The sequence below is a fragment of the Abrus precatorius genome, unplaced genomic scaffold, assembly GCF_003935025.1.
Source record: "Abrus precatorius isolate BTA unplaced genomic scaffold, Abrus_2018 Scaffold9, whole genome shotgun sequence".
NCBI classification, from domain to species: Eukaryota; Viridiplantae; Streptophyta; class Magnoliopsida; order Fabales; family Fabaceae; genus Abrus; species Abrus precatorius.
In genome coordinates this window covers 3518912-3591000 of record NW_020874439.1, presented here as the reverse complement: position 1 = coordinate 3591000, position 72089 = coordinate 3518912, and the positions used below count along the sequence as shown (strand labels likewise).

At 27.4% G+C, this 72089-nt stretch overlaps 8 protein-coding genes and 1 pseudogene across 8 annotated transcripts; 7 read left to right on the top strand and 2 right to left on the bottom strand.

Moving 5' to 3' along the window:
- The first annotated feature begins 14894 nt into the window (after positions 1-14894).
- LOC113850609 (putative B3 domain-containing protein At1g78640) lies at positions 14895-15497 on the top strand. Its single transcript, XM_027481188.1, has one exon. It carries the CDS (start codon positions 14895-14897, stop codon positions 15495-15497), a length of 603 nt encoding a protein of 200 aa, XP_027336989.1.
- Positions 15498-17049: 1552 nt separating this feature from the next.
- On the bottom strand, positions 17050-19689 carry LOC113850607 (annotated as a pseudogene).
- Positions 19690-24261: 4572 nt separating this feature from the next.
- LOC113850605 (putative B3 domain-containing protein At1g78640) lies at positions 24262-24943 on the top strand. The gene is made up of 3 exons (XM_027481186.1): positions 24262-24380; positions 24470-24537; positions 24600-24943. Exons 1-3 carry the CDS (start codon positions 24262-24264, stop codon positions 24941-24943), a joined length of 531 nt encoding a protein of 176 aa, XP_027336987.1.
- Positions 24944-42233: 17290 nt separating this feature from the next.
- LOC113849976 (1-aminocyclopropane-1-carboxylate oxidase homolog 1-like) lies at positions 42234-44821 on the top strand. Its single transcript, XM_027480261.1, has 3 exons — positions 42234-42813; positions 43415-43736; positions 44374-44821. Exons 1-3 carry the CDS (start codon positions 42269-42271, stop codon positions 44623-44625), a joined length of 1119 nt encoding a protein of 372 aa, XP_027336062.1. The 5' UTR covers positions 42234-42268; the 3' UTR covers positions 44626-44821.
- A 3782-nt stretch (positions 44822-48603) lies between these two features.
- On the bottom strand, positions 48604-50784 carry LOC113851492 (B3 domain-containing protein At2g33720-like). The gene has a single exon (XM_027481989.1). The coding sequence runs from the start codon at positions 50714-50716 to the stop codon at positions 50114-50116; it is 603 nt and encodes a 200-aa protein (XP_027337790.1). The 5' UTR covers positions 50717-50784; the 3' UTR covers positions 48604-50113.
- A 3544-nt stretch (positions 50785-54328) lies between these two features.
- Positions 54329-54931, top strand: LOC113850604 (putative B3 domain-containing protein At1g78640). Its single transcript, XM_027481185.1, has one exon. The coding sequence runs from the start codon at positions 54329-54331 to the stop codon at positions 54929-54931; it is 603 nt and encodes a 200-aa protein (XP_027336986.1).
- Positions 54932-56457: 1526 nt separating this feature from the next.
- On the top strand, positions 56458-62243 carry LOC113849418 (pre-mRNA-splicing factor SLU7-A). The gene is made up of 9 exons (XM_027479320.1): positions 56458-56661; positions 57125-57288; positions 57402-57514; positions 58278-58685; positions 58804-58939; positions 59046-59345; positions 59556-59772; positions 59921-60024; positions 60304-62243. Exons 1-9 carry the CDS (start codon positions 56646-56648, stop codon positions 60448-60450), a joined length of 1605 nt encoding a protein of 534 aa, XP_027335121.1. The 5' UTR covers positions 56458-56645; the 3' UTR covers positions 60451-62243.
- Positions 62244-63331: 1088 nt separating this feature from the next.
- Positions 63332-63913, top strand: LOC113850603 (B3 domain-containing protein At2g33720-like). Its single transcript, XM_027481184.1, has one exon. It carries the CDS (start codon positions 63332-63334, stop codon positions 63911-63913), a length of 582 nt encoding a protein of 193 aa, XP_027336985.1.
- A 5307-nt stretch (positions 63914-69220) lies between these two features.
- LOC113850602 lies at positions 69221-70030 on the top strand. The gene is made up of 2 exons (XM_027481183.1): positions 69221-69260; positions 69357-70030. The coding sequence occupies exons 1-2, from the start codon at positions 69221-69223 to the stop codon at positions 70028-70030; spliced, it is 714 nt and encodes a 237-aa protein (XP_027336984.1).
- The last annotated feature ends 2059 nt before the right edge of the window (positions 70031-72089 follow it).

Sequence of the window (72089 nt, the reverse complement as noted above, 5' to 3'; positions counted from 1 at the left end):
AATATAAATAGATTGAAAATAAGATGAATAAATTTTCATATATGCAAATATTTATATACTTTATATATTTTAAAATTTTAACTAAGATTTAAATAGAAATTAAAAAAGAAGAATAATTTTATTGAAAACAAAAATAATCCTTATATCAATTAAAATTACACATGTGGATATAATATAAAATTTATGAGTCATATATAAAATATAGGTAAATATTATGATAAGATCAGTTTTATAAAATTTTTATAATAATATTTAAACTATTTGAAAGTTTAAAATTAATTAGTATATGTTAATATTATTATGAATAAAAATATTAGTTATTTGAAAGAAAGAAATATAATATATAACTTTATAAATATTTTTCTTTCATATTCACATTAATTAAAAAAGAAAATTATAATTTTTATAGTAAATCTAATTTAAATTTTGAAAGATTTTCTTGTAAACCACATTTGTAACAGTTTTTATACTTTTTTCGTCACAATCTTGTATAAGGATCTTTAATCCCTTTCGATTGGTATCCTTAGTGACGGCTACATATAACTGACCATGAGGAAAAAAGTAGTTTTGGAAGGAAAATCTCAACATGCTTAAGAGATTAACCTTGACTTTTGTTGATTGTTATTACAAAAGAAAGAGCAATTTGGAATTGTCTTCTTTGAAACTTAAAAGGTATCCTAGTATATGAAGGAGTCAAAGATAATCTTGGTATGAATACCTTTTGACCAGCATTATTTCCAGAAATAACCTTAGCTTCAAGAGTATAAGTTCCCATCAAAGTAATCACTAATCAAGTTCCATTGTACATGCCAAAAGATTAATCTATGTTTCTTAATAGCATAATAGGAACACTAATCTTCAGCTTCAACTCTTACATGTGAAATTCAAATTGAGATATGTTTTTTGTTCTGATGGCATTAAGTCCAACATGTAATAATTTATCATGTCAACAATCTCATTAGTTGGTGCTAGTATAGCATGATTCTAAAAAAACAAAGGATGCATCATGTTGTCAAAAAAAAAAAATGGATATGTTGACTACACAATAGAAGCAACTGAATCACCAGTTTCCTTTATAAGTAGATCATCTAGTATTTGAACTATAATTTTCTCATTGTTATGAATTATTATATGAGTGAATGTCCATATTCATAACTCTTCCTTATTCTCTGTAACTTACGATTTTATAACTGTTTTGTTTAATTCTCATTTAAAGAGATACGATTCTTCAGTTATAGATTTAGGCCTATAAATAGGTGTCTTATTTATATTGAGGAAATGTGAAATGAAATTGAGATTCTCTCTTCCTCTCTATATTCTTCTCTCTATTCTTCCTTGTAATTTTACGTTCATTTTATAACACGTTATCAGCACGAGACTCTAGTACACACTTTTCAAGAAAGGAACATTGTTGAATAAAGGTACGATATTATTTCATTTTTATTTTTCTTATAGAAATATATCATTATTTATTTATTGTAATCTCAATTAAAATTGCGTGGAGAAAAGATTTTTGATCAGTATATGTTAGAAGAAAAAATATTCTTAACTTTTCACGCACGTGCTCCTGCAGCAGCAATATCGTGAAAAATGATTCAAAAATATTCTAAATTTATTCTTGTTTCCTTGTGGCTGAATAAAAAGGTTTTGATAAAAATCATAAATCTCGTCTAATTGGCATTGTTCCATTCCCAGAAGTGAATGTAACAACTTGTGACTATTGTAACTATGCACAAACTTACTATCGTAACAATGGTTATAGACATAGTTATTGCGATAATCAGAAATATACATTTTTCACACCAAAAGTGAAAAAAATAGTGAGAAAATTGAAAAGGATAAAGGTATGCAAAGTGGTGAAAATATGAAAAACATACGCGTTGTGGAAGCAAAGGTCACTGATCATGTATTTGTCGTACATCAAAGCATTTTATTGATTTTTGTCAAGAATCATTTAAAAATAAGGGAAAAAGATAGAGATAAATTTTATTTGTAAAAATGATAATAATTTTATGATCATATGGACGTTACTCACTTAGACGTTGCTAATTATTTTGCTGATCAAGATAAAAAAAAAATGACTATATCATTAGTGATCTATTATTATTTTTGTTAATGATTTTATTTATAATCATATGATAGTGTTTAAAATATGTTTATTATTATTGAGTTATTATGTTTTTTTTTCTATATGCTAATTTATGTTTAATGTATTCTCTTCCTCTAAAAAAAAAATAGTAATGATTAAATAAATTGTCATATATTATAGTTGTTTTTTTTTCTATTGATATAGTTGTTATTTAAATTAAATTTTAATATAGTCATTGTAAATAAATAATAATAAAATAATAAATTTTCACCATTTATTTTAGTATCGAATTTATTTTTTTATTATTTATTTTTGCAATGAAGAATGAATGTCAATATGGACAACACCAACAATGAAGACATATGTCTTGTTGATAGTGCAACAACTCACAATTTTCAAAAATAAAAAATATTTTTCTCATTTAGTGATGCAATAAACTAATGTGAGTACTATATCTGGTAGTACAAAAATTATTGAGGGCTCCAATAGAGCTAATATATTATTGTTTTGCAGAACAAAATTACACATTGTTAGTTCATTATACTCTACTAAGTCTCATAAAAACTTATTAAGTTTCAAAGATATCCATAAAAATGGATACCGTGTTGAAACAAACAACAAATGAAGGAAGAGAAGCATACATGTATATCACAAAAATTATCTCAAATAAAAAACGTGTTAGAAAAATTACCTTATTTTTCTTCTGGCTTATATTACATACATATAAATATAATTGAAACACACATTATTGTAAACCAGAAATTTACAAATCATGATAATTTTTTTATTTGTCATGAACGATTAGGCCATCCTGGATCAATCATGATGCGAAAAATAATTGAAAATTCATGTGAACATTCATTGAAGAGCCAGCAGATTCTTCAATCAAATAATTTCTCATGTGTTATTTGTTCTAAGGGAAAACTAATTAGTCGACCATCACTAGCTAAGATTTGAAATGAATCTATCATATTTTTAGAACGTATACAAGGTGATATTTGTGGACCAATACACCCATCATGTGGACCATTTAGGTATTTCATGGTTTTGATTGATGCATCAACGAGATGGTCACATGTTTATTTGTTGTCAACTCGCAATCAGGCGTTTGCGAGATTATTTGCACAAATAATTCGTTTAAGAGCTCATTTTCCTGATTATCTAATTAAGAAAATACGCCTTGACAATGCTGGTGAATTTACATCTCAAGCTTTTAATGATTATTATATGTCTATTGGGATTGATATTGAACATCCTGTAGCACACGTACATACTCAAAATGGACTTGCTGAATCATTGATCAAGCGTCTAAAATTAATTGCAAGACCATTACTAATGAGATCAAAACTTCCAATTTCTACTTGGGGACATGCAATCTTGCATGCTGCAACACTTATTCGCATCAGACCAACAAGCTATCATATGTTATCCCCTTTGCAATTAGTTTCTGGTCAACAACCAAATATTTCTCATCTTAGAATTTATGGATGTGCAATTTATGTTCCTATTGCTCCACCACAACGCACTAAGATGGGTCCTCAAAGAAGGTTAGGAATATATGTTGGCTATGAATCTTTATCTATAATAAAGTATCTTGAGCCAATGACAGGAGATTTATTCACTACTCGATTTGCTGATTGTCATTTTGATGAATCATTTTTTCCTACTTTAAGAAGAGAAAATAAACATTTGAAAAAAGAGATAAGTTGGAATGAATTATCTTTATCTCATCTTGATCCTTGAACAAAACAGTATGAACTGGAAGTTCAAAAAATAATTCATTTGCAAGGTTTAGCTAATCAACTACCAAATGTGTTTACGAATCCAAAAACAATAACTAAATCATATGTCTTGGCTGTTAATGCTCCAATCAAAATCAATGTTCTGATTGGAAAGTCTAATGTTGCAAATCAATCTGAATCACATATGAAGTGTGGTAGACCTTTTGGTTCCAAAGATAAAAATCCTCAAAAAAGAAAAGGAACTAAGAATAAATGAGGATGTAAAAACTCCAGAAGAGTCATCAGACATAATTAATATTTTAGTTCCAGAAGAAACATAGGTACCTGAAAATGATGAAAATAAAAAGATCTCAATAAATTATGTCATGAATAGAATACAATGGAACCGAAATGAAGTCAATATTGATGATATTTTTTCATTTAATGTAGCATTGGATCTGATAACTGATATAGAGGATTATGAACCAAAATCAGTCAACTGAGTGTAGACAAAGAAGTGATTGGGAAAAATGAAAAGTTGCAATTGAGGAAGAATTAAAGTCGCTTACAAAGCGTCAAGTTTTTGGACCTATAGTTCGTACACCTGAAGATGTAAAGCCAGTCGGATATAAATGAGTTTATGTGCAAAAATGAAATGAAAAGAGTGAAATTGTGAGATGTAAAGCACGACTTGTTGCCCAAGGTTTTTCCGCAAAGACTTGGTGTAACATACTCGTTTTTCCTAAACAGTTAATTTGTTAATATAGTTATAATTTAGATTATAATTCTTTAATTTTTGGAAAAAAAATGCTTGTTTATACCGGTTAAAATTGCTCTATAAGGATAAAAATAGCATTTTTAATCTAGAAGAATTATTTTAAATAATAAAAATTTATATTTTAATTAGAAATAATATTTGGAGTGTAAAAATAATTATTTTCGTAATTATTGCTTGTTTTTGAATTTTTGGTTGATACTGTTTTATGTGTTCACAGGAACTGTATGATTAGTTTTTTTTTTCTTTTTATGTGATAACCAAGGAGATATTGATGTCAAAAATTATGTTATAATTATTTTAATTGTTTGGCATTAATTATTTTTATTTTTGAGTTTTATTCATGATTATTTTATTTAATTACATTAAAATAGCAAAATAATTGATTATTATATTATTATTTCTTTAACTATTTGACTAAATTGACCACTTTCTTACGTGAACCTTCTTCTTCTCCAAGTCCATAACCCCTTCTTCTCCCTTTCACCATTTTCATTTTCTTCCACTCATTTAAGCTTATTTTAAGGTATGTTTTTAATATATATCCTTAATTAAGCTTAATTAGTTGTTAATTATCATTTCATCCGATTAAAATTTTAATTTTTCCCTGTTTTTGGCTGTCATGAACAGTAAAAATGGGTCTTACTTTGCTTCAAAATTATTGGTTTTTAAACTTGCTTTCTTTTGTACTATATGTAGACTATGCATGGCTTATATTGTTTACATAATTAGTTTTTCAAAAATGTGATTAAAAAGCACTAAACCCTCACAAGGGTTGGCTGCCATGTGGTTTTAGAGAAGGTGAAGTGAGTGTTTTTCAATTCCATTTTATTCCTTTTATATTAGTTAGATCATAGAAACTAATTTTGTGTTAATCGGACTTTTATAGCAAAAGTTAGAAAATTTCAATTTTTACATATACATATAAGAGTATAAAATTAGCATCTCCTTAGTATTAATTATGTTTAGGCATGATTAATTGATTGGGTTGATCGTTTTGAAGATTGGATTGTTCAAGTTTTTCTAAAGAATCAGAAAAAAATTCATCCATCCTTCATCAAAGAACATCCGTAAGGTAAGGGGAGGGATGATTTTATTTCAATAGGTGGCATTAAGAACCATAAGGGAATGATTCTCTATTGTTCTAATCAAATAAAATGAATTTGGGTTGTTTTAGAGCTATCCCATAATTTTTAGAAGATTTTGTTATAGTACTTGACATGTGTGAAAGGTTGCCTTAGACTAGGAAATTGATTGAACAAGGACTCTACCTTGTATGAAAGGTCTTTTGTGTATTTAAATTAATGTATTGGAATGATTTATGGTTGCAGTGCTGTATTGAATTATTTCTTTATAATTGGTTGAATTCTCATTATGTGCTTGTGTAGATATTCTTGTTGGTATGAATGCCATATAATGGTAAAGATTGGAAGTAATTTAGTTTCATGTGGTGTGAGCATATAGATTGATATAATCTAAATGTCCATTCATACTTGTTGGAAAGAAGAAAATATGTTTTTAAGGTATATATATAATTTATCAGATGCATACAATTCAAATTCTAGAGAAGGTTATTCAATTAAGTTGAATAAATCACTTTATGGATTGAAACAATCTGGATGCATGTGTTATAATCGCCTTAGCGAATATTTGTTGAAGTAAGGATATAAAAATGACCCTATTTGTCCATGCATTTTTATAAAAAGATCTTATAATGAATTTGTAATAATTGTTGTTTATGTTGACGATTTCAATATCATTGGAACTCCTGAATAGATTTCAAAAACAGTAAATTACTTAAAGAATGGATCTTGGAAGGACAAAGTTTTGTCTTGGATTACAACTTGAATATGTAAAGAATGAAATTTTTATGCATCAAGAAACTTATACTTCAAAAGTGTTAAAACGATTTTATATGGATAAATCACATCCCTTGTGTACTCCAATGGTTGTAAGGTCACTAGATGTAAACAAAGATCCTTTCAAACCTTGGGAGCAGAATGAAGAACTACTAGGTCTTGAAGTACCTTATCTTAGTGCAATTGGAGCATTGATATATCTTGCTTGTCATACACGACCTGATATATCATTTGCTGTTAACTTATTAGCAAGGTATAGTTCTTCACCTACAAGGAGACATTGGAATGGAGTTAAACATATATTTCGTTACCTTAAAGGTACAATGGATATGAGTTTATTTTACCAAAACAAATCTAAATCTGAGTTGATTGGTTATGTAGACGCAGGTTTTTTGTTTGACCCACATAATGGTAGATCACAAACAGGTTATTTGTTTGCATATGGTGATACAGCCATTTCATGGCGATCTATAAAACAAACCATAACGGCTACGTCATCCAATCATACAGAAATTTTAGTATTACATGAAGCAAGTCGATAATGTGTCTAGTTAAGATCTATGATTCAACATGTGCAAGAAACTTGTGGTTTATCTTTAGGAAAAATGACCCCAAACAATTATATGCGAAGATAATGCTGCATGTATTACTCTATTGAAAGAAGGGTACATTAAAGGAGATAGAACAAAGCATATTTCTCTAAAATTCATTTTTACCCATGATTAAGGATGGAAACATGCCAGACCGCTTAACAGGGGCCTGTGGCCTTACCTTTTTAATAAACAAACCAGGCTCAGGCCTTTTTTAAGGTCTGTTTAAGTAAACAAGTCAGGCCTGAGCTGTTTATAAAGCCTGACAGACCAGCCTGTATAAATATATATATATATATATTATAATTTAAAAATATAGCTATCAAAATATATTTAAATAATAAATTTATTTAATAATATATTTTTATATTCTTAATTCTGTTATTATTAAATTAATATATTATGTTATAATTTTATTTATTTATAATTATAATAAACAGAAATTATATTATATTAAAAATTAAAAATATTTATACATGATTACAATTTTTAAATAATAAATTATTATATTTAAACAATTTAAAAAATAGTAAAATCTTTGAACAAGAATAAGACGTAATCAAAACTAAACGAAATAAAATTTAAAAATAAAATAATAAAATTATATTAACATATTTTTTATACTCTTAATTTTATTATTATTAATTTAATTATTTAATTATTATATTAATATATTATGTTATAATTTTTTTTATTTATAATAAATAGAGATTGCTTAAATCTGAATTATATTTTATTTGAAAGTAAAAATTTATAAAAAAAAATGATAACAAAATAAAAGAAAAAACTTATTATAATATATATATAATCAGACCATGTAACAAATAATATAAATAATATAATTATAAATAAATTATATAATAATATATATTTTTATAACTTGCACATATTTTAATTAAATTATTAGTCAATTTATCAATTTATATGTAATTTATAAGTATGTGTTTTAATTTATTGTATCAGTAATATTTTCTATATTACATTAATATTATAGTGTAGTTAATTTTACATTTATTTGTTAATTTAAAATAACAAATTAATGAGATAAATAAAATTAAATATTTTGTAATTATTTTTTAATTTAATATTTATTTTTGTTTTCATTTTATATATATATAGTAATTAAGTTTAAATTTTTATATTAAGTTTTATCACATATTTTTTAATTAAGATAAAAATTTAGAAATATAAGTTATTTTAATTTAAATATAAATTTTAATAATTCTTCCTATACTCATATGTTATTTTTCTGCATCTATAAATTTTATAATATAAGTATTTATCATCTACAATTTTTATAATGACGATATTTATTTACTTTTTAAAATATAATAATTTTTTTAGCTGATTCAATAAATTTTATAAGTGTTATTTTTTGTAATTATTTTTTAATTTAATAGTTATTATTATTGTCATTATATATATATATATATATATATATATATTATATTGCCGTAAGTTTAAATTTATTTTTTTAAAACATATAATTTTCTTTTAATTGATTCAACAAACTGTGTGAATGTTATTTTTTTTTATCAATTTTATGTATTTACTATAACTTTATTTGTTGAATATAAGATGTCTTTAAATAAACAAAATATGTTTCTAAAATAAAACTAAAATATTTACTATTTATATAATTTTAAAAAAAAATAAAAAAGTATGAATATAAATTTTATTAATATAAAATATTTATAATTAATACTTAAATAATATTTTAAAAATTATTTATAAAATTATATAAATATTATTATAATTATTTAATAATTATTAAGAACATAGATAGAAATTAGAAAAATGTATAAACTAATTTAATAATAAAATATTTATATTTTTATTAATATTAATTTTTTTTAACAGGCTTTGTTAACAGGCTTCAGGCCAGGCCAGGCCACTTAAACAGGTTAGGTCAGGCCTAAAATAAATCCTTTAACAGGTAACAGGCTAGGCTCAGGCCTAATAATTATGTTACAGGCCAAGCTTTTTTAGAGTAAAGCCTGGCCTGACCTGGCCTGTTTCCATCCCTACCCATGATCTTCAAAAGAATGGTGATATAAATATTCAACAAGTTCGTTCATGCGAGAATCTAGCAGATATTTTCACAAAGTCATTTCCAAGTAAAACTTTTGACAACTAGTTCACAAGATTGGACTTCGTCGTCTTGGAAATGATTGTGCACATGAGGAGGAGAATTAATACGCTCTGCACTCTTTTTTCCTTAGCTATGGTTTTTGCCCATTGGGTTTTCCTAGCAAGGTTTTTAATGAGGTAACATGTAATAGCGTAAATAATAATGTATTTTTCTTAGGCTTTTATCCCATTGAATTTTTCCTAGTTAGATGTTATGAAACATATTCTCAAATAATGGACATTTAAGGGGGAGTGTTATGAATTATTATATGAGTGAATGTCCATATTCATAATTCCTCCTTATTCTTTGTAACTTACGATTTTGTAACTGTTTTGTTTAATTTTCATTCAAAGAGATATGATTCTTCAGTTATAGTTTTAGGCCTATAAATAGGTGTCTCATTTGTATTGAGGAGATGTAAAATAAAATTGAGATTCTCTCTTCCTCTCTATATTCTTCTCTCTATTCTTCCTTGTAATTTTACGTTCATTTTATAACACTCATTTAATTGTTCCATTACCTATACCTAGAATCCAATTTGAAATATTTTTAAATCATCAACCTCTGAATTATAACTTTTAGTTTGAAGTCTCATATTTTTTGTGAGTTCCAACACTTGACATTGCTCCCACAAATAAGAACTAATAGAAGCATAAATGATGTTTTGTCGCCTTCCTTTTGGAACTACTGGTAAAATTTGTCTAAAATCTCCACTAAGAACTATTACTTTCCCCCCAAATGGTTTAGGCTGTCATAATTATAAAATCTTAAAATATCTCTAAATGTTCTATCTACAGCCTCAAAATAATTTTTATGACACATTGGAGCTTCATACCATATTATCAATTTTGATCTAATAATTAACTCAGCCAAGTGACTTCCGGATTTGATGTTGCAAGTGGAGTCCTCATTCACATTGATGGGAATGGCAAATATCGAATGAGCAGTTCTGCCTCGAAGTATTAATAAAGCAACAATTCCACTGGATGCAATAGTTAGAACAATTTCTCCTTTAGATTGAATAGTTGCAGATATGGTCTTCCAAATGAAAATTTTGCCAGTACTACCATAACCATAAAGGAAAAAAAAATCATCTCGCATTTTCAGAAACAGCTAACATAATTTTGTCATAAATACTTCTTTGTTCAGATGTAAATTTAGACAATAAATAAATGTGTTCAGTAGCTAATACTTCTGTATCATAATTTATCTTATAAAAAATAAGCAAGCCTATTTTGTGTTTCTGAAGCGAATGCTTTTCTTTCCATTTTTTTCTATTTCTTTGAGATTATCTTTCTCAATCACATGACCAATGACATCTAATTGAACATGTGTCAAACATTATTTTAAAATAATAAAGTAGCATACACAGATAAATATGAAAGCAATTAAAATTAGAAAAAACAAAACTCACCAATTAGATATAATTCATCTAGCCCACTTAAATTTTTTGAGAATGGAACAAAATCAAAATAGTTAAAAGAAATGTTGTCACATTTGACTTCTGAAACTCTGATGGTTGCCATCAAATTTAATTTCCATTTGTGTTTAGTTGTTCGCATCTTCTTTTTAGGAGTAATTACCATAAAATTTTCTATGATATACACATTGCTTTCAAATAGTTTTTCATAACGTGATATAATATCTTTCATAATAGTATAATGAATCCTTGAATTCTGAAATAATGAAAGAACATGAAAGAATTAAATAAATTAAATAAGAAGGAAATTTTATGTACTTTGACTAAAGAAATTTAAAAGCTTCCCCTTTTCATTGACTAAAATCATGTCCACGCTATTTACTTGAGTTTTATTTTAAAACTCATGAGAAAACCACAATGAATGATCCGAACTATTATCTTCCAATCCACCTTTCCATGTCGTACTTTAGAAGGCACTGAAATAGTAGGCGCTATTTTGGAATAATTTTAGTTCAAAATTTTATTTCGAACAAACAACCTGTACTTTCCCTTATATATATACCAAATAAAATACAATTTCTTTCTCACTTGAAGATTTTTTTTTTTATTTTTATAATAAACAATTTAAAGTTCAAGAGTTTTTTTTGTAATTTTTTCAGTTATTAATTTACAACAATAAGATTTAAAATAAATATTAATATTAACATTCATACCTGTCGTAAAGGATGCACCTTTTGAATATGTAAAAACTTCTAATTAGAAAAAAATGCATTTAACTGATTTTAATTAAACCATTCAAGACGGCCTTAAAAATAAAGATATATCAAAACTGCTAATTAGAAATGAATGGATTTAACTGATTGAATTAAACCATTCAAGATGGCTTTAAATAGTAATTATTAATTATTATATAAAGATTATTATGTTAAAGAGTAAAGACAAATTCTCCTCCAAAACACATTGCAAATTTTCTTCAAAAACTGATCTACTGTTATATATATAAAGGTAAAGATATATAGGAGACATTTAAAGTTAGAGGAGTTTGTATTATGAGAAGTAAGAGACATTAATAATAGTCATTAGATCAAATAATTAGCAAAAGAGAGAAGAGAATTAATTAGCAAGAGAGAGAAAAAAGTGACCATAATAACTCTCACCTCTTATAATAACAAACTTCCCTTACTTGAAATTCCCCTTATGTATATAAATTAGTTTGTAACTTATGCAATACAATAATATTTTATTTTGAAATAAATCTGTACATAATTTTAATAATTAAATGATAAATTTTAATTTTGTAAATAATTATATATATATTACATATTATATATTATATGACTTAATTAATAGTTAAAAACTATCTATTAGGGGTGTTCAAAAAATTCGATTTTATAAATTCAATCCATAACTAATATTAAACTAGTCTTAAAAATTTAGATTTATATTAAAATTAGTTTTTTTATTAACTATATTTGTATAATCGGTTTAGTGTCCAAACCCATTTTCTAAAACCAGATTTTTTTTTTAATTATCAAAATTTATATGTATATGTATGAAGCTATTATCTTATATATTTACTTATTAAATTTTTGTGTTATATTAATTTACAAAATTTTATTATAACTATATTTTACCACTAATATAATTAAAATTAAAATATTCAAAATAATTAAAGATATTAAAATATAAAAATATTTTTAAATTAATGACTGCTGTTTCTTTATATTTATGTTTACTTTTTAACTTTTAAAATATTATAATAATTTTATTATTATTTATATTATTAATTTTTATTTTTATAAGTTTTAATTTAAACTTTCACTATAAACTTTATTCATTAAAAATAAGTTAAAAAAATAATAAATGTTTTATACACTTCTATAAAATATAATATATTGATAAATATTGTTCAAATCTTTTTGAAATGCACTAATTTAATACAACGTTTTATATAATAAATTAGTTTTATCTTAAAAATAAAATTTATAAATGTATTGAATATCAGTTTTACGTTAAAAATTAAATTTAAAACTAGTTTCAACAAAAATTAAATTTAAAACTAATTTTAAATTTTAAAACTATTTTTGAATTGATTAAAAAATAAAATAAAATAAAATAGTTTAAAATTTAACTCATATAATTAATTTGTATGATGACTAGATGATAAAAATTAGAATATATCTAAATATTTATTACTTTAATAAAATATTAAAAATATTATTAATAAATTAAAATATACGCGAATATTTTTTTGACATGTATTATTAATTTCTTTTAGAGATGTAATGGGTTAAAGTATTTATTGTATTTATATTTTATCTTTAATGAATGTTGATGCTTAACATATATATATATATATATATATATATATATATATATATATATGCAAACATAATGTTATTTTATTTATTATAAAATTTAAATATGTTTTAATATAATAATTTAATAATAATATAAAAAAATTATAGTATGTTTTTACTATATGTAAAAATGGTTTAAAACCGATTGTAAACCAAATCCAAATTTTAAAATTAAATTTAAACTGATTTTAAAAAAATTAAAATAGATTAGTTTATAATCCAATCTATATAATTGAATTATAAATAAATTTAGATTAGATTTTTAAAAATCCAATCGATGAACACCTCTACTATCTACGAAAAGGTGCTAGTTTCATATTCATGCTTCATACTCCCTTATTATATAATTTATACCTTAGGATATACAATTATAAATCAATTAATAGTAATTTTTTTTTTAACTTTTTAATATTTAACATTGAGTAAATCTTCTATTTATTTCCTAAATCTCTATTTTTTATATTATTTTTTTAAATTTAAATTTTTAGTTTCTAAAATTAACAACAGTAAATTTTTTAGTTCTTCTTATTATGAAATGTTAAAATTAAATAATAGGGTAATGATTTATTATGTTAAATGATATGTAAATGAACATAAAATGACAACATTTTAAGATTTATTAAAGATAATTTATTTTTATTTATAACTTTGAAATTTTTTAATAGTAATGTCTTCTTTTCCTTTTCTTTTTTTATGACCTTTTTCTTTTAAGTTGAGTTGTATTAAAAATTAACATAGCCGATTATAATTAGACTTAAAATCTAAACTTTTTATATTTGGGAAACATATGTTAGGAATATTAAAAATTATTATTTTGAATTTTTTAAGATTAAAATTTCAAAAATCTACTCAATTGATTGACGCTTTAATTACAAATTATTATTATTTATTTGATGTCTGATTTGTCCTTGGAAATTTCAAATTTAAAAGTGTTGAAATAATTATTACTAAGTGAAAACAAGTATGTGGTAAAAATATTACAAACTTATGCCCTGATTGACATGTTTATATTATATGATTCAAATATTATATGTTATATGACTTAATTAATAATTAAAAATTCTCTATGTATATATGCTAATTTTGTATTCATGCTTCATACTCCCTTATTGTATAGTTCATTAGTAACTTTTTTTAAAAAAAAAATATTATAAGATTTAACATTAAATTAATCTTCTATTTATTTCTGAAATCAGTATTTTGTTTATATTAAATTTTTAAATTTAAAATTTTAATTTTTAAAATTAACAACGGTAAATTTTTTAGTTCTTATTATCATGAGATGTTAAAGTTAAATAATAAAATAATAATTTATTATATTAAATATAAGACATTAAAATGACAATGTTTTAAAATTTATTAAAAATAGTTTATTTTTATTCATAAAATTAAAATTTTTGATAGTAATGTTTTTTCTTCTACTTTAACTTTTTTCATGACTTCTACCTTTTAAGTTGAATTGTATTAAAAATTAATATAGCTAATAATAATTAGAATTAAAATCTAAAATTTTTATATTTAAAAAACTTATTTTGGGCTGTCTTTAATATTTTGAATTTTTCAAAATTAAAATTTCAAAAATCTAGTCCAATTGGTTGAGGCTTTAATTACAACTTTTTATTATTTATTTGATGATTTATTTGTCTTTGATAATTTTAAATTTAAATAACTATTTTAATTTGAAAAATTATATGATATGTATACAATCTATAATTGATATTAAAAAATCCATAAAATCAGTTTAAATACAAACAAAATCAAGACTCGCGATTAATAATGTATAAAATCTATAACAGATATTAAAAAATTGCATAAAATCGAACAAGTTATAGTTTAATAATTATAATAACTTCTATAAATACTCTGAACATGCGAGTTATGTCATTGACATGCAAAAGCAATTGGTTCAAAGTGTCTGAACTTCTGATTTTGGACGATAAAGCTCGACAATGGCTGTCTCAAACAACATATGTACCCATCTGACACTGGGTAAGTGTTCATGTACTGCAACAGAGACAGAAGAGAGTGATTCCAACAGCAACGAGGTTTGCACCCATTTAACGTTGAGTGTGTGTCAGTGCACTAGAGCTGAGATACATGTCTCTTCAACCAAGAAAAGGAAACTTTGCCACAAAGGTCCGTTTGTTGCAAGAAAGAAGGCATGCAAAGACTTGGTGGTACAAGAGGATGCTCTGGTGGTACACGATGATGACGATCCTTGGAAGATAAAAAAGGTGTTGAAAGAGAGTGATCTTGGCAACATGAGTAGGCTCATGCTAGGGAAGGATTTGGCAGAAAAATTTGTGTTACCTGTGTTGGGTGATGCTGCTGAGATTGAGAAGGGAGTTAGTGTTAAGATTTGGGATGTGGACACCTACACCATGCACTCTCTTGTTTTCAAGAAATGGGTTTCTTCAAGATGCTACATTTTTATGGGAAAATGGGTCCAAGATTTTGTTAAGAGAAGGGGCTTGAAGAAAGGGGATGAGCTTGGCTTTTACTGGGATCCATATAATAGTCACTTCAATTTCTCTGTTCTTAGAGTCAATTAATATGAGATAGCTCGTGTACAAAGAGCATAGAAATCATTCAAAATTGTGTATTTCATGTTTTAAGTTCTAGTAGTTGTAAGGTTGGAGGAGTTTTAATATTCTTGCTTTCATTTATTATAAGCCTTCTCAGATCTTACGTTGTTTTTATGTGTAAGTATTATGCTTTCAATTAATGACATTTGTTGCTTGTTCCAAAATCATGGTAGGCTATCGATGAAGAAATAGATCATACAGAATTACTCTTAAAATTAGTAGTTTTTAAAGTATGTTTTTTTTGTGGTTTATGGTTTTTACTTTGAGATTCTTGCAATTGAAATTTCATACTACGATTTCAGTTGCATCTTGATTATGGTTACAACACGCTATGAGTTGATGCATGTGCGCCAATTGTTTTGATATTGAAAGAGCAATTTAATGTTTACGAGCTACATATTTGGTGACCACTGTGATAACAATTTTATAATAACACATAATTATTAAACTTTGACTAATATACTTTCTATTTCGACCACTCAATTGTCTCTTTCAAGAAAGAAAGGAAAAGTCAAATGTCCCGATAATTTGAATTCCTAATTTTCTGCCTTCAAGAAATATCTTTATAAGCCATTTTTGTTGCCGATAAAAAATTTGAAATGAAATTCTAACTAATGTGTGTTGAGTACTTTGCAACCATTGAAGTTGCACATTTTCTAAGAGCTTGTTTGGTTATTTCAAATTCTAAGAGTACACAGTTTTGGTTATCTATAATTTTATTCAAGATGCTACAAATTTATGGGAAAATGGGTCCAAGATTTTGTTAAGAGAAGGGGCTTTAAAAAAGGGGATGAGATTGGTTTCTAATGGGATCCATATAGTAGTCACTATAATTTCTCTGTTCTTAGGGTCGATTAAGATGAGATAACACTAGCAGAATAAGGTTAGAAATCATTATAAAAAGTGTCTTTCGTCTTCTATTTTCTAGCTGTTGTAAGATTGGAGGGGTTTTGATCGCTGAGTTTGGGTTGGTGATAACAACTCTAATTGATCGATCGTCACTATATATTTGACCTTTGATCAATATTTTTTTCATGTTTAAATTTAAGTAAAAATATTCAAAGATTTTTCAAACTATAATTATAAAATATAAAAATATGTATATTTTACTCATGTTAAAGTGTTGGAGGATTATATTTCACATTTTTCAAGTTTAAGAAATAAATTTAGTATGTGTCGGTGTTGGGGTACATAAAACCTTGGGCATTTAGAGGATGGGCTCTTGACTTGATATGACAAATTCATCCTCCATCTTGAGAAGACCATCAATATATTTTGGTGGCTTTAGATTAATTTACAAAATGGGTAAAAGCTATCCCTTTGAAAAATGTTGAAGCAGAATAGATTATTAATTTCATTGAGGATAATATAGTGCCAATCAAGGAATGCTCTTCATTGGTTGAAGGACCATAAGATACACAGAATCCTTAGATATTAAAATGCTTAATTTGACTCCATACTTTTTGCAGTGAGTACAGATTTTAATAGTTATAGCATAGTAGATTAAAAAGACTAATTATTTATGCCCATGAGAGTAATGTAATTACTTTTTGGTCTACACTTTGTAGTTCAAATCCTGTAATGTGTTAGAGCACTGGTGCCATCAAGTCCTTTTGCATCAAAGTAGGCTACGTAGTCAGCAACTGTTGTTTCCCTGTATTTTGGGGGATTATCTTCTGATAACAATTCCTTTATAGGCCCATAAGGCTTTGTGGATGCCATCACACCAGTGCAGAAAAAGCATGCAACAGATATTCTTGGACCAACATGATTGGCTATTACTCTGTGTTCAACACTCTTGAATCTATCATTTGTTATCAGCTATCAATCAAACAAACAAAAAGTTAGCTACATATAAGACCACATCCATCATCAAATATAAACAAATTAAACAAGCATCCCATGCTCAAGTAAGAGATCTATTCGTGGTGTAGTGTACGTGGACATAGGCCCAGTTTGATAAACTTTTCAACAAGAACTCGCTATCAGAAATAATAATAAAAAAAGAGGTAAAATGAATCAAACATTTTCTAAAACTTAAAATCAGGTTATGCATCTCAGATTTTAGAAAAGTTAAATGAGAAAACTTATTAAAAAGTTGAGATGCATATGTTGATTTTAACTTATAAGAGAAGTTTGATTCATTATACTTTTTGTATTCATTGTTAAGCTTATCCTAACTAAACTTCATTTAATTCAATAGAAAGCACAAAAATGCACTTAAGAAGATAAGAGATGTTGTATGCTTTAAAACAAACATGTGGCACATTTGTTAAATTAAATAACTCCAAGATAACTTAGACATGATTTGTACTATGTTAATAGCTTTGGCATGTACATAGAGCAGTACATATATTCTGGTGGCTTCATTGGTCGATAGAGAATGAAAGTCTCTCCTTAAAGAATGAAATTGTAGATGTCACAATTATCCATTACAAATTGAAAGTCGTTGAAGGAAGTGTACAAAGAATAATAACAGGAAACTTGCCTGCAGAAGATCACCAATATTGACTACTAGAGCCCCAGGAATAGGTGTGATATGAATCCACTTATTTTGGTAAAGTACTTGGAGGCCACCAACATGGTCTTGAAGAAGCACTGTGAGGAAATCATTGTCAGAGTGCTTGGTGGTTCCCATAGTCAAATGTGGTTCAGGACAAGCAGGATAATAATGGCCAAGAGCAACAAGCCCTTCAGCACATCCCATGTCTTTCAAATGGCTAGGATTCAAACCTAAAGCTTCTGATAACAATTCTGGAATATTTCAATTTGTATCATCAGTATGCATTTTATAACTGTTAATACATCTTTTTACTTTGAGTTGTTTTGTTGATTTTAAATTACGGCTTTTTTAATGTGTGTCTAAGGATATAAAATAAGAAATGAATAAATAGTAAGTTTTTTTTTTTAAAAAATCCTAATGTTTAATATTATTAATTTATTGAATTCCGTGATTTATGATAAAAACATATGAAACATAGTTTCTTATTGAGTGTCTTGGGTACGCATTAGAAAATTATATATAAGTGATGAGAAATATGTATCTTATACCTTTTTTTTAATCAATAGTTGATGAAAGATGAACTATAACTACATAAAAGAAAATTGAGACACAATTTTACAGCATTTTCCAATTAATATAAGAAGCATCTGAATCTTACGAAATCATGATTTGTCATGTATTTTATATAGAAATAAACACGTCACTGCTTAACTAGTAACATAATCTATCATTTTGAAAAATAGATATTATGAGCCTCCAAGTTTGAGTACTGATCTATGTTGAAGGATTAAATACTTGATACACAAGCATACCTGCATACTATAGGAAAATCTTGTGGTTTGATGATATCAGGAGACAAGTAACAGATAAAGGTATCTCTCAAATTGAGTGGTGGTGAGCTATAAAGATCAAGATTGCTATTGTGCACAAAGGATCTTGACCTATCTCGCGTATAGAATTCTTTTTTGGTTTCATTATCCTGCTCATAAAATCTTTGTACCCCATTTTTCATCTCCACAAGAACACTTACAGGGATGCCATGATTCACCAACTCAAAGAAACCCCATGTTTCTGATGCCTCATTGACTATGTCAACAATCCCTTGATGCTTACTTAGATCTTTGTCAATATTTGAAAGGTATTGAAAATTATGGCCTTTGTAGCCTAAATTTGAGGCCTTCTCATATTTGATTGAAGCATATTTTTGTGGTGTTTGATTATGTGCATGATTTTTCTTTTAAGTGTATATGCATATATGTTGTGGACTGAGTCTGAGGTTGACCAACCCTCAGCAATGATTGATGGATATATAATGTAGTAATGAATTTGAATAAAATAGAGAAATGAAGGGCTGAATAATATGATAGTATATAAATATTGAGTTCAGTATATAATAAATAATGAGTTTGAACCATAATGACTAATGAGAAGAGTAGATCCATAATGAGAAATATAGAAATGAAATGGAAAATATAGAAAGAAAAATGAAATGAAAAAGGAATATGATAAGGATAAATATGGATAGTTCAGAGATACACTAAGGGTGTGAAAGATAGAGGCGATTGAGAAATTTTAGAGAAATAAGAGTAGAATATTTATATATAAATATTATAGCTTGAATGAATAAGCAAGAAACACCTTCATAATCACAGACATAGAACTAGTCCACTAGAAAAAAAAATTATATAGTCTTATTGGATCGGATCATTGAATGAACGAAACTACAATAGGTAATTATGCAAATTGGGGTTAGCCACCTTAAAAATGTTGTACTTGAGTTATTCCTTGATTGCTTATAAATGGAGTATGAGATGATCAAACTCTTATGTATAAAAATAAACCTATACACACAAAACATGTTATCACTTTCTATGCTTTATTAACAAAAGGAGATTAGAGAGACTCTACTTGAAAAATTCATATGACATCTTGTAAAGATGAGATTACTACTTCTTTGGTTACTCAGTCTAACACAAAGTTTCACAAATATAATTTTAATCTTAATAATTATCTTAAAATTTTTGAAATATAAATATCGCAAGTGCATTGAAAATCGTTGTTATTTCCATGTGCTACCTATGTTTGATTCCTTACCTTACCAATATTAGTTTAAACTCTTTAATGAATTATTTATAAAAATAATTTTTAAAAAACAAATAAGTCACAATTTTTAAATTAAAAAAAAATTAGACTTCTAAAAAGTCATAATTTTTAAGTTTAATCCTTCTTAATTTGTTTTTATTTAAAAAGTCTACCAAATATTGTATTTCATTCTTGCACAATTTGTTTATTAGTATTTCATTATTTTTGTTTATTATTTACATCGATAACATCTATTTTAACTCATAAAATCACATGGAGCTAGCGTGAATGAAAATGTGACATCTATTATAGTCTTAAATCTTAATTTTAAAAAGTCTTAACCTTATAATATAAAATTTTATTCTAAAATTTAAAGAATATAATATTGTTAATAGCATATTTTTTTTCATGTCATATGTCAGTCAAATTATATAAATTAACTTAATGAAACAAGTTAATAAATTATTAATATATAACCTAAATAAAAATAAATAAATTTTGAAAGATTAAATTAAAAAATCAAGTCAATTAATTTTTAAAGATTATAATTTTTTAGAAGATCAAAATCTTATTTAAGACAATTATTTAACTATTTGCTTTGAAACCTTTAGGGTTTTGACTTTTGATCCATATTTTGAATTAACCAATAATATTATTTAAATATGTGCACTGTATTTATTTTCATGATCTTTTTATTTTTTTAGTATAAAGTAATATTTTAAATTTTTATAATATTATAAAAAATCTCTCAGTATTTATTACAAAAAATAATAAAGATTTAGTTTTAACCTCTAACATTTTTCTTATGATCATTTTATTCTTATAAAAGATTATATAATTGGTTTACTAATGGCCATGTTGAACAAATCTTTATATATCAAAATGAGGTAGTCCGAGGGCATTTTTTATTCTCAAATCAAAGGTATTTTTGTAATCCACATTTTAATATATCTTTAAATTTTTAATCACAATAAAATACTTATTAATATTTATTTATCATAACTAGTCAATAATATTATACTTTGAACTTCCTAATTTTTTAATCTATCACAGTCTTTCAAATTTTATTATTTTAATAATTATTTTAGTAAGTATTATTTTTTGTTAATATTTGTAAGTTTCTACATAATAATAATAATAATAATAATAATATATTATTATTATTATTATTATTATTATTATAGAAGAAGATCTAAGATATTTATCATCTTCTACATGGATGTGTTTTGAATATAGAGTGCTTTGATGTTAGAGACAATCAACTAACCGCTAGACTAAACAAATTTCATATTTGATAAACTACAATAAAAAAATTCTCATTAGTCCTTTATCATCCTATCGTTTTGCCTTTCTGGTGTTTCACTTAATGTTAGAGAAGAAACGTGATTTTATCTTTTTTAAATAAATGTCGACACTTATAGTTTGTTCGATGATGATTTTATTTCTTATAGTTAATTTCAAACATCCGTTCCCTTTAAAGTTATGTTCTATTATTGTTTTAAGAGATCTTTTACATACTCTAGTGAAACATTTTAAAGACTCTTTTATATATATATAATAATCTTTTCATATTAGTGTAAATTTAAAAAATTTTACATTTAAATAAAAAAAATTATTTAACCTATTAAATGTAAATTAAATAAAAAATTAATATTGAGTGTATAAATTTTTAGATTTACACCGATAAAGATCATATCTTTTATATATATATATATATATATATATATATATATATATATATATTCAATAATTATTAATTACATTATAGATTTTATAGGCACTTTCTCGATCAATCTTATATAATGATTCACTTAGATTAGATGTAAATGATATATATACATCGAAAGTATATTTCTATTGGATTCTTTAGAATAATATTAGTAATTTCTCGTCAAAATACACTTGTTCACAAGTGTCTCAAAATCTATAATCTCCATAGACACCAAATATTCCTAAATTCTGTTGATATTTTCTCCCCATTATCATCACTGCCAACTAATTACCTTACATGCCTTGAACAAACTTTGCAACCATTTCAGGCTAATTCATCATAATCCAGTTTTTCTTAACTAATATTAATTTTTTAAAAGAATTAAATCCTTAAAATTTGAGTTGTGGTACTTGCAATTTTCACAAAATTTGTACTCATTAAAATAATGATATCTAAACCTGTATGGTATGTTTGGATGTAACAGAAAATGAGTAAAAAATAATAAAGTGAGAAAAATTGAGAAATGAGATAGAAATGACGAGTTCTTTAGATGGATAAAAATAAGAGAAAAAACAACCAGAAAACTATACTTGTTTGGGTGACTGAAAAAGAGAATACAAGACTAGATTTTTATAAAAAAAATTCATAATAGCAATAAATATTTTATTTTAACAAAAAATAATATAATAAATTTCCTTAATTATGTAATCTTTTAGTTATTTTTATTTTTATATTATTTTCAACAAAATATAATAAAAAATTCACCACTTTTACAATTATGTAATATTAACTTATGCACTTACATATTTATATTATGTGCTTCACATATTATATATTATATGACTTAATTAATAGTTAAAAATTATTTATACAAAGGTGCTAGTTTTATTTTCATGCTTCGTACTCCCTTATTATATAAGTTATACCTTAAGGATATATAATGATAAATCAATTAATAGTAACTTTTTAAAATTTTTTAATATTTAACATTGAGTAAATCTTCTATTTATTTTTTAAATTTCTATTTTTTTATATTAATTTTTTAAATTTAAATTTTTAGTTTCTAAAATTAACAGCAGTAAAATTTTAGTTCTTATTATTATGAAATGTTAAAATTAAATAATAAGGTAATGATTTATTATGTTAAATGATATGTAAATGAAGATAAAATGACAACATTTTAAGATTTGTTAAAAATAATTTTATTTTTATTTTTAACTTTGAAATTTTTGAATAGTAATTCCTTTTTTTCCTTTTCTTTTTTTTATTACCTTTTTCTTTTAAGTTGAGTTGTATTAAAAATTAATATAGCCGATTATAAATAGAGTTAAAATCTAAACTTTTTATATTTGGGAAATATATGTTAGGCAATATTAAAAATTATTATTTTGAATTTTTTAAAATTAAAATTTCAAAAATTTACTCAATTGGTTGACGCTTTAATTACAACTTATTATTATTTATTTGATGTTTGGTTTGTCCTTAAGAATTCCATATTTAAAAGTGTTTGAATAATTATTACTACTGGTAAAAATAATACTAACATATGCCCTCACTGACATATTTATATTATGTGCTTCAAATATTATATATTCTATGACTTAATTAATAATTAAAAATTGTCTATGCATATATGCTATCTTTGTATTCATGCTTCATACTCCTTATTGTAGAGTTCATCAGTAACTTTTTTTAAAAAAATATTATAACATTTAACATTCAATTAATCTTCTATTTATTCCTTAAATCTGTATTTTGTTTATATTAATTCTTTAAATTTAAAATTTAAAATTTTAAAAGAAACAACGAGAAACTTTTTAGTTCTTATTATCATGAGAGGAGATGTTAAAATTAAATAATAAGATAATAATTTATTATATTAAATATAAGACATTAAGATGACAATGTTTTAAAATTTATTAAAAATAGTTTATTTTTATTCATAAATTTAAAGTTTTTGATAGTAATGTTTTTTTTCTACTTTAAATTTTTTCATGACTTCTACCTTTTAAGTTGGATTGTATTAAAAATTAATATAGTCAATAATAATTAGAATTAAAATCTAAAATTTTTATATTTAAGAAACTTATTTTGGGCTGTATTAAAAATTAATATTTTAAATTTTTTAAAATTAAAATTTCAAAAATCTAGTACAATTGGGTAAGGCTTTAATTACAACTTTTTATTATTTATTTGATGACTTATTTGTCTTTGATAATTCTAAATTTAAATAACTATTTTAATTTAAAAAATTATATGATATGTATACAATCTATAATTGATATTAAAAAATCTATAAAATCCGTTTAAATACAAACAAAATCAAGACCCGCGGATTAATAATGTATAAAATCTTTAATAGATATTAAAAAATTTCATAAAATCGAACAAGTTATAGTTTAATAATTATAGTAACTTCTATAAATACTCTGAACATGCGTGTTATGTCATTGACATGCAAAAGCAATTGGTTCAAAGTATCTGTACTTCTGATTTTGAAGATAAATCTCGACAATGGCTGTCTCAAACAACGTATGTACCCATCTGACGTTGGGTAAGTGTCCATGTACTGCAGCAGAGACAGAAGAGAGTGATTCCAACAGCAACGAGGTTTGCACCCATTTAACGTTGAGTGTGTGTCAGTGCACTAGAGCTGAGATACATGTCTCTTCAACCAAGAAAAGGAAACATTGCCACAAAGGTCCCTTTGTTGCAAAAAAGAAGGCATGCAAAGACTTGGTGGTACAAGAGGATGCTCTGGTGGTACACGATGATGACGATCCTTGGAAGATAAAAAAGGTGTTGAAAGAGAGTGATCTTGGCAACATGAGTAGGCTCATGCTAGGGAAGGATTTGGCAGAAAAGTTTGTGTTACCTGTGTTGGGTGATGCTGCTGAGATTGAGAAGGGAGTTAGTGTTAAGATTTGGGATGTGGACACCTACACCATGCACTCTCTTGTTTTCAAGAAATGGGCTTCTTCAAGATGCTACATTTTTATGGGAAAATGGGTCCAAGATTTTGTCAAGAGAAGGGGCTTGAAGAAAGGGGATGAGATTGGCTTTTACTGGGATCCATATAATAGTCACTTCAATTTCTCTGTTCTTAGAGTCAATTAATATGAGATAGCTCGTGTACAAAGAGCTTAGAAATCATTCAAAATTGTGTATTTCATGTTTTAAGTTCTAGTAGTTGTAAGGTTGGAGGGGTTTTAATATTCTTGCTTTCATTTATTATAAGCCTTCTCAGATCTTATGTTGCTTTTATGTGTAAGTATTATGCTTTCTATTAATGACATTTGTTGCTTGTTCCAAAATCATGGTAGGCTATCGATGAAGAAATATATCATACAGAATTACTCTTTAAATTAGTAGTTTTTAAAGTATGTTGTTTTTGTGGTTTATGGTCTAAATTCTGAGATTCTTGTAATTGAAATTTCATACTACGATTTCAATTGCATCTTGATTATGGTTACAACACGCTATGAGTTGATGCATGTGGCAATTGTTTGATGATGAAAGAGCAATTTAATGTTTACGAGCTACATATTTGGTGACCACTGTGATAACAATTTTATAATAACACATAATTATTAAACTTTGACTAATATACTTTCTATTTCGACCACTCAATTGTCTCTTTCAAGAAAGAAAGGAAAAGTCAAATGTCCCGATAATTTGAATTCCTAATTTTCGGCCTCTCAAGAAATATCTTTATAAGCCATTTTTGTTGCCGATAAAAAATTTGAAATGAAATTCTAACTAATTTGTGTTGAGTACTTTGCAAGATGCTACGAATTGATGGGAAAATGGGTCCAAGTTTTTGTTAAGAGAAGGGAAGGGGCCTTAAGAAAGGGGATGAGATTGGTTTCGTGCATAGGAAGGAAGGACATAAGAAATTATTCCAACTTTTGTTAAAAAAAAATTATTTCTTAAGATTAATTTCATATTTTAAATTTTCTTAAGTCATATGTTTAATTTTGATAAATTAAATAACTAAATACTTAATTACTTAATTTTATTTATTTATTTTATTATAAATTTTTCGTAAAATCGATTTGTAATTTATATTGCATTTAGTTGTACAACAAAATATAAAATATTTATGTATAATTTACGCTATCTAAAATTTTATTTCATTTACAAATAAAAATATTTTTTAATAATATGCAATATAGTTGTTTGATCTTCTATAACTTTCTTTCTGTATTATTTATTGTAGGATGCATGTATAATCATATTATATTGTATTGTTATAATTTTATCAAAATAATTTTAATTTCCACATAAACTTTCTATGACTAAACCTAATTTTTATCAACCAATTTTATAATTTTTTTCTTTTCTAATATACTAATTAATATTTCAATGATAAATTTTCTTCTTTTAGAAATAAAAACAGCAATACTTATTTTTTAGGAGTTAAATAAAATTGTTTAAATTAAAATAAATTTACACAATTAATTTAAGATAATATAGACATTGTAAGGTAGCTCATTTTTTATTTAAAAAGTCATATTATTTTAAAAATATTTTAAAATAAACTTTGACAATAACTCTTATTTTTTAGAAAATATTTTTTATTCATAAAAATATATTTTTAAAAAATATTTTTTATTCATAAAAATATATTTTTAAAACATTTTTGCCGTTACGATTAGCAATCGGTAATTGCAATGTAAAAAATGTTTATAGTTTTTTTTTTATTAAATAAATATTTTCGTTAATCAATTCAAATATATTTATTCCTTTTATTAAATAGGATTAATTTCATATTTTAACTTTTCTTAAGTCATATTTTTAACTATAATAAATTAAATAACTAAATACTTAATTACTTAATTTTATTTCTTTATTTTATTATACATCTTTCACAATATCAATTTATAATTTATATTAAATTTAGTTGTCCAATAAATTATAAAAGGTTTATGTATAGTTTAAGCTATTTATAACACTCTACTTTATAAACCCTCAATTAGAGAATTAGTAATTTTTTTTATATACTAATAATCTTCCTCTCATATATAATATCGATGTATTAAACGATTAATCGCAAAAATAAACTTTAACAAACAATTTTTTCGTAATACATTTTAGAATTTTGTCGTTGCATAAAGTACTTAAGGTAAACTTTCATAAATGTTTAAATATTCTTTTACAGTAATATAAAGGGAAAAATGGTTAATAGTTTTCCGCATTACTCAACACTGTATACTGGATAACTCAATTACCATTTCATCTAGCAACATAATTACATACAGATAAAATATTTGTTATAATTCTTCAAAATAATAAGGGCAACACCGGAGATGACTTTCGACAGAGCAACACAACTATACAAAAAGAGTGGCTTCTACCTGGTATCATAAAGGCCTATGTACAACAAAAGAATACCTACTACTAACCTTTGCCACTATACAAAAAAAAAAAAAAAAGCATCAGTCCTACTCCGAATCTATATCTTCAGACTCAAGATGAATCTCCCTTATCTGAGTCCATCTTCGAGTCGCTAGACTCATCGGTGTTTAAAGGATCATAATCCTCCAGAATATCAATATCCATTTTCTCCTCCTTAGCTGGAGGGGGATTTGGTGGTGATATGGGCTGAAAAGGATTATTATTACCTAAGTCAAAGGTTAGTCTAGTCCTTATGATAATAAGGACACCACCTCCAGGTCCTGGTACCTTTCTCTTAAAAAATATAGTAAGTATGTCTACAAAAGTATGTGTGAGTCTATTTCAATCGCGTTTCCATCAGTGTGGCTCCGGGCTAATGAGCCTGATCGTCATATTCATTTGGTGTGGAATCTGGGTCATCTCCCTCTGCTACAGGTGGTAACCGATCAAGTTCAATGAGTACCGCAGGTACAGAGAAAATAAATAAAATAAAAAAATGATAGGGTGAACCACAGTTCATATATCACATTAAAATTAAACATCATAAACATTCACAGATCAATCGCATTCCAAATGAATGATGATGGTGGTGCATAATCCTAGTTTGTTTTTCTAAAATATCCATATATGCGGGCCCGAATCATTTCTTAAATCAGTGCTAGGATACTCAGGTATTGATAAATTAAATAATTTTCTTAAGTCATATTTCTAACTTTGATAAATTAAATAATTAAATACTTAATTACTTAATTTTATTTCTTTATTTTATTATACATCGTTCACAATATTGATTTGTAATTTATATACACCATGCACTCTCTTGTTTTCAAGAAATGGGTTTCTCCAAGATGTTACATTTTTATGGAAAAATGGGTCCAAGATGTTACATCATTCCTGCTTTCATTTGATATAAACCTTTTCTGGATATTATGCTGTTGTTTTTATGCATATACTTTCTATAGAAATAATATATATAAGTTTGCAATTTTTTTTTTTTTGGCTATATAAGTTATACATTTTATTGGGTCCATGCTACTACTACATTTATTGCTTGTTCCAAAATTGTGTATTTTATCGCTTGTCTCTCAAGATTATATTTCATAACTAATCAAATTAAGAGATCTCAAGTCTTGATTGTATGTTTAGTTTAAACAGAGATACAGCTATTAATTGATTGTAATGTTCGGTGCTCCAATTTTTCATTTTAATTTAATCTTAAGTTTAGATTTTATTTTATTTTTTAAAAAATATGCAATACTTGAATGCCAATTTTATATTCAAAATGAATATATATTTTCAGTTATAATATCTGTATTTTTTATTTAGAAATGTATCTATTCTTTAGTAAAAGAAAGGAGAGAGATAAGTTTTATTGGGTTAAAACGGGAAGATTTACTGTATTAATGTTCATTAGTTGTGCAGAAAACATATAAACATCATTATCAAATAAAAAAAAAATTATTTCAACACTTGTAAAAGAAGTTTTTTGCATTTTTTTTTATGATACAGGTTTGACATTTTCAAAAACAAATCAGCCGCATCAAATTGATAAATATAAGATGTATTTAAAGCCTCAACCAATTGAAATACAATTTTAAAAATTTAATTATAAAAATTCAAAACATTAATTTTTAATATAGCCCAATTTAAGTTTCTCAAACCTTGAACCCACGATTAGGTCTGACACAGAAGAACTAAAAATAAGCAACATATGAAGCACGAATCTGAAACCAACATGTCTGTATAGATATTCTTTACTGTTAATTAAGTCACATTAACTATTGTAAATCATTTTACCTTCTCATACAATCTTTCTATGATTTATTATTATTGTAGTTAATCTAGTTTTGACAGTTCTTGTAACTGTACCTGCAGTTGTTGTAACCACTTAAAATTACAGAATAATTACTCTTCGATGTAAGTTAAAGATTGTAATATTACTATTATAAATATTACATTATATTTATGTATTTGAGGTGATAATATAATAAAATTCTTTTATTATTATAATTTTTTTTATTTTTAACAAAGTGGTATCAAAAGTTTGGTTTGATTTTGAAAGTTAAGAGAAACACTTTTAGAGTTGAGAGATGACAAATAATGACATAAATTTATTTCAATTTCTATGTCTCATTAGAGGAAATTATGATAATTGGTGTCGATGCATGAAAGCTTTATTAGGATATCAAGATGCTTGTGAAATTATGTAGAGAAAGGTTATGATAAATCTTAAGATGAGGCTATTTTGTCACAAAATGAGAAAGACGTTTTGATGAAACAGAAGAAAAAAAGATCAACACCCCTTTACATTTATCCATCAAGACTTAAATGAAGTCATGTTTAAGATAATGTTTAATGCAATCACCCCTAAAGAAGTTTGAGAGATTTAGAAAACAAATCTTGAAGGGATTAATAAGATAAAAAAGATGTGTTTACAAACACTAGGAGGAGAGTTTGAATCCTTATGTATGAAGAAATCTGAGTCTATTTCTAATTTTGGTAATTAGAGTAGCTATGAAGCATGGAGTGGAGTTCTATTCAACAATCAATAACATGAATGAGCTCTAATGCCACCCTTGGAAATAAAAGAGAAGAATTATCATAATAGAAAAATTTTATTATATTATCATACCAAATACATGAGTATAATTCACTATTTATAGTAGTGCTATTATAACTTTTAACTTACATTAAAGAATAATTGCTTTGTAAATGTTAAGTGATTACAAACAAAAAGTTATTGCTCTTAATTAAGGAATTATAGTCTTTGACTCACACAAACACCCATTTATTTACAACTTTTCAACTTTGTAACTCGTGTAAGATTGAGTGTAGAAGAATTTTTACTTATGGAAAGATGTTAAAAATAATAATTAAAAATAAAATGTTACATGGGTTACAAAGCTGAAAAGTTGTAAGTAAATGCATGTTAATGTAAGTTAAAGATCATAATTCCTTAGTTAAGGTAATAATTTTTTATTTTGTAACCACTTGACATTTATAGAGTAATTATACTTTAATATAAGTTAAAGGTTGTAATATCACTATTATAAATAGTTAATTATACTCATGTATTTGATTTAATGATGGGACAATATAATAAAATTCTCTTATTAGTATAATTCTTTTCTTTTATTTCTAACATTTTCAACTTTTAAAACTCGCTTACATAATGGTTCATAACTCACTGTAACAACTAATAACTCTTAATTATAATTTATTAAAATAATTTTGGCTGAAACTCAAGTGATCAAAAAAATTGGGTCATAAAAAATTTAAATCATCTCAACAATTCTCAGCCTTAACTTAAATTCGCTCAAATCATCAACCAAGAATAACTCTCCAGACAATAAAAATGTTTCACATTACTACTATTTCTTCTTTCCTTACTTTTGTACTTGTATCATATACATTAGAGCAAGAGATTCTCTTAGTTCTTTAGACTGCATACAATATTGTATTCCTATTTAGCCACAAGTTTTTTACCATCAATGTTGTGTGCCAATTGCCATTAGTTCCACAACTTTGCACCACTGTTACAAGGGAATTTTTGATACAATGATCCTCTCCCCTGGATCTATCACGTAATCCCAGTACCCATATTGAGTCTGTCACCTAGTCAAATCTTTGGCTCTAATACCACTTCTTATAACATAAAGGAAAAGGAGCAATAGAAGTTGGTTTATAGTCTTCTTATATGAGAGGCATTAAGTAGATTTTTTATTATCAGTTCTTAATAAATTAGTGAATGAGATTTAGTTGCTCTTTTCTATAGATGTAAGCCACATTGGTTCAACTACGTTAAAAGATTAGATGTTTTTCTTTTTTTCTAAATTTTTTTAAAGTTTCTTACATTTTCTTTTTTCTGTTATTATTTCTGATTTATTTTGTGAGGACACGAAACACATTGTGAGGACACAACCTTACAGCAAGAAAGAAGGTGTGAAATTTGAAGAAATTCAACAAAAAAAAAAAAAAAGATGAAGTGCTATGTTTGTGGAAATTTGGACATCTTACTCTTAAATGCTGACATACGAAGGAAGGATATAAGTAAGGTGACGATGAGGCTCATCTAGCTGCTGATGACGAGTCAGATCAGATCAAATTCTTCTCATGGTTACTGCTGGTACACATGTTCAAAATCACGGTACCTAGATATTGGATTTTCTAATCCTATGATTCGATATAAAGACTGGTTGGTCAATCTTGATGAAAGTGTGAAGAGCAAGGGTGAAATTTGCTGCTAATAGCACTGGATGTAGAAGGCAAAGGTAAACTTCTCTTAAGGCAAGGCAAAGGTGAAAGGATAGAAAGACAACAATTATTACTGATGTTCTATATGTTCCCACAATGGAAAGCAACCTTTTGAGCATCAAACAACTCTTGGGAAAAGGTTTCTTGTTACCTTGGAGCAAGGCGTGATGAAAATCTATGATTAGACTCACGAACTGATCTTAAGGACACCTTTATCAAACAACAGAACTTTCAAAACAAGTCTAAAGTCAAATGAAAGTCAATGTCTGGCAGCAGGTGTAAGTGATGATGATACACGACTTTGGTATTATAGGTTATTATATTGGAATATTCGTCTAGGAAGACATGATTATATTTTTTTTCTTTTCTTGTTGGTTAGGTCCTTGATTTCTCTGGAGTGGACTTGATAAAGGGTCTATCTGATGCTGAGGTACTTCAATTTCCTCTTTTCTTCCTTAATTCCTTGTCAGAATGAGTAATTGGGTTTTTCTTTTCTTTATTTTTCTCTTTTCAAGCCAGGTGACGATGTAAATGGTTCCAATCAAATAAATTACTCATTTTCTTTTCTAGGTAGTACAACATGCTAGCTTTTTGGTAAGAATTATACCTTTACTGTAGGACTGTGCAATGATATTTAACTTTACTAAGTAGACAAGAAATGTCAAGGAATGCAATTTTATCTTGAAATGAGTTTGGATTAGAGTATGATTTAATCAGACCACTGAACTTGGCATTCAGCAGGAAACCTTCTGCATCTTGTTCACCAGTTTTATTTAAGTATTTCTTTTATTTGTCTATTAACATTTCCTTTCTCACTGCATGGTGTTGTTTTCTATAGTTCTATATATGAAGATCAAAGTAAATATATATATGGAGTTTGGCTATGATTGGGTGAATTTGTAAAGAAGTCCTTATATATAATAAAAAAATTAGTATAAAAAATGAATAAATTTTTTTTTATAATTTAAAATCAACTTATTTTTTTAAATTTTAGAAAAGTTAAATAAGAGAACTTCTAAAAAAATAGAGAAGTATAATTTTTTTTTTTTAACTTACAAAAGAAAATTTATTCATTTTTTATACTAAATTTTTCTTTTGTAAGGACTTCTTGAAAAGTTTAGCCAAACAGGACTTTGTATCTGTTGATTTTGTTTGATTATGTAATGTAAGGAAACTCAATGGTTTTCACTGTTCAGTAAAAAAAATTACAATTAGATCTGTAATGAGAATATTTCACCTAAATGTTTGGTTTTGATTTTGACTAGCATGGCAAGTTATAGGAGAGAAAATGTTTATATTTACTGTGTTATAATGGTTAATGGCTGTGTAACTGGTATGCAGCTTTTACTATCTCTAATTTAGGTCTTCACAGTTCTAGCTCTAATTTTATTTTTCTTAAATATTTTTATATAAATTTAAATATTTTTGTTATTATTTTTAAAAAATTTAACTTGAATTTAAAAACTTATAAGTTACATGGGAGAGCTTGCTATAATTAGAATTAAAATATAAAATTTTTATATTTGAGAAACTTAAGTTAGTCTATATTAAAAATTAATGTTTTAAATTTTTTTATTCAAAATTTCAAAATTGTAGTTCAATTGGTTGAAGCTTTAATTAAAACGTATTTTTATCAATTTGAGACGGCTGATTTGTTTCGAAGAATGTCAAACTTGTATCATAAAAAGGAAAATATGTGAAACACTTCTTTTACAAGTATTAAAATAACTTTTTTGATTTGAAAAATGATATTTATAAGTTTTCTGCACAACTAATGAACATTATTACAGTAAATCTTTCAGTTCTAACCCAATAAAACTTATCTCCCTTCTTTCTTTTATTAAATAAATACATTTTTTGAATAAATTTGCACAACTAATGCAAATTTCATGTATATATATTCATTTTGAACATGAAATTTGCATTCAAGTATTGTAGATTTGTTTTAAGAATTGAAAAAAAAAATGTAAACTTGATATTAAATAAAAATGAAAAATTGGAGCACCAAACATTACAAATAATTAATAGCAGTCTCTCTGTGTAAACTAAATATACAATCAAGACTTGAGATCTCTTGATTTGATTGGTTATGAAATATAATCTTAAGAGATAAATTCTCATAAACTTCAGTATAAATATGTTGGTATTAATTAAACAATATATAAAATCTAAACTTGTATTTATCTAATACAGCTGTAGATAAATCAATAATCAATTTAAACGCAAACAAAATCAAGATTCACGCTTGGTAATCTATAAAATCTATAGTTGATATTCAAAAATATAAAAAAAAAAAAAACAGAACGTCGAGGCTTCTATAAATACTTCGAACACTGTTCTGTCATTTATAGGAGTTATTGTAATTATAAAACTATAACTTTTTCCTTAACATTCTGATTTTATATATTTTTCAATATCAATTATAGATTTTATAGATTACAGATGACACTCTTGATTTTGTTTATGGTTAAATTGATTATTAATTGATTCGTGGCTTTTATTAAATAAACACAAGTTTAAATTTTATATCTTGTTTAATTAATACCACTTATTTATACTGAAATTTGATTATTATAAAAATTTATCTCTCAAGATTATTATATTTCATGACTAATCAAATCGATGAATCTCAAATCTTGATTGTATTTTGTTTATACAGCTATTAATTGATTGTAACGAAATACGTTTTGTCGTCCAAATTTTTTATTTTAATTTAATCTCATGTTTAGATTTTTTTTCTTAAAAAAAATTTATTAATTAAATGTCAAATTTATTTTTGACAGGAATTTATGTTAGAAGTTATAATATATGTATTTCTATTTAGAACATAATCTATCTTATTTAGTAAAAAAAATGTATGTTCTTTATGAAATGTAAAAGTTAAAGAAATTTAATTTTATAGTTAAACAAAGAAGGGTGCTAAGTTTTGCTTGGATTAAACTGAAACATTTACTGTAGTAATTAATGATCATGATTTGTCAAGAAAATATATCATTTAATTTTTCAAATTAAAATGAATTTATATTTTCAGTTATAATATCTGTATTTTTTTTATTTAGAAATGTATCTATTATTTAGTAAAAGAAAGAAGAGAGATAAGTTTTATTGGGTTAAAACTGAAAGATTTACTGGAATAATGTTCATTAGTTGTGCAGAATACATATAAATATCATTTTTTAAATAAAAAAATGTTATTTCAACCCTTGTAAAATAAAAGTTTCACATATTTTCTTTTTTATGATACAGGTTTGACATTTTCAAAAACAAATCAGCCGCATCAAATTGATAAATATAAGATATAATTAAAGCCTCAACCAATTGAAATACAATTTTAAAAATTTAATTATAAAAATTCAAAACATTAATTTTTAATATAGCCCAACTTAAGTTTCTCAAATATAAAAATTTTATATTTTAATTCTAATTATAATAAGCCATATTAACTTTTAATATAGCCCAACTTAGAAGAAGAAGTAATAGAAAAAGATGAAGTAGAAGAAAAAAATTTATATCCTTTTTTATTAATACCAACATATTTATACTAAAATCTAATTATTATGAAAATCTATCTCTCAAGATTATATTTCATAACTAATCAAATTAATTACACAGACAGCTTATTAATTGATTGTAATGAAAAGTTCGGTGCTCCAATTTTTTATTTTAGATTTTTTTTTAAAAATCTATAATACTTGAATTTCAATTTTATTTTTAACAGAAGTTTACATTAGAAGCTATAATATATGTATTTCTATTCAGAAAAGTATCTATTTTATATAGTTAAAGAAATGTATCTGCTATATATAAAATATAAAAGTTAAAGATGTTGCTGAAGATTAAATTTATTTGTATAGTAAAATAAAGAAGAAAGATAATTTTTCCCTGAATAAAACTGAAAGATTTACTGTAATAATGTCCATGATCAGTTGTCAAGAAAACATCTTATATAAATTTTCAAATTAAAACAGATAGTCAACACTTCAAAAGTAAAAAAGAAAAAGTTTGACATATATTTATTTTTATGATACAAGTTTGGCATTCTCAAAAACAAATCATCCGTCAAATTGATAATAATAAGTTTTAATTAAAGCCTCAACGAATTCAACTAGATTCTTGAAAATTTAATTATAAAAATTTAAAATATTAATTTTTAATATTGTTCAACTTAAGTTTCTTAAATCGAAAAACTTCATTCATTTTTATATTTTTTTTTTCTAGAAGAACTTCTGTAAAAATTTATACGAACTGAGTCTTAGTAGAATTTTATATTTAAATTAAGTTATTGTTAAAAGAATTATGTTGGTTCTAAGAACAGAGAATCAAAGTAAAGATTCCATGGATTCCAATGAATGTGATTCTCATTTTCTTATAAAATCCAAAGACCCAAATGTAGCATCTTGAAGAAACAATGCATGTTGTTAGTATTGGCATCCCAAATCTTAATATAAATTATCTTGTCAATTCTGGCCCCAACATGAGTCTACTTACATTGACATGATCATTTCTATTAATTCATTATTTATCTTCCAAGGGTCATCATTTATTAACATCAAACGCTTTCTCTATATCGTTGTGTCCTGAAATACTGAACGTAAAGGGTACCTGAACAGGTTATTAGCACACTGAGTTCTTTTCTTTTCTGTATGGGTTTCTAACAAATAGTAACAAGGTTATATGTTGTCCAATGAATGCTTAATATCATATAGTTTACATTTTCTCAATATATCTAAATAATTGAGTCAGATGCAATGAATTTTTTCTGTTTGTTGTTATATGAGTTGCCGAGTACTCATGAATCATGCTGGTTCAAGAACTAGTAGAAAATGTAGAAGAAGTATTAGCACAGACAAATAATTGAATGAACTTCATAATTGAATGAGCTAAAAATCTGGGGTCATGTCTGATCCATGCCATGAGGGAAGTCATGCCACGGTGACATTACAAATACAAACATTCATATTCCTTTGTTCATGTTGTGCAGAATGTCACAACAATGTTTTTCTACTAAATTATTGCCAGTTGTAATAGGCACAAATATTCTCTAAACCACATCATCATGAGTAAACAAAGGTAGTATAAAAGGCATAGCATAACATTTATTATCATGAAACATAAGCATATCTATTAGAAATTGATACAAATTTCTAGAATAGTCTAGAAAAAATACTAAGAACAATCTAGAAAAAACTAATTGTATCTTCTAGTACGTAGATGCTTCTAGAGAAAGTTTTAGAATATTGTAAATCTTCAAGTTTTTAGATAGCTCTAGTATATTGAACCAAATGGTGGATGATGCCTATAAATAGGCATGCTACCTCATTGTAAATAAAATGAAGAAGAAGTAATCAAGACATCAATTCTCCATCTCTTGAGTCTCTTACTAAAACTTCTTCAACTACTATTTTCAACTATTCCTACTAACACATTTCAACTATCTTACTCATCTCACCCACACTAAAAATTATCAGTGGCATCAGAGCTACGTTCGGTTATCTACTGGGCGTAGAAATATTACCATACTATTTCAAAATTAAAATAAACTACTTCCAAAAATTTCCTAACCCATGGCTAACACTACTCAACCATCATCTCTTCCCGTCCCCATTTTCAATGGCGAAAATTATGATTTTTGGAGCACAAAAATGAAAACATATTTCACTTTCCAAGATTTGTGGGATGTTGTGGAAGAAGGATTCACTACTCCCTCAAACATATCATCCCTTACTGCAGCTCAAAGAAAAGAATTGAAGGAGAATAAACAAAAGGATTCAAAGGCCTTGTTTACTCTACAACAAGCTGTGACTGATGCAATTTTTTCAAGAATAATAGGTGCTACAACAGCCAAAGAAGCATGGAGTACGCTACAGGAGGAGTTTGAAGGAAGCGAAAAGGTACGCGCTATAAAACTCCAAACTCTACGACGAGAGTTTGAATTATTAAAAATGAAAGAGTTTGAGACCGTCAAGGATTACTATTCTAAAATAAAAGAAATGGTTAATCAAATGAGAGCTTACGGAGAAAATATTCTTGACAAAAAAGTTGTTGAGAAATTACTGATTACAGTTCCCCGTAAGTATGATCCAATTGTCACCACTATTGAGCAAACAAAGGACCTATCTACTCTATCAGTGACAGAGTTGGTAGGGTCCCTTGAAGCTTATGAGCAAAGGTTGAAAAGGCATGATGAGGACTCAATAGAAAATGTCTTTCAATCAAAGCTCAAATTACGGTCTCAGAATAAAGGGAATGAAACAATAAAGAATAATGGAGAAACTTCTAGAAACAAAGAGAATTCTAGAAATTTCTCTAGAAACAATCAAGATAAATACCCTCCATGTGGTATTTGTAGAAGGACAAATCATGCTGAAAAAGAATGTCGGTATCGTGGAAAACCACAATGTCGACACTGCAAGAAATATAGACATGTGGAAAAGTATTGTCGCAGCAAAAACAAGTATCAAGCAAATTTCGTTGAAGAGGATGATCAAGAACCACATCTTTTCTATGCTACCCAAGATCCCAGTGCTGAAACAAGCAGAAATTGGTACTTGGATAGCGGTTGCAGTAATCATATGGCCAAAGATATAGACATCTTCAAGGATATCGACGAATCCATCAAAGTGAAAGTTCGAATGGGGAACGGTACTATCGTTGAGTCAAAAGGCAAAGGCACTGTTATGGTGGAGACAAAGAAAGGTAGGAAACTTATTACTGATGTCTTACTAGTCCCCAACCTCAAGGAAAATCTCTTGAGTATTGGCCAAATGATGGAGAAAGGTTATTCTCTTCACTTCAAAGGGGACACATGTAAGATATATGACAACAAAAAGCAAGAGATTGGCCAAGTAAAGATGGAGAAAAGAAATCAAAGTTTTCCAATAAGCTTTCAACAAGGCGCTAATATTGCCATGAAAGCAGAAGTTGATACTTCACGACTTTGGCATCGAAGATTTGGCCACTTCAATACTCATGCCTTAAAACTACTACATCAAAAGAATATGATGAAGGATCTTCCATATCTTGAAGAAAATAATGAAGCTTGTGAAGGATGTCTCCTTGGCAAGCAACATCGATTGCCATTTTCTACTGGAAAAGCTTGGAGAGAAAAAGACTTATTGGAGCTTATTCATACAGATATTTGTAGACCAATGCGGACACCATCACTACATGATAACAGGTATTTTATCCTTTTCATCGATGATTTTTCTAAAATGACTTGGGTCTACTTCATCAAAGCAAACTCAGAAGTCTTTGAAATTTTCAAGAAGTTTAAGGCCCTTGTCGAGAAGCAAAGTGGTAAACAGATAAAAGTATTAAGAAGTGGTCGTAGCAAAGAATATACATCTCAAGAGTTTGATAAATTCTGTGAGGATGAAGGCATTCAACGACAACTTACTGTCGCATATACTCCACAACAAAATGGAGTAATTGAGAGGAAAAACCGCACGGTAATGGAGATGGCTAGATCCATGCTGAAGGAGAAAGAATTGCCAAATACTTTCTGGGCTAAAGCAGTTTATACTACTGTCTACATACTTAACAGATGCCCAACTAAGGCTGTCCAAGATAAAACTCCAATTGAAGCTTGGAGTGGGCAAAAACCATCTGCAAAACATCTAAGGGTTTTCGGACCAATTTGCTACATACACATTCCAGAAGAGAAGAGACACAAACTAGAAGACAAAACCGTACGAGGTATCTTCTTGGGATATAGCACACAGTCAAAAGGATATCGAGTCTACAACTTGAAAACCAAGAAGCTCACCATTAGTCGAGATGTTGAAGTTGATGAAAATGCTGCTTGGAATTGGAAAGATGAAAAGGTTCAGAAAAATGTTTCCATATCAATGCAACAACCTCAAGAAATTGAAGAAGTCTCAGGTGAGAATTTTTTTCACCTCCACAACAACAACATTCCTCACTAGAGTCTACTCCAAGACGAGTTAGATTTTTGGTAGATATATACGAGACCTGTAACCTAGCCATAACTGAACCTGAGAGCTTTGAAGCAGCGTCAAAACAAGAAGTATGGGTCAAGGCAATGGAAGAAGAGATAAAAATGATTGAAAAAAATAACACATGGGAGCTAGTAGATTGCCCCACAGATAAAGATATCATTGGGCTAAAATGGGTCTATAAGACCAAGCTTAATCCCGATGGCACCATACAAAAGTACAAGGCAAGGTTGGTAGCTAAAGGATACTCACAACAACTTGGAGTTGATTACAACGAGACATTTGCTCTAGTTGCTCGCCTGGATACTATAAGAACTCTGATTGCTCTTGCTACACAAAAAGGATGGAACATTTATCAACTCGATGTAAAATCTGCCTTTCTCAATGGCATTCTTCAAGAAGAGATTTATGTGGAGCAACCGCAAGGCTTCGTCAGCAAAGGTAATGAAGGCAAAGTACTAAGACTGAAAAAAGCTCTATATGAATTGAAGCAAGCTCTACGAGCATGGTACAACAAAATTGATCAATACTTTGCAGACCAAAGATTCAGGAGGAGCAAAAGTGAAGCAACTTTATACACCAAGATCCAAGGTCAGTATGATATACTCATTGTCTCCTTGTATGTAGATGATCTTATCTGCACAGGAAACAATGTGGAGATGATAGCTAAGTTCAAAGAAGATATGATGAAGACCTTCGAAATGACCGACCTTGACTTAATGAACTACTTCCTTGGAATAGAGGTAAAACAAAAGAAAGAAGGAATATTTATCTCACAGAAGAAATATGTTGAAGCACTACTCAAGAAATTTAAGATGAATGGATGTAAGACAGTCAGCACTCTATTGGTGACAAATGAGAAATTGAAGAAAAATGATGGTGCACCGGAAGCTGATGCATCACGTTACAGAAGTTTGATTGGAAGCTTACTATATCTCACAGCCACACGACTAGACATAACGTATGTTGTAAGTCTTCTTTCAAGATTCATGCAAAGTCCAAGCCAAATTCATTTTGGAACAGCAAAAAGAATCCTAAGATATCTACAAGGCACAAAAGAGTATGGTATATGGTACCAAACTATGAGCAACTCAAAGCTACTTGGCTACACCGACAGTGACTGGGCAGGATCGATCGACGACATGAAAAGCACATCTGGTTATGCCTTTTCACTAGGATCAGGAACAATCTCATAGGTTTCAAAGAAGCAAGCAACAGCAGAAGCAGAATATGTAGCAGCTGCTGAGACTACAAGTCAAGCAATATGGTTACGAAGAATACTTGAAGAAATGGGAGAAAAACAAAATGAGCCTACTACAATCTACTGTGACAACAAATCAGCTATAGCAATGACAAAGAATCCAGTGCATCATAGTAGAACAAAACACATAGCAATCAAATATCACTTTATCAGGGAAGCAGAAAGAACTAAAGAAATCAAGCTCGAGTATTGCACAACCGAAGATCAAGTTGCAGACATTTTTACTAAAGCACTACCAAGACCAAAATTTGAACAGCTACGCACGAAGCTTGGAGTTACAAAAATTTGCATCAAGGAGGAGTATTAGAAATTGATACAAATTTCTAGAATAGTCTAGAAAAAATACTAAGAACAATCTAGGAAAAACTAATTGTATCTTCTAGTATGTAGATGCTTCTAGAGAAAGATCTAGAATATTGTAAATCTTCAAGTTTCTAGATAGTTCTAGCATATTGAACCAAATGGTGGATGATGCCTATAAATAGGTATGCTACCTCATTGTAAATGAAATGAAGAAGAAGTAATCAAGACATCAATTCTCCATCTCTTAAGTCTCTTACTAAAACTTCTTTAACTTCTATTTTCAACTATTCCTACTAACACATTTCAACTATCTTACTCATCTCACCCACACTAAAAACTATCAATATTCAAGGCTGCACATGCAATTCAGCATAAGAATTGATATGCTGAACCTTCGAGCACAAGGTTATGGAAATTACTACGGGGGTACTTTCCTCTCTTATCTATATTTCTATCATTCCTTTAAAAAATAAATAACCAAAATTATGTACTGTTAAAGATTGAATAAACCAAACAATGCTCCAGTGTACTCAACCTTCTGTGTTTTTATTTTTTCTTTTATCAACCACTAAAATGCATATAAAGATATTTCTTGAAGGCAGAGGACACTAGGAATTCAAATTAAAGGGCCATTTGACTTTGTTTTTTATCTTTTGAAAAAGACATTTAACTACTTGAAATAGAAAGTAGTCAAAGTCCAAAAATTATGTGTTATCATAAAATTGTTGTCACTGTTTATCAATAATTTGCGTTTCAATAATACTAGTTTTGCAATATATATTTTTACTATTCAGTGATAAGTTTTGAGATGATTCTATTATTTTGACCATTTTGCAAACAATGAAAATAATCATTTGATACTTTCCGGTCTAAGGGATAGATAACAATTGATCCCATTTCTATTGCAGCTAGTTCAAATCATCCACCATCACGTCTATGATGTCCCTACAGACTATACAAATTCGGTAGTAGGATATATAGCTAAATCACTTTATGATAAATATAAAACAAATTTGAACAGTTATGGCGGCTACAATTATTTAATCTTATCAATGTTTATCCCAATTCTAACATAGACAAGTGTCCCAAATACCAATAATGAAAATATCTATTGACTAATAATGATCTTTATCAAAATGTCTATATAACTTTCCGTATAGCAATTGCCAAATTTGCACTTGTGCCTTATAACTCTTCGGTGTTACATATTGACCCTTCTATATTCTGCTCATTCTTATAGTTCCAAGGTCACTCACTACAAACACAAGGAAAATGGGAACCATTAATACAAATGAAATGGCAGGAACAACCAAACCTGAGTTTAATTCTATATTGAGTGAACGCAAAGCATTTGATGAAACAAAAGATGGTGTGAAAGGGCTTGCTGATGCTGGTGTGAAGAAGGTTCCTAGCTTATTCCATCATCAACATGACAAATATGAGAAGGCCTCAAATTTAGGCAACAAAGGCCATAATATTCCAGTCATAGACCTTTCCGATATTGACAAAGATCTAAGTAAGCATCAAGGGATTGTTGACATAGTCAAGGAAGCATCAGAAACATGGGGTTTCTTTCAGGTGGTGAATCATGGCATCCCTGTAAGTGTTTTTGAGGAGATGAAAAATGGGGTGCAAAGATTTTATGAGCAGGATAATGAAACCAAAAAACAATTCTATACGCGAGATAGGTCAAGATCCTTTGTGTACAATAGCAATTTTGATCTTTATAGCTCACCAGCACTCAATTGGAGAGATACCTTTATCTGTTACTTGTCTCCTGACATCATCAAACCACAAGATTTTCCTTTAGTATGCAGGTATGTTTGTGTATCAAGTATTTAATCCTTCAACATAGATCAGTACTCAAACTTGGAGGCTCATTTTTTTAAAATGATAGATTATGTTACTAGTTAAGCAGTGACGTGTTTACTTCTGTATAAAATACATGACAAACCATGGTTTGGTAAGATTCAGATGTTTCTTATATTAATTGGAAAATGCTATAAAATTGTGTCTCAATTTTCTTCTATGTAGTTATAGTTCATCGTTCATCAACTATTGATTAAAAAAAAGGTATAGGATACATATTTCTCATCACTTATATATAATTTTCTAATGCGTGCCCAAGACACACAATAAGAACCTATGTTTTATATGTTTTTATCATAAATCACAGAATTCAATACATTAATAATACTAAACATTACGATTTTAAAAAAAAAAACAAACTATTTATTCATTTCTTATTTTATATCCTTGGACCCATTAAAAAAGGCGTAATTTAAAATGAACAAAACAACTCAAAGTAAAAAAGATGCATTAACAATTATAAAATGCATACTGATGATACAAATTGAAATATTCTAGAATTGATATTCCTCTTCAATTTTTTACCGTATTGACTGCATATTCTTGTAGGGACATTCTATTGGAGTATGGGAAACACATAATGAAACTGGGGACTTTGCTGTTTGAATTGTTATCAGAAGCTTTAGGTTTGAATCCTAACCATTTGAAAGACATGGGATGTGCTGAAGGGCTTGTTGCTCTTGGCCATTATTATCCTGCTTGTCCTGAACCACATTTGACTATGGGAACCACCAAGCACTCTGACAATGATTTCCTCACAGTGCTTCTTCAAGACCATGTTGGTGGCCTCCAAGTACTTTACCAAAATAAGTGGATTCATATCACACCTATTCCTGGGGCTCTAGTAGTCAATATTGGTGATCTTCTGCAGGCAAGTTTCCTGTTATTATTCTTTGTATACTTCCTTCAACGACTTTTAATTTGTAATGGATAAATGTGACATCTACACTTTCATTCTTTAAGGAGAGACTTTCATTTTCTATGGACTAATGAAGCCACCAGAATATATGTACTGCTCTATGTACATGCCAAAGCTATTAACATAGTACAAATCATGTCTAAGTTATCTTGGAGTTATTTAATTTAACAAATGTGCCACATGTTTGTTTTAAAGCATACAACATCTCTTATCTTCTTAAGTGCATTTTTGTGCTTTCTATTGAATTAAATGAAGTTTAGTTAGGATAAGGTTAACAATGAATACAAAAAGTATAATGAATCAAACTTCTCTTATAAGTTAAAATCAACTTATGCATCACAATTTTCTTATAAATTTTTTCATTTAACTTTTCTAAAATCTGAGATGCATAACCTGATTTTAAGTTTTATAAAATGTTTGCTTCATTTTACCTCTTTTTTTTTATTATTTCTATTAGCGAGTTCTTGTTGATAAGTTAACACCACTAATAAATCTCTTACTTGAGCATGGGATGCTTGTTTAATTTGTTTATATTTGATGATGGATGTGGTCTTATATGTAGCTAATTATTTGTTTATTTGATTTATAGCTGATAACAAATGATAGATTCAAGAGTGTTGAACACAGAGTAACAGCCAATCATGTTGGTCCAAGAATATCTGTTGCATGCTTTTTTTGCACTGGTGTGATGGCATCCACAAAGCCTTATGGGCCTATAAAGCAATTGTTATCAGAAGATAATCCCCCAAAATACAGGGAAACAACAGTTTCTGACTACGTAGCCTACTTTGATGCAAAAGGACTTGATGGCACCAGTGCTCTAACACATTACAGGATTTGAACTACAAAGTGTAGACCAAAAAGTAATTACATTACTCTCATGGGCATAAATAATTAGTCTTTTTAATCTACTATGCTATAACTATTAAAATCTGTACTCACTGCAAAAAGTATGGAGTCAAATTAAGCATTTTATTATCTAAGGATTCTGTGTATCTTATGGTCCTTCAACCAATGAAGAGCATTCCTTGATTGGCACTATATTATCCTCAATGAAATTAATAATCTATTCTGCTTCAACATTTTTCAAAGGGATAGCTTTTACCCATTTTGTAAATTAATCTAAAGCCACCAAAATATATTGATGGTCTTCTCAAGATGGAGGATGAATTTGTCATATCAAGTCAAGAGCCCATCCTCTAAATGCCCAAGGTTTTATGTACCCCAACACCGACACATACTCAATTTATTTCTTAAACTTGAAAAATGTGAAATATAATCCTCCAACACTTTAACATGAGTAAAATATACATATTTTTATATTTTATAATTATAGTTTGAAAAATCTTTGAATATTTTTACTTAAATTTAAACATGAAAAAAATACTGATCAAAGGTCAAATATATAGTGACGATCAATCAATTAGAGTTGTTATCACCAACCCAAACTCAGCGATCAAAACCCCTCCAATCTTACCACAGCTAGAAAATAGAAGACGAAAGACACTTTTTATAATGATTTCTAACCTTATTCTGCTAGTGTTATCTCATCTTAATCGACCCTAAGAACAGAGAAATTATAGTGACTACTATATGGATCCCATTAGAAACCAATCTCATCCCCTTTCTTAAAGCCCCTTCTCTTAACAAAATCTTGGACCCATTTTCCCATAAATTTGTAGCATCTTGAATGAAATTATAGATAACCAAAACTGTGTACTCTTAGAATTTGAAATAACCAAACAAGCTCTTAGAAAATGTGCAAGTTCAATGGTTGCAAAGTACTCAACACAAATTAGTTAGAATTTCATTTCAATTTTTTTATCAGCAACGAAAATGGCCTATAAAGATATTTCTTGAAGGAAGAAAATTAGGAATTCAAATTATCGGGACATTTGACTTTTTTCTTTCTTTCTTGAAAGAGACAATTGAGTGGTCGAAATAGAAAGTATATTAGTCAAAGTTTAATAATTATGTGTTATTATAAAATTGTTATCACAGTGGTCACCAAATATGTAGCTCGTAAACATTAAATTGCTCTTTCATCATCAAACAATTGCCACATGCATCAACTCATAGCGTGTTGTAATCATAAACCATAAACAACAAAAACAACACACTTTAAAAACTACTAATTTTAAGAGTAATTATTAGCAGCAATAATTATTGAAATAGGATTAGAACATTCAATATTTAAGTACCATGAATATGAACATGTGTATGGATCAGCAGTAACCATGCGAATAATTTCATCTGAATCTGACTCGTCATCGGCAGCTACACGTCGCAATCGGTAATAAAAATGTTTTAAAAATATATTTTTTATAAAAAAGTAAATTTTCTAAAAAATAAGAATTGCCGTCAAAGTTTATTTTACAATCTTTTAAAAATAATATCATTTTTTAAACAAAAAATGAGTTCAGGTTAGTACCTTACAATGTCTAAATTATTTTAAATTAATTGTGTAAATTTATTTTAATTTAAAAAAAAAATTTAACTCCTAAAAAATAAGTGTTGCTATTTTTATTTTTAAAGGAAGAAAATTTATCATTGAAATATTAATTAGAATATTAAAAAAGAAAAAAAATTATAAAGTTAGTTGATTAAAATTAAGTTTAGTCATAGGAAGTTTATGTTGAGATTAAAATTATTTTGATAAGATTATAACGATACAATATAATATGATTATACATGCATTCTACAATAAATAATATAGAAAGCAAAGGAAGATTAAACAATTATATTGCATATTGTTAAAAAAATATTTTTATTTGTAAATGAAATAGAATTTAAGATAACATAAACTATACATAAATCTCTTATAATTTATTGGACAACCGAATGCAATATAAATTACAAATTGATATTGTGAAAGATGTATAATAAAATAAAAAAATAGAATTAAGTAATTAAGTATTTATTTATTTAATTTATCAAAGTTAGAAATATGACTTAAGAAAATTTAAAATATATCTTATTTAATAAAAGGAATAAATATATTTGAATTGATTAAAGAAATATTTATTTAATAAAAAAATTAAAACTTAATTTAATAAATTTATATTTCACAATATCGAAGTTAGTACACAAAAGTCTTAACGATTTAAAACATATATGATGAAAATATTTTAAAATTTATTAAATTAAGGAAATATTTTGACTTAAATGATACATTAATACTATAAATCTTTGCATTAATATGATGAAAATATTTTAATTTAATTAAATAAATGAGTTACTTTTAAAATAAAAAATAAGGAAATATTTTGACTTAAATGATACATTTTAATTAAATAAAAACAATCATTAATTAATTAAATTTATAAGTTAGATTTAATTTTTGTGAAAATTAATGATGTATACAATCTAAAATAACGTTGTTATAAATATGTTTTGACAATTTATAACACATGCAGATAAAGTCGCTCTACACATGAATATTATAAATTGTTTCGTTAATGAAAATAACATATTTAAATTAGTTGATTGATTAGTAAGTTAATAATTATGAGAGGAACATGTTTCAATTAATTATTAAGATAATTATTAAATTGATTAAATATAAAATATAATAAATTACTATTGTGTAAAATCTAGGTAATATAAATACACCTAAACTTTATCAATTTATAATATATAACAATAGAAAAGTTATACATTAATATTATAAACTAATACAATTATATTTATTTATTTTTATAAAAAATAACAATTTACTATTCATGAAATAAAAGAAGGTAAATCTTAAATATAAAATTGAATCATATCAATATTTTACAATTATATAATAAATAAAATAAAAGATAATAATTCTAAAGAACAAATAACTAACATATAATTAAGATATAAATAATAAAATAACATGAAAAATTATGGAAAGAATTTATTATTAATTTTAGAGTGAAATCAAATTTACAATCAAATTCATAACTCGAATAAATAAAAATAGTAATTATTTGGTATAATTTAAACAATCTACTACTAAAAAAGAGAAAGAAAATAAAAATTTGAATTAAAAATAATTAAAAATTTTATTAAAAAAGGAAAAAAAAAAGTCCCAAAAAAAAATTTTCAATCTGAGAGGTTGAATTTTTATAACAACAAATTAATTTTTTTGTTTTTTTGTTGAGAGAGAGGTTATGGAAGGGATGGAGACAAGTTTAGTAGATGACATGCTGAGGTGATAAGTTAAAGTTGAGGAGAAGAAGCTTTCATGGTTAAAGTGATAAATTGAGGTTGAGGAGACACTTTCATAGTTGAAGGTAATGTGTTGAGAAAAAAAAGTTTTCATAGTTAAAGATATAAAATGAGGGAGTGGAAGAAAAAAGATGAAGAGAAAAGTAATTGTTCTTGATTAGAAATAAGTTGAGAGGATGAACTTTCATGGATAAGAATGGTGAATTTAGAGAGAAAAAAGAAAATGGAGAAGAATAATAGTTTTAACAGTGGATTAAAAAGGTTAAAAATGGCTAAAGAAAGGTTATAATTAAGAGTTTTATTGTATAAAACTTACATTCATTATGTAAATGAGTTTAAATATACATAAAAAAAAAAAATCACAAATCACAAAATGTATGAGAAACTTAATTGAGTTCTTTGACCTCTTTTCTTTCTCCTGGCTTCTTTCTTTTTTTTCTCTCTATCTCAAAGTATCTTTTTCAAATTTTTAAAACCTTTGATGCCTCTCATATCTACCTCCTTCTTTCTCTCTATATTTCAAAATGTCCCTTTTCAACATTTTTAAGCCTCTGTTTTGTGTCCTACACTCTATTGCTCTTTTTTACTTTTGTATTTTTATGATTTTTGTTTTTAGAGTTTTCACATAAGGCCAAAAATTCTGAATTTTTTATTTTGTATGTATAAAGCAAACATTACTTTATGGGTTTAATTATTTACATGTTTCTTTTTTCAATTTTAAAGTCAAATTTGAATATTTTTCATTTTGTAAAGCAAATTATAATTTTCTTAAAACATTTTGTTCTTATTCCCTTTTTAAAAAAATAAATTCAATTTAAAAAAAATTAAATTTTTTTTAACAAAAGTTGGATATTCACTCTAGATGAGCTTCATCATCACCTTTCTTATATCCTTACTTCCTATGCCAGCATTCACGAGCAAGATGCTCAAATTTCAACAAACATAGTACTTCATTTTTTCTTTTTAAATTTCTTTTTTCCTCCATCAAATTTCACACTATCTTTCTTGCTAATTCCATCACAGGAATTTTTATCTGAACAACCTATTTAGATGGCTTGAATTTTCATATGACCCATAATTTTATCTCTTGAATTTCAGTAATTATTATTCTAATCAATGTAATAAAGAGTTATGATTTGATATAGTGAATTACGAGTCATTATTATTCTTATGCCGAATACAGTATCTTGTATTTACCAGTTATAGTAAATAAAAATATTTTAATTTGCTCATGAGGACGTATTGACTAAACCATATTAATATCTCTGTGTTCTTCTTCTTCTATAACATTTTGATTCCTGTCATAAGAAGTGGTATTAGAGCGTAAGATTCCTCTAGGTAACAGACTCAATGAGAATTGGGGTTTCGTGATGGGTCCACGAAACCAATCTCATCCCCTTGCTTAAAGCCCCTTCTCTTAACATAATCTTGGACACATTTTCCCATCAATTTATAGCATCTTGCAAAGTACTCAACACAAATTAGTTAGAATTTCATTTCAAATATTTATCGGCAACAAAAATGGCTTTATAAAGATATTTCTTGAAAGGCAGAAAATTAGGAATTCAAATTATCGGGACATTTGACTTCTTCTTTCTTTCTTGAAAGAGACAATTGAGTGGTCGAAATAGAAAGTATATTAGTCAAAGTTTAATAATTATGTGTTATTATAAAATTGTTATCACAGTGGTCACCAAATATGTAGCTCGTAAACATTAAATTGCTCTTTCAATATCAAAACAATTGGCGCACATGCATCAACTCATAGCGTGTTGTAACCATAATCAAGATGCAACTGAAATCGTAGTATGAAATTTCAATTGCAAGAATCTCAAAGTATAAACCATAAACCACAAAAAAAAAACATACTTTAAAAACTACTAATTTAAAGAGTAATTCTGTATGATATATTTCTTCATCGATAGCCTACCATGATTTTGGAACAAGCAACAAATGTCATTAATAGAAAGCATAATACTTACACATAAAAGCAACATAAGATCTGAGAAGGCTTATAATAAATGAAAGCAAGAATATTAAAACCCCTCCAACCTTACAACTACTAGAACTTAAAACATGAAATACACAATTTTGAATGATTTCTAAGCTCTTTGTACACGAGCTATCTCATATTAATTGACTCTAAGAACAGAGAAATTGAAGTGACTATTATATGGATCCCAGTAAAAGCCAATCTCATCCCCTTTCTTCAAGCCCCTTCTCTTAACAAAATCTTGGACCCATTTTCCCATAAAAATGTAGCATCTTGAAGAAGCCCATTTCTTGAAAACAAGAGAGTGCATGGTGTAGGTGTCCACATCCCAAATCTTAACACTAACTCCCTTCTCAATCTCAGCAGCATCACCCAACACAGGTAACACAAATTTTTCTGCCAAATCCTTCCCTAGCATGAGCCTACTCATGTTGCCAAGATCACTCTCTTTCAACACCTTTTTTATCTTCCAAGGATCGTCATCATCGTGTACCACCAGAGCATCCTCTTGTACCACCAAGTCTTTGCATGCCTTCTTTTTTGCAACAAAGGGACCTTTGTGGCAATGTTTCCTTTTCTTGGTTGAAGAGACATGTATCTCAGCTCTAGTGCACTGACACACACTCAACGTTAAATGGGTGCAAACCTCGTTGCTGTTGGAATCACTCTCTTCTGTCTCTGCTGCAGTACATGGACACTTACCCAACGTCAGATGGGTACATACGTTGTTTGAGACAGCCATTGTCGATATTTATCTTCAAAATCAGAAGTACAGACACTTTGAACCAATTGCTTTTGCATGTCAATGACATAACACGCATGTTCAGAGTATTTATAGAAGTTACTATAATTATTAAACTATAACTTGTTCGATTTTATGAAATTTTTTAATATCTATTAAAGATTTTATACATTATTAATCTGCGGGTCTTGATTTTGTTTGTATTTAAACGGATTTTATAGATTTTTTAATATCAATTATAGATTGTATACATATCATATAATTTTTTAAATTAAAATAGTTATTTAAATTTATAATTATCAAAGACAAATATGTCATCAAATAAATAATAAAAAGTTGTAATTAAAACCTTACCCAATTGTACTAGATTTTTGAAATTTTAATTTTAAAAAATTCAAAATATTAATTTTTAATACAGCCCAAAATAAGTTTCTTAAATATAAAAATTTTAGATTTTAATTCTAATTATTATTGGCTATATTAATTTTTAATACAATCCAACTTAAAAGGTAAAAGTCATGAAAAAATTTAAAGTAGAAAAAAAACATTACTATCCAAAAATTTAAATTTATGAATAAAAATAAACTATTTTTAATAAATTTTAAAACATTGTCATCTTAATGTCTTATATTTAATATAATAAATTATTATCCTATTATTTAATTTTAGCATCTCATAATAATAAGAACTAAAAAAATTTGCCGTTGTTTATTTTAAAAATTTAAATTTTAAATTTAAAGAATTAATATAAACAAAATACAGATTTAAGGAATAAATAGAAGATTAGTTGAATGTTAAATATTATAACATTTTTAAAAAAAAGTTACTAATGAACTCTACAATAAAGGAGTATGAAGCATGAATACAAAACTAGCATCTATGCGTAGACAATTTTTAATTATTAATTAAGTCATATAATATATAATATTTGAAGCACGTAATATAAACATGTCAATCAGGGCATATGTTAGTGTTATTTTTACCACATACTTGTTTTCACTTAGTAATAATTATTTCAATACTTTTAAATTTGGAATTCTCAAGGACAAACCAAACATCAAATAAATAATAAGTTGTAATTAAAGCATCAACCAATTGAGTAGATTTTTAAAATTTTAATTTTAAAAAATTTAAAATAATAATTTTAATATTGCCTAACATATATTTCCCAAATATAAAAAATTTAGATTTTAAGTCTATTTATAATCGGTTATATTAATTTTTAATACAACTCAACTTAAAAGAAAAAGGTCATAAAAAAAAGAAAAGGAAAAAAAGACATTACTATTCAAAAATTTCAAAGTTATAAATAAAAATAAATTATTTTTAATAAATCCTAAAGTGTTGTCATTTTATGTTCATTTATATATCATTTAACATAGTAAATCATTACCTTATTATTTAATTTTAACATTTCATAATAACAAGAACTAAAACTTTACCGTTGTTAATTTTAGAAACTAAAAATTTAAATTTAAAAAACTAATATAAAAAAATAGAGATTTAAAAAATAAATAGAAGATTTACTTAATGAAATATTAAAAAATTTAAAAAAGTTACTATTAATTGATTTATTATTGTATATGGTATAACTTATATAATAAGGAAGTATGAAGCATGAAAATAAAACTAGCACCTTTGCGTAAATAATTTTTAATTATTAATTAAGTCATATAATATATAATATGTGAAGCACAGAATATGAATATGTAAGTGCGTAAGTTAATATTACATAATTGTAAAAGTGGTGAATTTTTTATTATATTTTGTTGAAAATAATATAAAAATAAAAATAACTAAAAGATTACATAATTAAGGAAATTTATTATATTATTTTTTGTTAAAATAAAATATTTATTGCTATTATGAATTTTTTTTTATAAAAATCTAGTCTTGTATTTTCTTTTTCAGTCACCCAAACAAGTATAGTTTTCTGGTTGTTTTTTCTCTTCTTTTTATCCATCCAAAGAACTCGTCATTTCTATCTCATTTCTCATTTTTTCTCACTTTATTATTTTTTACTCATTTTCTATTACATCCAAACATACCATACAGGTTTAGATATCATTATTTTAATGAGTACAAATTTTGTGAAAATTGCAAGTACCACAACTCAAATTTTAAGGATTTAATTCTTTTAAAAAATTAATATTAGTTAAGAAAAACTGGATTATGATGAATTTGCCTGAAATGAATGCAAAGTTTGTTCAACGCATGCAAGGTAATTAGCTGGCAGTGATGATAATGGGGAGAAAATATCAACAAAATTTAGGAATATTTGGTGTCTATAGAGATTATAGATTTTGAGACACTTGTGAACAAGTGTATTTTGATGAGAAATTACTAATATTATTCTAAAGAATTCAATAAAAATATACTTTTGATGTATATATATCATTTACATCTAATCTAAGTGAATCATTATATAAGATTAATCGAGAAAGTGCCTATAAAATCTATAATGTAATTAATAATTATTAAAAAGAAAGAAAGAAAGATGAGAAAAAAAAAAAAAAGGGAAACATAAGTTTTAAAACATAAGTTTATTTATTTGATTACTGATTTGTCTTTGAGAATTCTAGATTTAAAAGTGTTGAAATATTACTAAGTGATAACAAGTATGTGTTAAAAATAATACTAACTTATGCCCTCACATGTTTATATTATGTGCTTCAAATATTATATATTATATGACTTAATTAATAGTTAAAAATTGTCTACGTATAGATGCTAATTTTGTACATGTATTCATGCTTCATATTCCCTTATTATATAATCCATTAGTAACTTTTTTTTGAAAAATGTTCTAATATTTAACATGCAATAAATCTTCTATTTATTCCTTAAATCTATATTTTATTTATATTAATTTTTTAAATTTTAATTTTTAAAATTAACGACAGTCAATTTTTTAGTTTTTATTATTATGAGATGTTAAAAATTAAATAATAGAATAATAATTTGTTATATTAAATATAAGACATTAAGATGACAATGCTTGAAAATTTATTAAAAATAGTTTATTTTTATTCATAATTTTAAAATTTTTAAATAGTAATATTTTTTTCTACTTTATCTTTTTTCATTATTTCTTCCTTTTAAGTTGGATTGTATGAAAAATTAATATAACCAATAATAATTAGAATTAAAATCTTAAATTTTTATATTTAAAAAACTTATTTTGGCTGTATTAAAAATTAATATTTTGAATTTTTTAAAATTAAAATTTAAAAATCTAGTCCAATCGGTTGAGGCTTTAATTACAACTCTTTATTATTTATTTGATGACTGATTTGTCTTTGAGAATTCTAAATTTAAAAGTGTTGAAATAACTATTTTAATTTGAAAAATTATATGATATGTATACAATCTATAATTGATATTAAAAAATTTATAAAATCAGTTTAAATACAAACAAAATCAAGACTCGCAATTAATAATGTATAAAATCTATAATAGATATTAAAAAATTGCATAAAATCGAACAAGTTATAGTTTAATAATTATAGTAACTTCTATAAATACTCTGAAAATGCGTGCTATGTCATTGTCATTCAAAAGCAATTGGTTCAAAGTGTCTGTACTTCTGATTTTGGACGATAAATCTCGATAATGGCTGTCTCAAACAACATATGTACCCATCTGACGTTGGGTAAGTGTCCATGTACTGCCACAGAGACAGAAGAGAGTGATTCCAACAGCAACGAGGTTTGCACCCATTTAACGTTGAGTGTGTGTCAGTGCACTAGAGCTGAGATGCATGTCTCTTCAACCAAGAAAAGGAAACATTGCCACAAAGGTCCCTTTGTTGCAAAAAAGAAGGCATGCAAAGACTTGGTGGTACAAGAGGATGCTCTGGTGGTACACGATGATGATGATCCTTGGAAGATAAAAAAAGTGTTGAAAGAGAGTGATCTTGGCAATATGAGTAGGCTCATGCTAGGGAAGGATTTGGCAGAAAAGTTTGTGTTACCTGTGTTGGGTGATGCTGCTGAGATTGAGAAGGGAGTTAGTGTTAAGATATGGGATGTGGACACCTACACCATGCACTCTCTTGTTTTCAAGAAATGGGTGTCTTCAAGATGCTACATTTTTATGGGAAAATGGGTCCAAGATTTTGTTAAGAGAAGGGGCTTGAAGAAAGGGGATGAGATTGGCTTTTACTGGGATCCATATAATCGTCACTTCAATTTTTCTGTTCTCAGGGTCAATTAAGATGAGATAACTGGTATACATATAGCTTAGAAATCATTAAAAACAAATGCGTATCTTTGCTTTTTAATTTCAACTCAAGCAGCTGTAAGATTGGAGGGGTTTAAATCATTCTTGCTTTCATCTGTTTGTTATAAGCCTTCTCTGGTGTTATGTTTTTATGGATACAGATATGCTTTCTATTAATAATATAAGTCTTGTTTTCATTTAATTGTCCTTTCCATGTTTCAATTTATTTTTCATCCTTTCTAGTCTTGCTAAGTAAAAGATAAAATTACATTACAGGTTTAGATGTCAGTATTTTTAATGTTTCAAGCATTGAAATAGTCAGTTACTGCAATATTGTTCAGATTAATGTAAATAAATAGAGTAACAAATAAAATAAATACAGTACAGTGTAATTTTAGATGTAAATTATGTATTTATTATGACTTATTATTATAAATAGATAGCTCTGTAATATATATATAAACAAACAAATAAATAAAGCATGCAACAACATGGTTTATTTACTTCGTCATTTAAAATAATCACTCTATTTTAATTGTAAATAATTGAGTTAAAATGTAGAGAACCAACCAAACGGATCAATCAAGTAGTATGCTTGTTTCAAGCAAATTCTGACACTTAGGATTGTGTTAAATCGAGAAGAATTCTAATAACTCACTTTTTGATATATTTTTTATTGATTAAATTAATTAAAAATTTATATAAGTTTCACTTTTAAATTAATATCCTTTATATCTTTAGAAATTTTAATTAATAATAAAAATATATTCAAAAATATATTGACAACATTTCTTTTAAATTAATAAATATATTAATTTATAATTTGTTATCCAAACAAAATTATCAATTTTTAATTTTAGGTTTTAATTAAGTATTTTAGTCTCTAAAAAAGAATTAAAAGTACACTATTTAATTGAATACATGAATGAAAAATAAATAAAATTTATTTAAACATTAAAATTAAAAATTGATAAGTAAATAAATAAATAAAATGGTAGTAAAATAATAATAAAAATTTAATTTTAATGTTACTTGTATTCATTTTATTATTATTATTATTTGAAAGAAATAAAAATTTATAAATAAAATAAAAATTTATAAATAAAATAAAAAAGAGAGATATAACATTAAAAATAAGAGAAAAAATTAATAAAAAAAATCCTTTTTTATTGCTATATTATTATTTAGAAAGTAAAAAAAATTTATGATCCAAAAAATTAAATAAAAAATGTAAAAATATTGTAAATAGAAATGGACACGCTCTTTTAATTTTGAAAATTAAGTTCTTTCATCCCATTATTTTTATTTTTATTTATAACAAAAGAAACACGAGGATTTATAATTTTAAAAATAAATATTAATAACAACAAAATGAAATTATTTGAAAATTTAATCTGTAGAGTTTACGTACCTTAATTTCATTTTATTATTATTATTATCATTATTAAAAGTTGACAAGTGAAAAACAAATTGAAAGAGATGGAGTTAAATAACAGAACATTAGTAAATAAAAGGGGTTCCATCTACCTATAATTGTTCTCCTTTATCATTGCCATTAGTTATCATTTTTAACGTGGTTTTGGGTTCCTCACTCGCGTTCCAACAAAGGTGTCCCAGGATTTGCAGAGCACCAAATCAGAATCATCGTTACTCTGCTTCCTCCATTTTCTTCTTCTTCTTCTTCGATTCAGTTTCACTCTCTCACACCATGGCCACCGCTTCAGGTACTTTATTTTCCCCATTCAACTCCATTTTATCGTTTTCTAGGGTTTAAGATATCAATTTCACTTTACATCTTTCCATTCTTATTTTTTTTTGTCGCCAATTTTTCTGCACAACTTGTTTCACAAAGAAAGCCGTTTTCCATTCGATTTTTTATTTTTATTTTCTAATTTTCCTATTTGGGGGCTTTGTTGTTGTTTTGATCGTTCATGTACAGATAACTATTCAGATGAAATCCCGGCCATATTTCTATTCAAATCTGTTAATCAATACTCAACCTGTATTGTTAATAGTTAATACGATCAATATGGTAAATCTAGCAGGGTCTGGAGAACATGTAGAATTAAAATTTTAAATTTCATCTGTTTAATTCTAATTTTAACGTGACTATGGTCCTCACAATTTTCTTTATAAACTTAATTGGCCGTTGTTTTTTTCATTTAACTTGTATTGGGTTGATTGCAGTGGCATTTAAGTCCAGGGAGGATCATCGCAAACAGATTGAGTTGGAGGAAGCACGTAAAGCTGGGCTTGCGCCAGCTGAGCTGGATGAAGATGGGAAGGAAATCAACCCTCACATTCCCCAGTATATGTCATCTGCACCTTGGTATCTTAATGCTGAGAGACCTGTAAGTCTTTTTCCCCTTCCCTTTTTTTTCCTGGTCGTTTGAGATCTGCATGAAGTTGTGCTTTTTGACATATAACAATAATAACAATTTTCTTTTACCTTTTTTTCTTGTAGAGTTTGAAGCATCAAAGAAAATGGAAATCTGATCCCAATTATACCAAATCATGGTATGACAGAGGTGCTAAAATCTTTCAGGCAGACAAGTATCGAAAAGGTGCATGTGAGAAGTAAGTATTTCTCTATTTGTCGACTGAGTTTGTTCATGCATTCATGTATTTCTCTATTTGTCGACTGAGTTTGTTCAGTATTTGGTTTACATAAGTGATAAGTCTTAGGACATCCATTCATTGTTTCCCCCCAATTTGTTGGTGTATTATCTCCATGGCTGTCAAACTCTTGAGTAATCTCTTAGGACTCTATTATTTTAGGACAATGATAAACATTGTGTTCACTTGTGTATAAATTCTTTGCCAAACTATGTTTAAGTAAACACACAAAATTAGTCGTCAATTCAATTCTAATGACAAGTTTACAAGGCTGGATTTACTCATGGTTTTGGCCTCTAGGTGCAACTTTTGACTGAATTTGTTGAGTACATGAGCTGAATTGCATCTGCCATTGAATATGTGTTAGGTTTATGAAGTTAGTTTTGCATTTTAATAATTGTTTTTGTTCTGTTTTTTAAACTCCAAAATAATTTAAGTGTGGGACTATGGCATAACAGTTGGGTCAGTTATTAAGTTACATTTTTACTTTATTACTTTCTTGTGTCATTGTAGTCTTCGAATTTGAATATTACTTATGAATATTTTATTTAATTATGTTTGGTTATTGAGTTTATGATTCAAATTCGCTGGGGTTCCATGAGTTTACCTAAACTCTCAAGTTTGACTACCTTGTTTGTCTCTGAAATTTCAATATATTTGTATTCTGATTATCTTTCTTGTACAAGATTAATCAAGTACTTCAATGTTCATTTTCTTGCTATAGCTGTGGGGCTATGACACATGATTCTAAATCATGCATGGAAAGACCACGGAAAGTGGGAGCAAAGTGGACAAACAAACACATTGCCCCTGATGAAAAGATAGAAACTTTTGAGCTTGACTATGATGGTAAGCGGGACAGGTGGAATGGTTATGATGCATCAACTTATGCTCGAGTCATTGAGAGGTATGAAGCTAGAGATGATGCTCGAAAGAAATACTTGAAAGAACAGCAGCTGAAGAAATTGGAGAAAAGCAACCAGAATGGAGAGGATGCTGCCAGTGACGAGGATGAAGAGGAAGATGATTTAAGGGTAGATGAGGCAAAGGTTGATGAGAGCAAACAAATGGACTTTGCAAAGGTTGAGAAGCGTGTGCGTACAACTGGTGGTGGAAGTACAGGAACTGTTAGGTAACATTTATGTGGCCATCATTTTCATAATGCAAGGCCAGGTCAATGTCTCATAAAGATTATCCACTTTCATTATTTATCTTTGATGAATTTTGAACTGAAATATCTTTTCCTTCAGGAACCTACGTATTCGAGAGGATACTGCAAAATATCTGCTTAATCTTGATGTCAATTCTGCACACTATGATCCCAAGACCAGGTCCATGCGTGAAGATCCTCTTCCAGATGCAGATCCAAATGAAAAGTTTTATGAGGTATGGTCTATGGAATTAAAATTTATAGGATACACTAATTTATTTTTGCTTTTTAATGCTATATTTAATCTTTTATGTGGATTAAATCTGTTTTTTTGTACTGTAGGGTGATAACCAATATAGAAATAGTGGTCAAGCATTGGAATTCAAGGAACTAAACATCCATGCTTGGGAAGCATTTGACAAGGGACAAGATGTTCACATGCAAGCAGCTCCATCCCAAGCTGAGTTGCTCTATAAGAATTTCAAGGTCATGAAGGAGAAATTGAAATCACAAACGAAGGAAACCATTATTGAGAAGTATGGCAATGCAGCCGATGAGGACAAACTTCCAAGAGAACTTCTGTTGGGTCAGAGCGAGAGGCAAGTTGAGTATGATCGTGCTGGTAGAATAATTAAAGGGCAGGTAAGATTTGCATTCTAAATCTTTACAGTGAAGCGTTTGCAACTTGCATAAAAATCTTGAATATGCTACTCGGTGGGTTAGCAGGACATTTTACTTGATCGGTTAATATTACCATGAATCTTAATTTCAAGTTTATGACTTCTACTTTATGCTTATTACTGCTTTTGAAAATGATAGATTTAACTGTTATTTATCTGATGCTTCTGACAGGAAGCAGCACTACCCAGGAGCAAGTACGAAGAAGATGTTTACATTAACAACCACACAACTGTTTGGGGTTCATGGTGGAAGGATCACCAATGGGGCTACAAGTGCTGCAAGCAGACAATACGGAATAGCTATTGCACTGGTGCTGCTGGTATTGAGGCTGCTGAGGCTGCAAGTGATCTTATGAAAGCTAATATTGCCCGTAAGGAGGCTGCTGGAGGTTCGTACACTAACATGCACACCATACCTCTGCTGTGCCTCTACCCCCTTCCCTTTCTTTTGTTGTTATTTTTTCCATGTTTGACAACTTTGTTTGATCATATTTAGCATGTGTATTAATCTCTAATTCTTTCCATGAACCCAAACAGAGGATCCTACGCCTGTGGAGGACAAAAGGCTTGCTACATGGGGTACTGATGTCCCAGATGACCTGGTTCTGGATGAAAAATTGCTTGCTGATGCACTCAAGAAGGTAAATATCAATCTATCACACACATATTTGACATTTGTTAGAGTCATTCTGTGTCTTATTGTAACCCTTATGGAATTAATTATATCCTTGTGCCAATAGCTTTGTTGACCTTAATTACCAAGGTCATTGGGCCGTTGACTCAAACTAAATATTGCGTGTAATTTCTTGAGACAAAGATGGCATTGTTTGGCTCTACATTCTGGAGCATTTTGAGATGAAATTATTCAGGCATATATACATATGCTGTGCGGATTGTTGAGTTTTGGTGCTTTTTCACAGGAGGATCTAAGAAAGAGAGAAGAGAAAGATGAGAGGAAACGCAAATATAATGTTAGATGGAATGATGATGTTACTGCAGAGGAGATGGAGGCATACAGGATGAAGAAAGTACATCATGATGATCCAATGAAGGATTTCTTACACTAAGCTCAAGAGGACTAAAAGGCCCAAATTTTCTTTGTTACAAGTTAAAGCAAAAGGAATGCATCTCTTTCTATGAATCCACAAGCCTTTCCATTGTTTTCTTGCTGCCAACTGGAAGGGGCAGAATGGATTGATGGTCGAAGTATTTTGGTCTGTACAGCTTTGTGGCAAGTTAATAATGTAAACAACATTATTTAGCTTATGGAATTCAAATCTGTTGTATTGACTCAATACTGTTAGTTGACTGGTTTGTTTTGTTAACCACGTTGATGGTTCTGGTTGGCGCAGTTAGTATAAGGTTGTAGGATCTTGTCCAAAAGCCCAAACATAAGTGGGAAGTGTAGTGTATGAGAAAGAAAAAAAACATTTTTGTGTTGTAATTGTTCAACTACCTCGATCTAAGGTCAAACCTCGAATTCCAAGATAGCTTATAGGCTTGGACTTTGAAGTTTGAAGAAGCTGGTCTGGTCGACAGATTAAGGAATGAAGTTTAGAACACGTTTTGCTGACTACGATGAAGAAGACAAGAAAATAATGTTACCAATTGATGTTGGTCATTTCCCACTGATTGTTCAAAGGTTAACAACCTCTTATCTATGTTATGGGCTCAGTTTTCTTTATGTATCTTTTTATCGACTCCAGGTTTTTGCTGTTCTGTAACATCATGCTTTTTCACTCATAAGGGAATTACACTTGGTAAACACTATCATGTATTCAAGTCATGTATGTTTTGACCCAGGTCAATAGGATGAAGCTTCTTTGCATGGCTGTAACTTGATTTATGAGTAGTAATAGGTTTTTATTAGCCTTCGAAAGAAATATTGTTTTCCAAAGTAAAAATAGGCATTACATAGCTTATCTATAGTAGCTTGGACAATATGCTTTATCTGAACTTCAGGTTCTATTAATCTTTCTAAATTGTAGATGATCAATGCAGTTACTTGTTATTATTCATGGTCTGAATATGATATAAGATTATTTGTCATTTTGTTGTACACCTTAAGCATTTTAAGTTAGAGACCTTGAAGCATTCCATCTAATTATTGGTAATTTTTTCTTTTATCTCTTGCAACCACAGGGTGGGAGGCAGAGGATGGGGGGGTGGTTATTGGGTTTCATTGAAATGACAATAAATTTAAATATACAATATATGTTGCATAGTTTAACTGCGGTATTGGACAAGGATTTTCAATTAGGCATTATGATTTAGGAGACATGATTTAAGTCCATGTAAATAAATTCAATGTTATACCCAAAAGAAGCAAAGAAAATCTTTATTTTCAGAACATAAATATGTAATACTTTGTCTGAAATTGTGTTGTCAGCAAGTGACTCTTTATGTGGTTAGTTGTCCTTATCATCTGGAAGGATTGAATCAATTGCTTCTTCTACCATCTTGATGGCTTCAATCTGTTGGAGTTCAACTTCTGGATCAGCTGCAACATGGTCCTTGCATTGCATATCTTCATTAGTCAGTTGTATTTTCATAAGAGATGGAATTTCTTCGTTCTGCTGCTTTCGTACCCTGACACTCTCTTCTACCTCATCAACTCGTCAAGGCAAATAGGCAATCCGCACAAAGACCACCGGAACTGCTAGGATGAGGTGCTTTCGTCATGTTCCTCGCCGATTCAACACCGGTTTCAGAGATGGTACTGAAGCTGCACCTCCGAAGAATAACAGAATACTTGCGAAATATATTTGTTCCACTATCCTTATGTAAACCTTTCACTAATATCACAATATTCATTTCATGCTAATTCATCATCCATTTTTTCTTAACTAATATTAATTTTTTGAAATAATTACATCCAGCTATTTTAAATTTGAGTGGTGGTACTTGAGAATAATGTAATTTTTATCTTTTACTTCTCGAGAATAGAAAGGATGAAAAATAAATTGAAACACGGAAAGGACAACTTAGTGAAAACAAGTGTGTGGTAAAAATAATACTAACTTATGCAATGACGTTTATATTCTGTGCTTCTCATATTATATATTATATGACTTAATTAATAGTTAAAAATTGTCTACGCATATATGCTAGTTTCATGTTCATGCTTCATACTCCCTTATTGTATAATCCATTAATAGTAACTGTTTTTAGATAAACTTCTAATATTTAACATTTAATAAATTTTCTATTTATTTTTCAAATCTGTATTTTATTTATATTAATTCTTTAAATTTAAAATTTTAGTTTTTAAAATGAATCACAGTCAACTTTTGAATTCTTATTATTATGAGATATTAAAATTAAATATAAAATAATAATTTATTATATTAAATGTACGTAAGAAAACATAAGACATTAATATGACAATATTTTAAAACTTATTAAAAATAGTTTATTTTTAAAATTTATATTTTATTAAGAACGTATAAATTTCTTTAACTATATAAAATAGATACTTACCTAAACTGAAATACATATATTATAGCTTATAACATAAATTCCTGTTAAAAATAAAATTCACATTAAAATATTACTTTTTTAAAAAAAAATAAATATAAACATGAGATTAAATTTAAAGGAAAAATTGAACCACCGAACGTGTTTCATTAAAAACTAAATCTATAAATATAATCTTCAGAGATAACTATTTATAATAATCAGAGTTCGGTATAAAATCTATAATTGATATTAAAAAATCTATAAAATCAGTTTAACTACAAACAAAATCAAGACTCTCGATTAATAATCTATAAAATATATAATTGATATTAAAAAATACATAAAATCAGAACGGTGAGGAACAAGTTATAGTTCAATAATTATAGTAACTTCTATAAATACTCTGAACATCTGTGTTATGTCATTTACATGCAAAAACAATTGGTTCAAAGTGTCTGTACTTTTGATTTTGGACGATAAATCTCGACAATGGCTGTCTCAAACAACATATGTACCCATCTGACGTTGGGTAAGTGTTCATGTACTGCAACAGAGACAGAAGAGGGTGATTCCAGCAGCAACGAGGTTTGCACCCATTTAACATTGAGTGTGTGTCAGTGCACTAGAGCTGAGATACATGTCTCTTCAACCAAGAAAAGGAAACATTGCCACAAAGGTCCCTTTGTTGCAAAAAAGAAGGCATGCAAAGACTTGGTGGTACAAGATGATGATGATCCTTGGACGATAAAAAAGGTGTTGAAAGAGAGTGATCTTGGCAATATGAGTAGGCTCATGCTAGCGAAGGATTTGGCAGAAAAGTCTGTGTTACCTGTGTTGGGTGATGCTGCTGAGATTGAGAAGGGAGTTAGTGTTAAGATTTGGGATGTGGACACTTACACCATGCATTCTCTTGTTTTCAAGAAATGGGTTTCTTCAAGATGCTACATTTTTATGGGAAAATGGGTCCAAGATTTTGTCAAGAGAAGGGGCTTGAAGAAAGGGGATGAGATTGGCTTTTACTGGGATCCATATAATAGTCACTTCAATTTCTCTGTTCTTAGAGTCAATTAAAATGAGATAGCTCGTGTACAAAGAGCTTATAAATCATTTAAAGTTGTGTTTCATGTTTTAAGTTCTAGTAGTTGTAAGGTTGGAGGGGTTTTAATATTCTTGCTTTCATTTATTATAAGCCTTCTCAGATCTTATGTTGTTTTTATGTGTAAGTATTATGCTTTCTTTTGATGACATTTGTTGCTTGTTCCAAAATCATGGTAGGCTATCGATGAAGAAATAGATCATACAGAATTACTCTTAAAATTAGTAGTTTTTAAAGTATGTTGTTTTTGTGGTTTATGGTTTAAATTCTGAGATTCTTGTAATTGAAATTTCATACTACGATTTCAATTGCATCTTGATTATGGTTACAACACGCTATGAGCCAATCGTTTTGATATTGAAAGAGCAATTTAATGTTTACGAGCTACATATTTGGTCACCACTGTGATAACAATTTTATAATAACACATAATTATTAAACTTTAACTAATATACTTTCTATTTCGACCAGTCAATTCTCTCTTTCAAGAAAGAAAGAAAAAAGTCAAATGTCCCGATAATTTGAATTACTAATTTCCTCTGCCTTCAAGAAATATCTTTATAAGCCATTTTTGTTGCTGATAAAAATTTGAAATGAAATTCTAACTAATTTTGTGTTGAGTACTTTGCAACCATTGAACTTGCTTGGTTTTTTCAAATTCTAAGAGTAAATAGTTTTGGTTATCTATTTTTTAAAAGAATGGTTATCTATATTTTTATTCTAGATGCTACAAATTTATGGGAAAATGGGTCGAAGATTTTGTTAAGAGAAAGGGCTTTAAGAAAGGGGTTGAGATTGGTTTCTACTGGGATCCATATAATAGTCACTATAATTTCTCTTTTCTTACGGTTGATTAAGATGAGATAACACTAGCTGAATAAGGTTAGAAATCATTAAGAAAAGTGTTTTTCGCCTTCTATTTTCTAGCTGTTCTAAGATTGGAGTGGTTTTAATTATTCTTTTTTTCATTTGTTGTAAGCCTTTTCAGGATTGTTTGGGGCTATGTTTTTATGTGTATGCTTTATATTAATAACCTAAGTCTGCACTTTTTTTTTTCCTATGTAAGGTAAAAGTTTGCCAATATAAGGTGTCTATGTTATAGCTTCTATGCTACGACATTTGTCGCTTTTTCCCTTTTTAATGTTCATTCAGCAATAGCCACAACTCCTCTTAGCTAGGTTATCACTTTTTAATTACAGTAGATACAGATTTGTTTATATGATGCATGAGTGCTACAAAATTATTGGAGCATGTGTTTTGTTACGATCCATGTCCAACCCACCACTGCTCGGCGTAGTAGCGTTAACCTTGAACCCACGTTTAGTTCTGACACAGAAGAACTAAAAATAAGCAACATATGAACCAACATGTCTGTATAGATATTTTTTACTGTTAATTAAGTCACATTAGCTATTGTTGTGACTGTACCTGGCAGTACAACTGGTTTAGGACTTTGAATTCACTTGTATAACTGTACACAGGTTACACATCTATGAACTGAGCCAGTTACAAAAGAGGCTTCGCAGACCCAATTTGTAAGAGGACGATATGTGAATCAAAGACAAAAAAAAAACTTTTGATTACAAGAATTCTTGTTTTGATAAAGGTGGTGATATGACAAAAACGAAAATGAGTGATAGGAGAAGAATACGCAAGTACTAGCGTGGTTCAATCAATGTCACCTTGCATTAGAAAAAAATGTATATTTTATTAAAAGTAATAATTAAAAATAAAGTGTTATATGAGTTATAAAGTTGAAAAGTTGTAAGTAAATGTATATTAGTGTGAGTTAAAGACTATAATTCTATAGTTAAGGGTAATAATTTTTTGTTTGTAATCACTTGACATTTATGGAACAATTATTTTTTGATGTAAGTTAAGGATTATAATATTACTATTATAAATAGTAAATTATACTCGTATATTTGATATGACAATATAATAAAATTTTTCTATTATTATAATTTTTCTCTTTTATTTCTAACAAATAGTATCAAGAACTCAGTTCGATTTTGAGAGTTGAGAGAAACACTTTTAGAGTTGAGAGATAGTAAATAATGGCTTAAATTTATTTCAATTTTTATGTGTCACTAGAAAAAATTATGATAATTGGTGTTCACTCATGAAAGTTTTATTAGGATCTCAAGATGTTTGAGAAATTATAGAGATAGGTTATAGTAAGCCTCAAAATGAAAAAGACGCTTTGATGAAGTAAAAAAAGAAAGATCAACAAGCACTTGCATTTATCCATCAAAGCTTAAATGAAATTATGTCTAAGGTAATGTTTAATGCAGATTACCTTTAAAGAATCTTGAGAGATTTTGAAAATGAATCTTAAAGGAGTTGACAAGGTCATAAAGGTGCGTTTACAAGCTATACGAGGAGAGTTTGAATGCTTGTGTACGAAGGAATCTGAGCCTATTTCACATTTTGGTAAGTAGAGTGGCTATGAAGCATGGAGTGAAGTTCTTATACCACTCTTGAAAATAAAAGAGAAGAATTATAATAATGAGAATTTTATTATATTGTATATTAAATACATGAGTATAATTTACTATTTATGATAATGATATTATAACCTTTATCTTATATCGAAGAATAATTGTTCTGTAAATATTAAGTAGTTACAAAATAAAAAACTCTTGCCTTTAACTAAGAAATTATGATTTTTAACTCATGTTAATAAGTAATTACTCACAACTTTTTAATTTATATAATATTTTATTTTTAATTATTATTTCTAACATCCTTTTTTAGTTAAAAATTCTCAAAAATTCTTTTGCACTCTAAGTCTTACATGAGTTACAAAGTTAAAAATAAATTCTAAAAAATTCTCTTGTGTGTGATGTAATTGAGAATTTGTCAATGCAAGTCTATTGGTGAAATGAGAGATAGTTGAAATAAATTATTTATTATTATTATTATTATCATCCGAGATTTTTTTTACTCGTATGTTTATTTTTATTTTAACAATTTGAAATACCATTATTTATTATCACTTTAAAAAAATTATTTTTTCATATTTTTTATTTTAGTTTTTAATTTAATTTTCAAATAAAAAGAGCCTGTTATCTTTGCAGATTTTTATCTTTTTAAATTCATTTTTGTATCACCTTTTAAACTTGGGTTTATTTTTGCATATTTGGTGATTAGTTTCGTTCTTTTTTATTCTTCTTGCAATAATTTGGTTGAATTGAAATTTTTGTATTATTTTTTAATTTAAAATTAATTTTGATTAAGTAAAAACTATTTAAGTAAAAATAAATCAATAAAATTGAGGATTCACGTGACTAACAAAATATATGATTATCCGTTTAAACTAAAAAGATTTTATGTATAAAATGGTGAAGGATTAAAATTTAGAATATGTAAACACAAGCAACAAGCAAAAAATTGAAGAGATGTAATTAGGGTAACTATTTTTTAAACATATCATACTCTTAAATTTAATCTTAATTTTTTAAGACAACTTTTCAAATTAGTCATTTTTCTAAATTTTTCAAATAAAAAATTGGCGACAACTCTTTTTATTATAAAATAAAATTTCTTTATATTTCATCGTAACACATCTATAAATATGTTATGACATGTATAAATGAAGAATATAAAATGAAAAAACAAAGATAAATTCATTTTTAAATTTAAATAATTTTAACATGTCTTTTCGTGTGTGTTAAGATGAATGCTTTTATCTTATCCTCATAATTGAAATTATTATCGTAACTAGAGTTATTTTTATTTTTTTAATATTTATTATGATTCTTTTTTATTTTATTTTATATTTTGGATATAATTATTTTTAATTTATAATATAAATACAATTTTACAATATATATATATATATATATATATATATATATATATATATAAAGAATCAAAATAAAAATTTTAATTATATTAGTTTATCTTGAATTAATCGGTTCATTTGGATTCTTTAAAATGACAGAGGTAGATATTACGGATGATAAATTGATATTTTTTTATTATGTGATGGATTAAAATTTATTAGAATTGAATAAATTTATTTATTTTATAACTTAAGAAAATTGGAATTATCACATTTTAAATTTTTTTTAAAATTTAATTATTTCAAAATATAATTTAAATTCCTTTTATAAAAAATGACGTGAACAATATTTTTAATGAATATAATTTTAAAAATATATATTTTTACAAAAAATTATTTTACTCAATTGACAAAATATATTTTGAATTAAAATATAAATTTTTTACCCACACCCATTTAAGTTGGGTTATATTCAAAATTAATATTTTGAATTATTTATAATTAAAAATTAAAAATTCTATTTCAAATGTTCGAGCCTTTAGTGACACGTTTCAAGTTATGTTTTGATGGCTGATTTGTTTTTAAAAATTGTCAAACTTTCTTTTAACAAGTGTTGAAATAAGTATTTTAATTTTAAATATTATATTTTATATGTTTGGTTGACAACTCATAAACATTATCAGAATAAATCTTTCTGGTTTAGCCCACTAAAATTCATCTCTCTTCTTTCATTTAGTATAAAAAAAAGTTAAAATTTCAAAAATGTCTTTAACTTTTATGACTAAATAAAATCTATATTTTTCTAAAAGATAACATAACTCAAAATAAAAATTTCTTTTAAATATAAAATTGACATTTATCAGTTACATAGTTTTTCTGTTTTAAAAAACTAACATAAGATTAAATTCAAATAAAAAAATTGGACAATTCATTATGATTCATAATAATCAATTAACTGTCGCTCAACATTTTAAATTCATTTTGAATATGAAATTCGCATTCAAGTACTGTAGATTTTTTTTTTTTTTGAAGAATCTACAAAAAAAAATCTAAACTTGATATTAAATAAAAATGAAAAATTAGAGCACCGAACTTACAATCAATTAATGGCTGCGTATTTGTGTAAACTAAATATACAATCAAGACTTGAGATCTGTTAATTTGATTAATTATGAAATATAATATTGAGAGATAAATTCTCATAAATTTAAATATAAATATGTTGGTATTAATTACACAAGATATAAAATCTAAACTTGTATTTATCTAATACAAGCTGTGGATAAATCAATAATCATTTTAACAGCAAAATCTATAAAATCAATGATTCGCGGCTGATAATCTACAAAATCTACAACTGATATTCAAAAATATATAAAAAACAGAAAGTCGAGGCTTCTATAAATACTTCGAACACTGTTATGTCAATTACATGCAAAAGCAATACGACTCAGAAAGTTTCTCTGGTTCTGATTTTTAACCAAAACTCTTTCCAATGGCTGTCCCAAACAACGTTTGTACCCATCTTACGTTGGGTACGTGTCCATGTACTGCAACAGAGACAGACGTGTGTGATTCTAAAAGCAATGTGTGTACTCATTTAACGTTCAGTCTGTGTCACTTTACAACAGCCTCCTCAACAAAGAAAAGGAAACGTTGCCATAAAGGTCCTTTTGTTGCAAGAAAGAAAGCACGCATAGACTTGGTGGTACAAGATGATGTTCTGGTGGAACACGATGATGATGATCCTTGGAAGATAAAAAAAGGGTTGAAAGAGAGTGATTCCAACAGCAACGAGGTTTGCACCCATTTAAAGTTGAGTGTGTGTCAGTGCGCTAGAGCTGAGATACATGTTTCTTCAACCAAGAAAAGGAAACATTGCCACAAAGGTCCCTTTGTTGCAAAAAAGAAGGCATGCAAAGACTTGGTGGTACAAGATGATGCTCTGGTGGTACACGATGGTGATGATCCTTGGAAGATAAAAAAGGTGTTGAAAGAGAGTGATCTTGGCAATATGAGTAGGCTCATGCTAGGGAAGGATTTGGCAGAAAAGTTTGTGTTGCCTGTGTTGGGTGATGCTGTTGAGATTGAGAAGGGAGTTAGTGTTAAGATTTGGGATGTGGACACCTACACCATGCACTCTCTTGTTTTCAAGAAATGGGTTTCTTCAAGATGCTACATTTTTATGGGAAAATGGGTCCAAGATTTTGTTAAGAGAAGGGGCTTGAAGAAAGGGGATGAGATTGGCTTTTACTGGAATCCATATACTAGTCACTTCCACTTCTCTGTTCTTAGGGTCAATTAAGATGAGATAACTTGTGTACAAAGAGCTTAGAATCATTCAAAATTGTGTATTTTGTTTAATAATTTTTAGCAGTTGTGAGATTGGAGCGGTTTAAATCATTCCTTCTTTCATTTGTTATAAACCTTCTCTGGATATTATGCTGTTGATTTTATGTATACACTTTCTATAGAAATAATATATATAAGTCAATTTAATTTTTTTTTTGCTATATAAGTTATACATTTTATTGGGTCCATGCTACTACTACATTTATTGCTTGTTCCAAAATCATGGTAGACTATCGATGAAGAAATAAATCTTACGGAATTACTCTTCAAATTAGTTGTTTCTAAAGTATGTTGTTTTTGTGGTTTAAAGTTTAAATTCTTTTGGATTCTTGTAATTGAAATTTCATATTAAGATTCTATGCATGTGGAAATCTCCAATTGTTGAAAGTGCAATTTAATGTTTATCGACTACATATTTGGTGACCAATGTGACGCAATTTTATGATAACACATAATTATTAAACTTTGACTAATATACTTTCTATTTCGACCACTCAATTGTCTCTTTCAAGAAAGGGTTTAAAAAAAAGTCAAATGCCCCTATAATTTGAATTCCTAGTGTCCTCTGCCTTCAAGAAATATCCTTATAACCATTTTGGTTGTGGATAAAAATTTGAAATGGAATGCTAATTTTGCGTTTAGTACTTTTCAACCATTGAACTTGCTATTTTCTAAGAGCTTGTTTGGTTATTTCAAATTCTAAGAGTACATAGTTTTGGTTATCTATTTTTTAAAAGAATGGTAATTTCCATGACCTTGTGGTTATCTGTTTTTTTAATTCAAGATACTACAAATTTATGGGAAAATGGTTCCCAGATTTTGTTAAGAGAAGGGCCTTAAAGAAACGGGATGAGATGGTTTCAACTGGGATCCATATAATAGTTACTCTAATTTCTCTGTTCTTAGGGTCGATTAAGATGAGTAGAATAAGCTTTGAAATCATTAAAAAGAAGCGTCTTTTTAGGATTGGTGGGATTTTAATCATTCTTTCTTTAATTTGTCGTAAGCCTTTTCAGGATTTTTCGGGGGCTATGTTTTTATGTGTATGGTTTATATTAATAACCTAAGTCTGCACTTTTTGTCGGCTATATAAGGTGTCTATGTTATAGCTTCTATGCTACAACATTTGTTGGTGGTAATAAATATGTTGCTTTTGTAGTTTAAGGTTACTACGAAATTATTGTAATTAGAATTTCACATTACGATACAAATTGATTCTTGATTATAGTTAGCTCGCTATGAGTTGATGCATCCATGGCAATTGTTTTGATATTCTGATATATGCAGACATAGCTCGTTATTCACTTGTATAATTGTACACAGTTTACACATCTATGAACTGAGCCAGTTACAAAAGAGGCTTCGCAGACCCAATTTGTAAAAGGATGATATGTGGATCAAAGACAAAAAAAAAAAAAACTTTTGATTGCAAGAATTCTGGTTTTGATAAAGGTGGTGTTATGACAAAAAAAAGAAAAAAGGTGATAAGAAGAATAAGAAAAAAATATATTGTTTTGTTAGAAGTACTAATAAAAATAAAATATTACACGAGTTATAAATTTGAAAAATTGTGAATAAAAGTGTGTTACGGTGAGTTAAAGATCATAATTCTTTAGTTAAGGGTAATATTTTTTTTTTTTTATAACCATTTAACATTTATGGAACAATTATTCTTCGATGTAAATTAAATATTGTAATATTACTATTATAAATAGTGAATTATATTTATGTATTTGATATAACAATATAATAAAATTCTTTTATTATTATAATTTTTTTCTTTTATTTCTAACAAAGTAGTATCAAGAGCTCAATTTTTAATTTCCATGTCTCATTAGAAAAAATCATGATAATTGGTGTTGACGCATAAAAGTCTTATTAAGATCTCAAGATGTTTGAAGAATTGTGTAGAGAAAAGTTATGATAAGCCTCAAGATGAGGCTATTTTATCACAAAATGAGAAAAATGTCCTGACAAAGCAAAAGAAAAAAGATCAACAAACACTTGCATTT

Bases quoted from the DNA above. Each gene is read 5' to 3' on its own strand.
- LOC113850609 (XM_027481188.1), top strand. From the start codon at position 14,895: ATGGCTGTCTCAAACAACATATGTACCCATCTGACACTGGGTAAGTGT.
- LOC113850605 (XM_027481186.1), top strand. From the start codon at position 24,262: ATGCGTGTTATGTCATTGACATGCAAAAGCAATTGGTTCAAAGTATCT. The intron at 24,381-24,469 runs GTAAGTGTCCAT...AGTGTGTGTCAG, and splicing joins ATGTACCCATCTGACGTTGG to TGCACTAGAGCTGAGATACA. The intron at 24,538-24,599 runs TGCAAAAAAGAA...TGGTACACGATG, and splicing joins TGCCACAAAGGTCCCTTTGT to ATGACGATCCTTGGAAGATA.
- LOC113849976 (XM_027480261.1), top strand. From the start codon at position 42,269: ATGGGAACCATTAATACAAATGAAATGGCAGGAACAACCAAACCTGAG. The intron at 42,814-43,414 runs GTATGTTTGTGT...ATATTCTTGTAG, and splicing joins GATTTTCCTTTAGTATGCAG to GGACATTCTATTGGAGTATG. The intron at 43,737-44,373 runs GCAAGTTTCCTG...TTTGATTTATAG, and splicing joins ATATTGGTGATCTTCTGCAG to CTGATAACAAATGATAGATT.
- LOC113851492 (XM_027481989.1), bottom strand. From the start codon at position 50,716: ATGGCTGTCTCAAACAACGTATGTACCCATCTGACGTTGGGTAAGTGT.
- LOC113850604 (XM_027481185.1), top strand. From the start codon at position 54,329: ATGGCTGTCTCAAACAACATATGTACCCATCTGACGTTGGGTAAGTGT.
- LOC113849418 (XM_027479320.1), top strand. The intron at 58,940-59,045 runs GTATGGTCTATG...TTTGTACTGTAG, and splicing joins CAAATGAAAAGTTTTATGAG to GGTGATAACCAATATAGAAA. The intron at 59,773-59,920 runs GTTCGTACACTA...GAACCCAAACAG, and splicing joins CCGTAAGGAGGCTGCTGGAG to AGGATCCTACGCCTGTGGAG.
- LOC113850603 (XM_027481184.1), top strand. From the start codon at position 63,332: ATGGCTGTCTCAAACAACATATGTACCCATCTGACGTTGGGTAAGTGT.
- LOC113850602 (XM_027481183.1), top strand. From the start codon at position 69,221: ATGGCTGTCCCAAACAACGTTTGTACCCATCTTACGTTGG. The intron at 69,261-69,356 runs GTACGTGTCCAT...ACTTTACAACAG, and splicing joins TTGTACCCATCTTACGTTGG to CCTCCTCAACAAAGAAAAGG.